At 37.9% G+C, this 72,089-nt stretch overlaps 1 protein-coding gene across 1 annotated transcript; it reads right to left on the bottom strand.

Annotated features, from left to right (window-relative positions):
• Positions 1 to 24,810: 24,810 nt before the first annotated feature.
• Mtmr9 (myotubularin related protein 9) lies at positions 24,811 to 68,536 on the bottom strand. Its single transcript, XM_074055275.1, has 10 exons — positions 68,002 to 68,536; positions 59,694 to 59,802; positions 55,481 to 55,606; positions 46,619 to 46,792; positions 43,407 to 43,624; positions 41,220 to 41,381; positions 38,550 to 38,691; positions 36,296 to 36,516; positions 31,079 to 31,230; positions 24,811 to 29,711 (listed from the first exon to the last, which is right to left on the bottom strand). Exons 1-10 carry the CDS (start codon positions 68,181 to 68,183, stop codon positions 29,548 to 29,550), a joined length of 1,650 nt encoding a protein of 549 aa, XP_073911376.1. The 5' UTR covers positions 68,184 to 68,536; the 3' UTR covers positions 24,811 to 29,547.
• Between the last annotated feature and the right edge of the window lie 3,553 nt (positions 68,537 to 72,089).

The following is a 72,089-nucleotide window of genomic DNA, read 5'->3' as shown; positions in this document are numbered from 1 at the left end:
AGTGTACTGGCAGGATTTCCATGCAACGGGTTGTACTCAAGGTGCAATCCCTGGACAAAGCAGCCTTCCCACATCTGCTAAATCGGGGTATCTGCACTTGTAACAAGCGTTCCAAGTGACTTTGCAGGCCCCTAGAGTGTGGGGAAAACAGTTGTAAGGTTTCTTCCAACATTTCTGAGGAAAAGACAAGGGTTGAGTTCCCAGGAACCCAAAGGCGGGTGATTTCTGACCATCTAGCACCTATTTTCCTCCACTCTTCCCCATGGACAGTATGATGTCATCAGTCCTCTGCCTCTGTCAGTCCAGGGGCAGATGCTCCCTCTGGATTTGAATCCTGATTGAGTGGCCAGGAGGCTGAAAACAGCAAGTGCTGTCAGCCCCTGGCAGAGGCTCTGCCCTGTGGCCAGTCCTGTCCAGGTACACCAATGTGGGCTTCCTGCCTCCTGGAGCGTCTTGGGGCTCCTGCCTCTGCCAGGCTCCTCTTCCAGCCTTTCCAACAAGTCTGGTCATCCTATATCCTTTGCCTCAGTCAGCAAAGTAGGTTTCTGTAACCCTAATATGATAGTGCTAATAGAATTTCCTTCCATCTCCAGGGTTGAGGCTTTGGCTCTCAGATCACAAACCCAAATAATAAAAGATGAATATCCTCTAATCCATATTGACTTAAAGAACTGAGGGAAGGAATGAGGGCTTCTCTTTCTTGCAGAATTTTAATTAATAATTGCAGAAGACATAAGGCAAACAAGAACACCAGTGGAACACTGAGCTGTAATTGCTGCAAAGTCCACAGACATGCTAAATTAGTGAGAGTTTAAGAAACATAATTGCAAAGCATCTCTCCATAAGTACATGTTTATCAATAGCAAGAGAAAACTACTTAGAATGAAGAAAATTAGCCAGGTAAGCCAGATGTACCCGTTGACCTACCCCACCACTGACCTCACCTACCCCATGTATGGTCCACTGACCTATCTCCTTGATGTTCTCCTAGTCAACCACACATAACCTCATTCTTAGGAGAAAGACTCCCAAACCCAAATGGAGGACCCTTCTACAAGGTAGCTGACTAGTACTCTTCAGAGATCACGAGGTCACGATGTACAAGGAAAGCCTGAGGAAGTCACAAAGCAAAGGACAAGGAGACCTGATAAGTAAGTGTAAATCAGAGCCCCAGACTGGGTCCTGGGACAGAAAAAAAAGAACATCAGTGGGAAAACTGGTGAAACCTGAATAATGTTTTAGTTTATAAACAGTGCTGTCACAATGTTACTTTACCTTAGTTTTGAAAATTGCACTAAAGGTTATGCAACGTATTAATGTCAAGGAAGCTTGGTGAAGAGTATAAAGAAACTCTCTCCTAATTTTGTTTTTTGGTATTGAGGATGGAACCAAGGCTTCCAGTGCTGGGCCACCAAGGTACACTTAGAACCTTTCAATCCTGGTTTTGCAACTCTCTTTTAAATCCAAAGTGATCTTAAAATAAAAACTTGAAAAATGTATCTTAATAAGGAAAAATGGCCAGGGGCCAGTGGCTCACACCTGTAACCCTAGCTACTCCGGAGGCAGAGATCAGGAGGATCGAAGTTTGAGGCCCTACCTCAAAAATACTCAACACAAAAAAGGGCTGGTGAGGTGGCTCAAGTGGCAGAGCACCTGCCCAGCAAATGTGAGGCCCCAAGTTTAATCCTTAGTACAGCCCAAAAAAAAAGCAGGCACTAAAATTTGTCACTTAATAAAAATGGCAAAAAAACTTCCTAAGAAAATGCAAATATGTAAAATGTCAGTTGAGAAATAATGAATACAAAAAGATTCATAATGGGAGAACTGTATTTGTCTAACTCTGAAATGAGCAAAACAACAGGGTATTGAGCCAAAACTTTATTGTAAATTTAATGGAAAGTAACTAATTTTGAATAAAATTCAGTGGAGTAAAAATGAAAGGAGGGACATAAAATCATTTATAAAAACTGTATTACCAGCTTAAGTTGGCTTAATGAGAGATATTTTTCTTTTCTGAGTAAGTATATGACCATAAATTGCTAAACAGGTCATAGCAAAAGGTCCTGTTTGGGTTTAGGATGCCTGCAGGCATAGTTAAAGAACAATGAACAGTACATGCAAATTCCATGCTCTCATTTCAGGGTCCTGCAGTGCTTTAATCTGAAACGTAATTTCTCTGCCTGATGGACACTGACTTTTTCCTGCCTTTGGACTCGGATTCTCTATAGGTCTATTTTCTGTTGCTTTAACAAAATAATGGAGGCTGAACACTTTATAAAGAAAGAAAGATTTATTTAACTCAGTTCTGAGGTTCAAGAGCATAGCATCAAAACAGCTCAGCTCTGCTGAGGGCATTCTTGAATGGGTCACAATATGACAGAGAAGCAGGAAAGGAAACAAGTCACACAAAGAGATAAGGATCAAGGGGTGGCATTGCTCTGCAATATCCCATCTGTGAGAAAGTCAGCTCACTCCTCAAGACCAACATTAATCCTTCCAAGGGCGTGATGACCTTGCACTGTGCCAGTGGCTTAAAGGGACCACCACCTCAACACCACCATGCGTGAACCTCTGGGGACTCAGACTGGAACTGAGACCATTTCCTCAGGCCCTGTCCTCAGGCCCAAGACTCAAGTTAGAACTAGATCTAAACCACTGGCTCTCCTGAGCCTCCAGCTTCAAGATCTGGGGACTCCAACTCCACCATTGTGGGAGCCAATTTATAGTAATCTCTCATTTTCCAGAGAGCCCTGACTAGTAAAACCATTTCTCAGGACCTGTGGATTTTGGAAACCAAAATTCTTGTATGTTGAAATCCCTTATGTAAAAATGGCATTGTATTTGCATGTAACTGACTCACTTCCACCTGTATACTTTAAATATTTTCTACTTATAGTACCTAATACAATGTAAATGTTACATAGATAGTCGTTATACTACATTGTTTCCCTAAACAATAATGACAAGAAATTGTCCACATTCAGTTGACAATTTTTTCCAGATATATTCAATCCGTGATTGGTTGAACCCACAGATATAGATTTGGTGCATATGGAGGAGACTTGAACCAGTTCCCCAAGGACACTGAGGGATGACTGTAGTTCAAATGAGGCCATTAAGGTGAGGCTTAATACAACAAGACTTGGAAATAAAAGGGAGAATTTGGACACAGAAACACACAGGGGTTTATTTTCTGTGAAGATTAAGGTAGAGATCGGGTTGATGCTTGCACAGACTAAGGAATGCCAAGGATTGATTGCCAGCAAGCTATCAGAGTTGGCTTTTTTTTTTTTCATTTTTCTTTTATTATTCATATGTGCATACAAGGCTTGGTTCATTTCTCCCCCCTGCCCCCACCCCCTCCCTTACCACCCACTCCGCCCCCTCCCTCTCCCCTCCCCCAATACCCAGCAGAAACTATTTTGCCCTTATCTCTAATTTTGTTGTAGAGAGAGTATAAGCAATAATAGGAAGGAACAAGGGTTTTTGCTGGTTGAGATAAGGATAGCTATACAGGGCATTGACTCACATTGATTTCCTGTGCGTGGGTGTTACCTTCTAGGTTAATTCTTTTTGATCTAACCTTTTCTCTAGTACCTGTTCCCCTTTTCCTATTGGCCTCAGTTGCTTTAAGGTATCAGAGTTGGCTTCATAGTAAGTTTTACAGTTGGGTAGTGTGCTGGCAGAGTGGCTCCAGCAGTAAGAGCGCCTGACTAGCAAGTGTGAAGCCCTGAGTTCAAACCCCGGTGCTGCCAAAAAAACAAAACAAAACAAAAAAACGAATGAAGTTGAATTGTTACAGTCCTCTGACTTAGATCTTCATTATTGTATTGGCTGTTGTGGATTTTGCTTCTCATAAACTTTACAGTGAGTTTGTCAACAGCTACAAAATAATGGGATTTTTACTGGGATTGTATTGAATGTAGATCAAGTTGGGAAGAACTGACATCTTGCCAATACTTGGTCTTCCCATCCCCAAACATAAAACATTCCTTCATTTACTTAGTTTTTTAATTTCTTGCATCAGAATTTTGTAGTTTTCTTCATAGTTTGTTCATATTTTGGTAGATTTATACCGAAGTATTTTGTTTTGAGAGCATGATGATATAAATGATAGTTTTTAATTTCAAATTTTAATTGTTCATTGCTGGCATACAGAACTATTGTATATTAACCTTCCATCCTGCAACCTTACTATAATTGCCTATTAGTTCCAAGGGATTTTTTGTTTGTTGTTGATTTGTTCAACTTTCTAGTTAGATAATCTGTGGACAAAAACGATTTGTTTTCTTCCTTTCCAATAGGAATACCTCTTATTTCCTATTCTTGTCTTATTGGATTAGCTAGGAATCCCAATAGGATATTGAAAGGAGTGGTAAAAAGAGGCATATTTGCCTCTTGTTCCTGATATGAGTAGGCAAGCTTCTACTTTCTCATTATTAAATGTAATATTGACTGAAGGGTTTTATTTTAAAGATGCTGGTTATCAAGTTGAAAAAGTTCGAGTCTTAGTTTGCTGGCAGTTATTCTCATAAAGGGCTTTTGGAGTGTGTGAAATGCTTTTTTGCACTTATTAATACAATCATGATTTTTTTCCTTAGCTTGTTGATATAATGGGTTACATTATTTTCAGATGCTGAACCAGCTTTAGATAATTGGGATATTCTGTCTTTTCCTTTTTCTATTCTGTCAGTCCCTGTCTTCTGATTGAAAACTTTAATCCATTTAAATAGTGATTGCTCCTAGCAACTTTCTTCTGCAATTTTGTTTTGTTTTTTTGTTTTCTGTATGTTTTGTAACTTTCTTGTCCCTCATTTCTTCTACAATGGCTGTCTTTTGTATTCAGTTGATTTTTTTGTAGTGATTATTTCCTCATTTTCTTTTGTTTTGTATATTTTCTGGTTATAATGAGTATTAATATAACCTAAAACTATAACACTCTAACTTGAATTGATACCAACTTAATTTCAATGGCATAGAAAAACTCTATTCCTATTTAGCTCTTTCACCCTTTGTCATTGATGTCTCAAATCTTCATATGTAACAATAATATAGATTTATATAGTCTTTTTCTTAATTCTTATAAAAAAGGGATGTTACAAACCAAAATTACAATAATTCTGACTTTTTAGATTTACCCTTATCAAAGATATGTATTTTCTTATACAAGTTCAAGTTATTGTGTTGTATCCTTTTATTTCACACTAAAGGACTCCTGTTAGTATTTCTGGAAGGGGACTTTTAGTAGTAATAAGCTCCCTAGCATAGATTTATATTTTATGGGGTTTTTTGTTTTTGTTTTTGTTTTTGGTGGAACTGGGGTTTGAACTTAGGGCATCATGCTTGCAAAGCAGGTGCTCTACTACTTGAGTTACATCTCCAGTTCATTTTACTCTAGTTACTTAAGAGATGGGGTCTCTCCAACTGTTTGCTCCAGCTGGTCTTGAACTGTAATCCTCCTTATCTCAGACTCCCAAATAGCTAGGATTATAGGCATGAGCTACCAGCACCTGGCTAACACTTTTGTCTCTTAATTCATATGGTAAAAAAAATAGAGTTACAAACTAAGACAACAATAATACTGGTTTTTGTGTTTTCTCTTATATTTACCTGTGTGAGATATTTGTTTCTTGTATGGATTCAAGTTATTGTCTAGTACTTTTTCATGTCACTTTCTGGCATTTCTGTAGGGCATGTTTACTTCTAACAAACTCCCTATGCTTTTCGTTACCTGGGAGTATCTTACTTTCTCCCTCAGTTTTGCAGGACAGTTTTGCAGGACGGTTTTGCAGGACGGTTTTGCAGGACGGTTTTGCAGGACAGTTTTGCAGGACAGTTTTGCCAGATATGTAATTCTCAGTTGACAGGTTTTTTGTTTTTGTTTTTTTTTCCTTCAGCACTTAAAAGATATCATGCCATTGCCTTCATGGCTCCCTGAATTCTTTTTTTGTTATTGTTGTGTTGGGGTTATTACAATGTATCAACTATATCATACTTGAATTCATCCTTCCATCACTCTCCTTTATCCCCTTCTCTCCTCATTCCTGGAACAGTTTCAACTGGCCTCATTTTTCCATTTACATACATGAGTATACAGTACTTGCACCATATTCACTCTCCTACCACTTTCCCCACCTCCTCTTCCCTCCTACTGGTACCAACCCCCCCCCCCCCCCGCCCCAACAGGACCTGTTTTGCTCTCCTGTTCTCCAATTTTGTAAAAGAACAAAAATTATATTTTCATTTGTTCACAATAGCCATACAGGGAATTTCCTTGTGACATTTCCATGGATCTATGTATTATAACCCAAATTGGTTCATCTCTTTTGTTTTTCTTCTTTCTACCTTAGTCCCCTTCTTATGATTCAACAAGTTTAAAAATTCTATATTCATTCTTGTGTAGAGAGTACATCAACCATAGTCACCCTCTTAACTTCCTTCTTTTACCTCCCTCTCGTATGTGACCTGTTTTTCATAATATTGCTGAATTTGTATTAGGTCTATCTGCCACACATGAGAGAAAACATGCAGCTTTTGGTCTTCTGAGCCTGGCTAACTTCACTTAAGATGATGTTCTCCAGTTCCATCCATTTATTTGCAAACGACTAGGTTTCATTCTTCTTTGTGAAGTACAATTCCATTGTATAAAATACCACTTTCTCTTAATCTATTCATCAGTAGTGAGGGTTCCCTAAATTCTAGTAAGAAACCAGTTGATTTTTTTTTTTTTAAACCCTTTGATGGTTTGTCCTTATCTTTCCTATTTGAAACAATCTTTAGGACAAACCCTTCTTTTTTTTTTTTTTTTTCATTTTTCTTTTATTATTCATATGTGCATACAAGGCTTGGTTTATTTCTCCCCCCTGCCCCCACCCCCTCCCTTACCACCCACTCCACCCCCTCCCGCTCCCCCCCTCAATACCCAGCAGAAACTATTTTGCCCTTATCTCTAATTTTGTTGTAGAGAGAGTATAAGCAATAATAGGAAGGATCAAGAGGTTTTGCTGGTTGAGATAAGGATAGCTATACAGGGCATTGACTCACATTGATTTCCTGTGTGTGTGTGTTACCTTCTAGGTTAATTCTTTTTAATCTAACCTTTTCTCTAGTTCCTGGTCCCCTTTTCCTATTGGCCTCAGTTGCTTTAAGGTATCTGCTTTAGTTTCTCTGCATTAAGGGCAACAAATGCTAGCTAGTTTTTTAGGTGTCTTACCTATCCTCACCCCTCCCTTGTGTGCTCTCGCTTTTATCATGTGCTCATAGTCCAGTCCCCTTGTTGTGTTTGCCCTTGGTCTAATGTCCACATATGAGGGAGAACATACGATTTTTGGTCTTTTGAGCCAGGCTAACCTCACTCAGAATGATGTTCTCCAATTCCATCCATTTACCAGCGAATGATAACATTTCGTTCTTCTTCATGGCTGCATAAAATTCCATTGTGTATAGATACCACATTTTCTTAATCCATTCGTCAGTGCTGGGGCATCTTGGCTGTTTCCATAACTTGGCTATTGTGAATAGTGCCGCAATAAACATGGATGTGCAGGTGCCTCTGGAGTAACAGTCTTTTGGGTATATCCCCAAGAGTGGTATTGCTGGATCAAATGGTAGATCGATGTCCTGCTTTTTAAGTAGCCTCCAAATTTTTTTCCAGAGTGGTTGTACTAGTCTACATTCCCACCAACAGTGTAAGAGGGTTCCTTTTTCCCCGCATCCTCGCCAACACCTGTTGTTGGTGGTGTTGCTGATGATGGCTATTCTAACAGGGGTGAGGTGGAATCTTAGTGTGGTTTTAATTTGCATTTCCTTTATTGCTAGAGATGGTGAGAGAATTTAGTTTTTTAAGTTCCCTGTATATTCTGGTTATCAGTCCTTTGTCTGATGTATAATTGGCAAATATTTTCTCCCACTCTGTGGGTGTTCTCTTCAGTTTAGAGACCATTTCTTTTGATGAACAGAAGCTTTTTAGTTTTATGAGGTCCCATTTATCTATGCTATCTCTTAGTTGCTGTGCTGCTGGGGTTTCATTGAGAAAGTTCTTACCTATACCTACTAACTCCAGAGTATTTCCTACTCTTTCTTGTATCAACTTTAGAGTTTGGGGTCTGATATTAAGATCCTTGATCCATTTTGAGTTAATCTTGGTATAGGGTGATATACATGGATCTAGTTTCAGTTTTTTGCAGACTGCTAACCAGTTTTCCCAGCAGTTTTTGTTGAAGAGGCTGCTATTTCTCCATCGTATATTTTTAGCTCCTTTGTCAAAGATAAGTTGCTTATAGTTGTGTGGCTTCATATCTGGATCCTCTATTCTGTTCCACTGGTCTTCATGTCTGTTTTTGTGCCAGTACCATGCTGTTTTTATTATTATTGCTTTGTAATATAGTTTGAAGTCAGGTATTGTGATACCTCCTGCATTGTTCTTTTGACTGAGTATTGCCTTGGCTATTCGTGGCCTCTTAAGAAACCAGTTGATAATCTCATTGAGGATCTCTTGAATGCAGTTAAGTTTCTCTTGTTGCTCTCAGAATTCTTTCTTTTAACTTTTGATGGCTTTAGTATAATGGATCTTGGGGTGGATCTCGGTGTGGATCTCTGAATTTATGCTATTGGAAGTTGTTGGGATTCTTGGATTTGTGAACTCATGTCCTTCATCAAATTTAGGAAACTTTCAGCTCTTTTTTCTTCAAATAATCTTTCTGCCCCGTTCTGGGACTCCCATTATCTGTATATTTGTTACTTGATGGTATTCTCCATTCATCTACTCACATTTCTTTATTCTTTTTCCTTCTGCTCCTCAGACTGGAATATTTCACTTGTTCTGTGGGTTTAGTGCAAGAAATCACCCCGAAATGAAAGCTAACTGGAAACTTAGGTCCTCTAAGGACTTTTCTGAGCATGAGCTTTCCTTTTGGCATGTACGTGATCTACTCCAAATACATGGCAGATCTTGCCTCCTGAGTAGCTGGGATTACAGGCTGTCACCAGTGTCTGGCTCAAGTAGTGTTTTTCTTAATTTGGCATTTGCTTGGTTGTTGGGAACCTTTATTTTCCAGAGTCCTGACCAACTTGGTTCTGGCAGTTTCTGCTTGTTTTGTGGGTTTTCCCTTCACCATTTTGTTGATGTCAACCTGTATTTGTTTTCTGAGTTGTTCATTTTCTTTTTCCTGAATAGAGAAATAGTTGAAAAATATTTACAAGGTGAAAAGTAGGTATATTAAAACTTACATATGAAATATTTTAAATTAAAAAATTTTTAATCATGGTTCAAAAAAACACATAACAAAAATTTCCATCTTAACCATTTTTAAATGGACAATTCAGTAGTGTTAAGTATGTCCACATAATTGTGCAAAAGTTCTCTAGAGCTTTCCCATCTTGCAAAACTATGCCCCTCCATACAGCACCTCGCAACTACCCTCTGTTTCTATGAGTTTGACTGCTTTAGGTACCGCGTACAAGTGGAACCGTATGGCATTTTCTTTATGCAGCTGGCTTGTTTCACTTAGTGTATCTTCAAGGTTCATTCACGTTGTAACATGAAATAGATTTCCTTCCTTTTAATGACTGAATATTCCATTTTATATATGTCATAATTTATGTATTCATTCATTAATAGGCATTTTTGTTTCTTACATATCTTGGCTACTGTTAAGAGTGCTACAATAAACAAGGGTGTGCAAAAATCTCAAGACTTTCCTTTCAATTCTTATAGTCACCTAGAAATAGTACTGCTGAATTAACAGGCATAATCGTTCTGATTTCCACATTCGAATCAAAACTTGCTTTCTGGCTTTCTGATAATGGTAATCTTAAAAGGTGTGAGGGGATATATTATGGTGATTTTTTTGCTTTATATTTCTCTAATGGTTAGTGTTCCAGTTTGTTCATATTTCATAGGTGTAATATCATCTTTGGAAAAATGATTCCTCAAGTCCTTTCTCCACTCTTTATTTTTCTTGGCAGTACTCACGTTTGAACTCAGGGCCTTGCCAGGCAGGCACTCTTACCACTTGAGTCACTCTACCAGCCTGTTTGCCCACTTTTAAACCAGGGTTTGTTATTATTGCTCAGTTTCAGAAGACTCTGATACTTTGGATATTCATCTGGTAACAGCTATATAATTTGCAAATGTTTTCTTACGTTTTATATATTGCCTTCTCACTGTGGTTTCAGTTCATGTACACAAGTTTTAAATTGGGATATAGCTTTATTTTTGCTTTTGTTTCCTGTACTTTTGGTGTCACATTCAAGATGTGGTCAGATCCAGTGTCATGAAGATTTCTCATTTTCTCTTAGGAGATTTATATTTTAGGTCTTTGAGATCTTTGATCCATTCTGAGTTTTATGTACAGTTTAAGGTAAGGATCCAAACTCCTTTTTTGCATGTTGATAATTCACCTTTCCTAATGCTATTTTTGGAAGAGATTGTCCATTTCCCATTGTGCAGTCTTGGTATCCTTGCCACAGATCATTTGAGCAGACACATACTCATTTTTTATTTTAGAGATATTGAACCATTTCTCTGTTTTAAACCTTTATGAGTTCAACTATTCTGTGTATGACAGAGTGGGTTTTGATTCATAATTAATCAATCAGTTTGATGACCTTCTCTCTCTCCGTCGTGTTTATGGTGTTGGGAACTGGATCCAGTGCCTTGTGTGTGCCAAGCAAGTGCTTTACCACTGAGCTCTTCCCCTGTTCTGATGAATCAAACCCACTCACATTTATCGAAATAACTAATGTTTGGTTTCAACTATCTTTTTTACTGTACTACTTACTGTGTTGTCTCTTGGGAGATGTACTTTTTAGTGTTCTTAGATACTGGTTTATTTTTTTCTGGAGGCATTTTTACAGTATTGTTTCTAATTCGCACAGACAGCTTCTTTCTCTCTAATGTTCTACGGTTCCTTAAGCTTAAATGCTACCTTGATCCCATCTGTCACTTAAATGACAGGAACTTATTTTTTCTCCTATCTCTTATTTTAAAAATTGCAGTATTTCTATTCTGCCAAAATACACTAAGATCTTTACACTATTATTCTAACTTTGTTGTAGTCTTGGAGTACATATACAATGTCTGTAATTATGTATGTATTCCTGCCATATTTACTGACAATATATTTAAAACTATCAGCATTCTCCCCTACCCCATCATCTCCTAACTGATAAAATAGCCTTCCACTGGTTTCTCAGGAAGCACACTTGACTATAGCATTACCTGAGTTCCTACAGGTGCTAAGTTTGATTTTTTGGGGGGAGGGGTAATTCATATGTACATACAATGTTTGGGTCATTTCTCCCCCCTCCCCCCAACCCATCCCTTACTACGCATCCCACCCCCCTCCGCTCCCCCCCACCCCCTTAATACCTAGCAGAAACTATTTTCCCTTTATCTCTAATTTTGTTGTAGAGAGAGTATAAGCAATAATAGGAAGGAACAAGGGTTTTTGCTGGTTGAGATAAGGATAGCTACACAGGGCATTGACTCACATTGATTTCCTGTGCGTGGGTGTTACCTTCTAGGTTAATTCTTTTTGATCTCACCTTTTCTCTAGTTCCTGGTCCCCTTATCCTATTGACCTCAGTTGCTTTTAAGGTATCTGTTTTAGTTTCTCTGCGTTAAGGGCAACAAATGCTAGCTAATTTTTTAGGTGTCTTACCTATCCTCACCCCTCCCTTGTGTGCTCTCGCTTTTATCATGTGCTCAGAGTCCAGTCCCCTTGTTGTGTTTGCCCTTGATCTAATGTCCACATATGAGGGAGAACATACGATTTTTTGTCTTTTGGGCCAGGCTAACCTCACTCAGAATGATGTTCTCCAATTCCATCCATTTACCAGCGAATGATAACATTTCGTTCTTCTTCATGGCTGCATAAAATTCCATTGTGTGTAAATACCACATTTTCTTTCTTTTTTTTTTTTTTTCATTTTTCTTTTATTATTCATATGTGCATACAAGGCTTGGTTCATTTCTCCCCCCTGCCCCCACCCCCTCCCTTACCACCCACTCCACCCCCTCTCGCTCCCCCCCTCAATACCCAGCAGAAACTATTTTGCCCTTATCTCTAATTTTGTTGTAGAGAGAGTATAAGCAATAATAGGAAGGAACAAGGGGTTTTGCTGGTTGAGATAAGGATACCTATACAGGGCATTGACTCACATTGATTTCCTGTGCGTGGGTGTTACCTTCTAGGTTAATTCTTTTTGATCTAACCTTTTCTCTAGTTCCTGGTCCCCTTTTCCTATTGGTCTCAGTTGCTTTAAGGTATCTGCTTTAGTTTCTCTGCATTAAGGGCAACAAATACTAGCTAGTTTTTTAGGTGTCTTACCTATCCTCACCCCTCCCTTGTGTGCTCTCGCTTTTATCATGTGCTCAAAGTCCAATCCCCTTGTTGCGTTTGCCCTTGATCTAATGTCCACATATGAGGGAGACCATACGATTTTTGGTCTTTTGAGCCAGGCTAACCTCACTCAGAATGATGTTCTCCAATTCCATCCATTTACCAGCGAATGATAACATTTCGTTCTTCTTCATGGCTGCATAAAATTCCATTGTGTATAGATACCACATTTTCTTAATCCATTCGTCAGTGCTGGGGCATCTTGGCTGTTTCCATAACTTGGCTATTGTGAATAGTGCCGCAATAAACATGGGTGTGCAGGTGCCTCTGGAGTAACAGTCTTTTGGGTATATCCCCAAGAGTGGTATTGCTGGATCAAATGGTAGATCGATGTCCAGCTTTTTAAGTAGCCTCCAAATTTTTTTCCAGAGTGGTTGTACTAGTCTACATTCCCACCAACAGTGTAAGAGGGTTCCTTTTTCCCCGCATCCTTGCCAACACCTGTTGTTGGTGGTGTTGCTGATGATGGCTATTCTAACAGGGGTGAGGTGGAATCTTAGTGTGGTTTTAATTTGCATTTCCTTTATTGCTAGAGATGGTGAGCATTTTTTCATGTGTTTTCTGGCCATTTGAATTTCTTCTTTTGAGAAAGTTCTGTTTAGTTCACCTGCCCATTTCTTTATTGGTTCATTATATTTGGGAGAATTTAGTTTTTTAAGTTCCCTGTATATTCTGGTTATCAGTCCTTTGTCTGATGTATAATTGGCAAATATTTTCTCCCACTCTGTGGGTGTTCTCTTCAGTTTAGAGACCATTTCTTTTGATGAACAGAAGCTTTTTAGTTTTATGAGGTCCCATTTATCTATGCTATCTCTTAGTTGCTGTGCTGCTGGGGTTTCATTGAGAAAGTTCTTACCTATACCTACTAACTCCAGAGTATTTCCTACTCTTTCTTGTATCAACTTAAGAGTTTGGGGTCTGATATTAAGATCCTTGATCCATTTTGAGTTAATCTTGGTATAGGGTGATATCCATGGATCTAGTTTCAGTTTTTTGCAGACTGCTAACCAGTTTTCCCAGTAGTTTTTGTTGAAGAGGCTGCTATTTCTCCATCGTATATTTTTAGCTCCTTTGTCAAAGATAAGTTGCTCATAGTTGTGTGGCTTCATATCTGGATCCTCTATTCTGTTCCACTGGTCTTCATGTCTGTTTTTGTGCCAGTACCATGCTGTTTTTATTGTTATTGCTTTGTAATATAGTTTGAAGTCAGGTATTGTGATACCTCCTGCATTGTTCTTTTGACTGAGTATTGCCTTGGCTATTCGTGGCCTCTTGAATACCACATTTTCTTAATCCATTCATCAGTGGTGGGGCATCTTGGCTGTTTCCATAACTTGGCTATTGTGAATAGTGCCACAATAAACATGGGTGTGCAGGTGCCTCTGGAGTAACCTGTGTCACAGTCTTTTGGGTATATCCCCAAGAGTGGTATTGCTGGATCAAATGGTAGATCAATGTTTAGATTTTTAAGTAGCCTCCAAATTTTTTTCCAGAGTGGTTGTACTAGTTTACATTCCCACCAACAGTGTAAGAGGGTTCCTTTTTCCCCGCATCCTCGCCAATACCTGTTGGTGGTGGTGTTGCTAATGATGGCTGTTCTAACAGGGGTGAGGTGGAATCTTAGCGTGGTTTTAATTTGCATTTCCTTTATTGCTAGAGATGGTGAGCATTTTTTCATGTGCTTTTTGGCCATTTGAATTTCTTCTTTTGAGAAAGTTCTGTTTAGTTTACTTGCCCATTTCTTTATTGGCTTATTAGTTTGGGGAAAATTTAGTTTTTTAAGTTCCCTATATATTCTGGTTATCAGGCCTTTGTCTGATGTGTAGCTGGCAAATATTTTCCCCCACTCTGTGGGTGTTCTCTTCAGTTTGGAGACCATTTCTTTTGATGAACAGAAGCTTTTTAGCTTTATGAGGTCCCATTTATCTATGCTATCTCTTAGTTGCTGTGCTGCTGGGGTTTCGTTGAGAAAGTTCTCACCTATACCTACTAACTCCAGAGTATTTCCTACTCTTTCCTGTATCAACTTTAGAGTTTGGGGTCTGATATTAAGATCCTTGATCCATTTTGAGTTAATATTGGTATAGGGTGATATCCATGGATCTAGTTTCAGTTTTTTGCAGACTACTAACCGGTTTTCCCAGCAGTTTTTGTTGAAGAGGCTGCTACTTCTCCATCGTATATTTTTAGCTCCTTTGTCAAAGACAAGTTGGTTATAGTTGTGTGGCTTCATATCTGGGTCCTTTATTCTGTTCCACTGGTCTTCATGTCTGTTTTTGTGCCAGTACCATGCTGTTTTTATTGTTATTGCTTTGTAATATAGTTTGAAGTCAGGTATTGTGATACCTCCAGCATTGTTCTTTTGACTGAGTATTGCCTTGGCTATTCGTGGCCTCTTGTGTTTCCATATAAATTTAACAGTAGATTTTTCAATCTCTTTAATGAATGTCATTGGAATTTTGATGGGAATTGCATTAAACATGTAGATTACTTTTGGGAGTATAGACATTTTTAGTATGTTGATTCTACCAATCCATGAGCATGGGAGATCTCTCCACTTTCTATAGTCTTCCTCAATCTCTTTCTTCAGAAGTGTATAGTTTTCCTTGTAGAGGTCTTTCACATCTTTTTTAGGTTTACACCTAGGTATTTGATTTGTTTTGAGGCTATTGTAAATGGAATTGTTTTCATACATTCTTTTTCCGTTTGCTCATTGTTAGTGTATAGAAATGCTAATGATTTTTCTATGTTGATTTTATATCGTGCTACCTTGCTGTAGCTATTGATGATGTCTAGAAGCTTCTGAGAAGAGTTTTTTGGGTCTTTAAGGTATAGGATCATGTCTTCTGCAAATAGGGATATTTTGACAGTTTCTTTACCTATTTGTATTCCTTTTATTCCTTCTTCTTGCCTAATTGCTCTGGCTAGGAATTCCAGTACTATGTTGAATAGGAGTGGAGATAGTGGGCATCCTTGTCTGGTTCCTGATTTTAGAGGGAATGGTTTCAGTTTTTCTCCGTTAAGTATAATGCTGGCTGTAGGTTTGTCATATATAGCTTTTATAATGTTGAGGAACTTTCCTTCTGTTCCTAGTTTTCTTAGAGCTTTTATCATGAAATGGTGTTGGATCTTATCAAAGGCTTTTACTGCATCTATTGAGATGATCAAGTGGTTTTTGTCTTTGCTTCTGTTAATGTGGTTTATTACATTTATTGATTTTCGTATGTTGAACCACCCCTGCATTCCTGGGATGAAGCCTACTTGTTCGTGGTGAATAATCTTTTTGATGTGTTGTTGAATTTGGTTTGCCATTATTTTGTTGAGGAGTTTTGCATCAATGTTCATTAAGGAGTTTGGCCTATATTTCTCCTTTTTGGAGGTGTCTTTGCCTGGTTTTGGGATAAGTGTAATACTGGCTTCATAAAATGTGTTTGGCTGTTTTCCTTCCCTTTCTACTTCGTGGAACAGTTTAAGGAGGGTTGGTATCAGTTCTTCTTTAAAGGTCTGATAGAATTCAGCAGAGAATCCATCAGGTCCTGGACTTTCTTTTTGGGGAGACTCTTGATTGCTGCTTCAATTTCATTTTGTGTTATAGGTCTATTCAGGTGATTAATTTCCTCTTGGTTCAGTTTTGGATGATCATATGTATCTAGAAATCTGTCCATTTCTTTTAGATTTTCAAATTTATTTGAATATAGGTTCTCAAAGTAGTCTCTGATGATTTCCTGGACTTCCATGGTGTTTGTTATTATCTCCCCTTTTGCATTCCTGATTCTACTAAGTTGGATTTCTTCTCTCCTCATTTTAGTCAGGTTTGCCAGGGGTCTATCGATCTTGTTTATTTTTTCAAAGAACCAACTTTTTGTTTCATTAATTCTTTGTATGGTTTTTTTGGTTTCTATTTTATCGATTTCAGCTCTTATTTTTATTATTTCTCCCCCCTGCCCCCACCCCCTCCCTTACTACCCACTCCACCCCCTCCCGCTCCCCCCCTCAATACCCAGCAGAAACTATTTTGCCCTTATCTCTAATTTTGTTGTAGAGAGAGTATAAGCAATAATAGGAAGGATCAAGAGGTTTTGCTGGTTGAGATAAGGATAGCTACACAGGGCATTGACTCACATTGATTTCCTGTGCGTGGGTGTTACCTTCTAGGTTAATTCTTTTTGATCTAACCTTTTCTCTAGTTCCTGGTCCCCTTTTCCTATTGGCCTCAGTTGCTTTAAGGTATCTGCTTTAGTTTCTCTGCATTAAGGGCAACAAATGCTAGCTAGTTTTTTAGGTGTCTTACCTATCCTCACCCCTCCCTTGTGTGCTCTCGCTTTTATCATGTGCTCATAGTCCAGTCCCCTTGTTGTGTTTGCCCTTGATCTAATGTCCACATATGAGGGAGAACATACGATTTTTGGTCTTTTGAGCCAGGCTAACCTCACTCAGAATGATGTTCTCCAATTCCATCCATTTACCAGCGAATGATAACATTTCGTTCTTCTTCATGGCTGCATAAAATTCCATTGTGTATAGATACCACATTTTCTTAATCCATTCGTCAGTGCTGGGGCATCTTGGCTGTTTCCATAACTTGGCTATTGTGAATAGTGCCGCAATAAACATGGATGTGCAGGTGCCTCTGGAGTAACAGTCTTTTGGGTATATCCCCAAGAGTGGTATTGCTGGATCAAATGGTAGATCGATGTCCTGCTTTTTAAGTAGCCTCCAAATTTTTTTCCAGAGTGGTTGTACTAGTCTACATTCCCACCAACAGTGTAAGAGGGTTCCTTTTTCCCGCATCCTCGCCAACACCTGTTGTTGGTGGTGTTGCTGATGATGGCTATTCTAACAGGGGTGAGGTGGAATCTTAGTGTGGTTTTAATTTGCATTTCCTTTATTGCTAGAGATGGTGAGAGAATTTAGTTTTTTAAGTTCCCTGTATATTCTGGTTATCAGTCCTTTGTCTGATGTATAATTGGCAAATATTTTCTCCCACTCTGTGGGTGTTCTCTTCAGTTTAGAGACCATTTATTTTGATGAACAGAAGCTTTTTAGTTTTATGAGGTCCCATTTATCTATGCTATCTCTTAGTTGCTGTGCTGCTGGGGTTTTATTGAGAAAGTTCTTACCTATACCTACTAACTCCAGAGTATTTCCTACTCTTTCTTGTATCAACTTAAGAGTTTGGGGTCTGATATTAAGATCCTTGATCCATTTTGAGTTAATCTTGGTATAGGGTGATATACATGGATCTAGTTTCAGTTTTCTGCAGACTGCTAACCAGTTTTCCCAGCAGTTTTTGTTGAAAAGGCTGCTTTTTCTCCATTGTAAATTTTTAGCTCCTTTGTCAAAGACAAATTGGTTATAGTTGTGTGGCTTCATATCTGGGTCCTCTATTCTGTTCCACTGGTCTTCATGTCTGTTTTTGTGCCAGTACCATGCTGTTTTTATTGCTATTGCTTTGTCATATAGTTTGAGTTGGATATCGTGATACCTCCAGCGTTGTTCTTTTGACTGAGTGTTGCCTTGGCTGTTCATGGCCTCTTGTGTTTCCATAAAATTTCATTGTAGATTTTTCAATCTCTTTAATGAATGTCATTGGAATTTTGATGGGAATTGCATTAAACATGTAGATTACTTTTGGGAGTATCGACATTTTTACTATGTTGATTCTACTAATCCATGAGCATGGGAGATCTCTCCACTTTCTATAGTCTTCCTCAATCTCTTTCTTCAGAAGTGTATAGTTTTCCTTGTAGAGGTCTTTCACATCCTTTGTTAGGTTTACACCTAGGTATTTGATTTTTTTTGAGGCTATTGTACATGGAATTGTTTTCATACATTCTTTTTCCGTTTGCTCATTGTTAGTGTATAGAAATGCTAATGATTTTTCTATGTTGGTTTTATATCCTGCTACCTTGCTATAGCTATTGATGATGTCTAGAAGCTTCTGAGTAGAGTGTTTTGGGTCTTTTAGGTATAGGATCATGTCATCTGCAAATAGGGATATTTTGACAGTTTCTTTACCTATTTGTATTCCTTTTATTCCTTCTTCTTGCCTAATTGCTCTGGCTAGGAATTCCAGTACTATGTTGAATAGGAATGGAGATAGTGGGCATCCTTGTCTGGTTCCTGATTTTAGAGGGAATGGTTTCAGCTTTTCTCCGTTAAGTATAATGCTGGCTGTAGGTTTGTCATATATAGCTTTTATAATGTTGAGGTACTTTCCTTCTATTCCTAGTTTTCTTAGAGCTTTTATCATGAAATGGTGTTGGATCTTATCAAAGGCTTTTTCTGCATCTATTGAGATGATTAAGTGGTTTTTCTGTTTGCTTCTGTTAATGTGGTTTATTACGTTTATTGATTTTCGTATGTTGAATCACCCCTGCATCCCTGGGATGAAGCCTACTTGGTCATGGTGAATAATCTTTTTGATGTGTTGCTGAATTCGGTTTGCCATTATTTTGTTGAGTATTTTTGCATCAATATTCATTAAGGTGATTGGCCTATAGTTCTCCTTTTTGGAGGTGTCTTTGCCTGGTTTTGGGATAAGTGTAATACTGGCTTCATAAAATGTGTTTGGCAGTTTTCCTTCCCTTTCTATTTCATGGAACAGTTTAAGGAGGGTTGGTATCAGTTCTTCTTTAAAGGTCTGATAGAATTCAGCAGAGAATCCATCAGGTCCTGGACTTTCTTTTTGGGGAGACTCTTGATTGCTGCTTCAATTTCATTTTGTGTTATAGGTCTATTCAGGTGATTAATGTCCTCTTGGTTCAGTTTTGGATGATCATATGTATCTAGAAATCTGTCCATTTCTTTAAGATTTTCAAATTTATTTGAATATAGGTTCTTGAAGTAGTCTCTGATGATTTCCTGGACTTCCATGGTGTTTGTTGTTATCTCATCTTTTGCATTCTTGATTCTACTAATTTGGGTTTTTTCTCTCCTCATTTTAGTCAGATTTTGCCAGTGGTCTGTTTATCTTGTTTATTTTTTCAAAGAACCAACTTTTTGTTTCATTAATTCTTTGTATGGTTTTTTTGGTTTCTATTTCGTTGATTTCAGCTCTTATTTTTATTATTTCTGTACTTCTATTTGTTTTGGGATTTGCTTGTTCTTGTTTTTCTAGGAGTTTGAGATGTATCTTTAGGTCATTGATTTGGGATCTTTCAGTCTTTTTAATATATGCACTCATGGCTATAAACTTTCCTCTCAGGACTGCCTTAGCTGTGTCCCATAGGTTCCGCTAGGTTGTGTTTTCATTCATTGACTTCCAGGAACTTTTTAATTTCCTCTTTTGTTTCATCAATGATATGTTGCTCATTAAGTAGTGAGTTATTAAGTTTCCAGCTGTTTGCGTGTTTCTTGTCTTTACTTTTGTTGTTGAGTTCTAGTTTTATTGCATTGTGATCAGATAGAATGCATGGTATAATTTCTGTTTTCTTATATTTGCTGAAAGCTTTGTGCCCTAAGATATGATCTATTTTGGAGAAGGTTCCATGGGCTGCTGAGAAGAATGCATATTGTGTAGAAGTTGGATGAAATATTCTGTAGACATCAAGTAGGTCCATTTGATCTATTGTATATTTTAGATCTTGAATTTCTTAATTGATTTTTTGTTTGGATGACCTATCTATTAATGATAATGGGGTGTTAAAGTCTCCCACAACCACTGTGTTGGCATTAATATATGCTTTTAGGTCTTTCAGGGTATGGTTGATGAAATTGGGTGCCTTGACATTGGGTGCATATAGGTTGATAATTGTTATTTCCTTTTGGTCTATTTCCCCTTTTATTAGTGTGGAATGTCCTTCTTTATCTCGTTTGATCAATGTAGGTTTGAAGTCTACTTTGTCAGAGATAAGTATTGCTACTCCTGCTTGTTTTCGGGGGCCATTGGCTTGGTAAATCTTCCAGCCTTTCATCCTAAGCCTATGCTTGTTTCTGTCGGTGAGATGGGTCTCCTGTAAGCAACAAATTGTTGGATCTTCCTTTTTAATCCATTTCGTCAAGCGGTGCCTTTTGATGGGTGAATTAAGTCCGTTAATGTTAAGCATTAGTACTGATAGGTGTGTGGTGATTCCTGTCATTTAGTTGTCTTAGTTGTTTGAAGGTTTGATTGTGTGTACCTAAGTTGAGGTTACTGTCTACTGTCTTGCTTTTTCTTTTCCTGTGGTTTGGTGCTGTCTGCCCTTTCATGGTTATGTTGGGTTTCACTTTCTGTGTGCAGAATCCCTTGAAGAATCTTTTGTAGTGGTGGCTTTGTGGTCACATATTGTTTTCGTTTCTGCTTCTCATGGAAGACTTTTATTGCTCCATCTATTTTGAATGATAGTTTTGCTGGGTAGAGTATCCTGGGGTTGAAATTATTTTCATTCAGTGCCCGGAAGATCTCACCCCAAGCTCTTCTTGCTTTTAATGTTTCTGTTGAGAAGTCTGCTGTGATTTTGATGGGTTTACCTTTGTATGTTACTTGTTTTTTCTCTCTTACAGCCTTCAATATTCTTTCCCTAGTTTCTGAACTTGTTGTTTTAATGATGATATGCCTTGGAGTAGTTCTATTTTAATCTGGTCTGTGTGGTGTTCTGGAGGCCTCTTGCATCTGTATGGGAATAGATTTCTCTAGATTTGGAAACTTTTCTGTTATTATTGTTTGCACCTCTTCTCCTTCTTCAATGCCCATGATTCTCAAGTTTGGTCTTTTGATGGAATCAGTTAGTTCTTGTATTTTCTTTTCACAGGTCTTGAGTTGATTAACTAATAGTTCCTCAGTTTTTCCTTTAATTACCATGTCATCTTTGAGTTCTGAGATTCTGTCCTCTGTTCTAGTCTGCTGGATTGGCCTTCCGTTTTGTTTTGCAATTCTGTTTTGTTCTTTTTTCTGAGGTTTTCCATATCCTGGGTGGTTTCCTCTTTAGTGTTGTCTATTTTTGTCCTGAGTTCATTTATCTCTTTATTAATCGTGTTCTTTGTTTCACTTTGGTGTTTATACAGTATTTCTATGGTTTCCTTTATTTATTATTTTGCTTTTTGAAATTCTCTATTTTTGTTGTCTTGGAATTTCTTGAGTGTCTCCTGTACTTTTGGTTGACCCTATCCAGTATCATCTCTATAAAATTCTCATTGATTACCTGTAGTATGTCTTCTTTTAGATTATCCTTGTGGGCTTTATTGGGTTCTTTGGCATAGTTTATCTTCATTTTGTTGGAGTCTGGATCTGAGTATCTGTTTTCTTCATTTCCTTCTGGTTCCTGTACTAATTTTTTGCTGTGAGGAAACTGGTTTTCCTGTTTTTTCTGTGTTCCCGTCATTGCCCTTGGTGTTGTTATTGTCCCTGTACTGTGTGCAATTACATATTTTCTAGCTTGTAATATAGCACTGGTGATATTTAGAATGGAAGGGTGAGAGGAGATGGAAAGCAAAGAAGTTAAAGGAAAAGGGAAGAAAAATAAACAAGGAGAAAAAAAACAAAACAAAGAAACAAAAAAGTTTCAAAGATATAAACAGGGAAAGATAGTGTACTAATCAACTGTAAGCTGAACAGGCATTAGAGAGACAGAGAGAGGATTGAAAATAAAAAAAATTAAAAATAAATCAAAATAAAAATAAAAAGATAAATGAAAAAATATATATACATAAAAAAAAATCTCCAAGTTCAAATACAATAAACTTTCAGTCTTAATAATTTTGGTGTTCATCCCTCAGCCTCCAATCCTGCAGATAGTGCCTCAGAAGTAGTTCTGTGATTGTCTCATCAAAGGGTAAAAAGACTGGAAAAACCAAAATAAAACAAAACTGCACAAACCAAAAAAAAAACCCCACAAAGTGTCCCAAGTTCAAATGCCATACTGTTTCAGTAAGTTTTTCAGCATGCAGGTGTAGTTCGGTTGTTGTCTCATCAAAGGTAGGGAGAGAGAAAAAAAAGAGTCTGGAGACAGGTCTGTGAATGGCTATCTGAGGCTGTGGCTCACCTGCCCACTGCTGTCAGCCTGCTGTTGCTGGAGGTGTTATTTATGCAGATCTCTGGGGTGAGCTTAGCACTCACCTGGCCCTGCAGGCTTTGTTTACTTTGAGTTCTCCTGGGCATGACTGCCTCTGCTACAATTTTTCCCCTTTCCAAGCACTGGGAAAGGTGACACTGCACCCGCTTTCTCAGGCCTGCATGTCTGTTTACAGCTCACATGGGAAGTGGGTCTTCCCCACTCTCCTGTGGAGTTTTCCTCCCACTGCTACTTTTACAAGCTTTCCACTCCTGGTTGCTGGGCGTGTGCTGCTCCTGCCTTCTCCAGCCAGATTGTTTGTTTACAGTTCCGGGAGGGATTCCCCTCCCCCAATCCTCGGCGCTCAGGGTGCCCCACCCTCTTTGCTACCTGTCTTTTTTGTTGTTGTTGCTTATTAGTCAGTTTCTCTTTTTTTCCCTGGGTGGGGTTGGTCTGTCCAGAGAGCTATGCTGCTCTGGCCCAGGGTTGTCTGTGTGAGTACCACGTACCGCTTAGCTCACCTTGTGGTCCGCATCTTCCCAAGTTGTTTGGGCACTGCCGTTTGGCGGCGGCGTGGGAGCCTTCCTGGTTTCTCCATTTAATGTGAAGTGGAGATGCTATGTGCAGGCTGGAGGTCTGGAGGGGTCAAAGTTTTGCCTCTTCTCGGTGGTTTTTCCTGTTAGGTGAATCTCCAGTGTCTCTCCAAGACTTTGCTTTAGGAGACACGCTTTCTGCTTCCTCCCTCTAGCTGCCATCTTGGAATTCTCTTTTTTTTTAAGTTTGATTTTTTTAAAGTATAGTCTGGCTGAATGTAAAATCCTTGTCTCATACTTTGTTTTTATTTCTTGAAAATTGTGTTCTCTTTGTCTTACTTTGTATATTAAGAACTCTAATAGCAACCTGATTTTATGTGACTTTTTTGGCCAGAGGCACTAGAGATTTTTTTCCTTTTTCATATTAAAGTCGAGTGGTTTTACTAGGATATGTCTTGGAGTTGACCAATCTAGGTCCAATTTTACTCAAACTTTTAGTTCTGGAAACTTCTTTGATGACAGGTTTAAGTATTGTTATTATTTCATCATTCACCAGGCACTCCAATATTCATATGCTGACTCTCTTTCCTCTACATCACTCACCGTCTCTCTGACATTTTTGCTTATTTTTATTTTTACCCTCTTGGCTTTTCACCAATTCCATTTAATAAAACTGTAGTCGAACCTATTCTTCAGTGGGCACTTGTAATTTTATCCTTAAGATGATTTTGTCTTTACCCTCAAATTCTTTCCTGAGTTCACTTAACTCTTATTTCGTATTCCCTCTCCCCAACTTTTTTGATTTATTTTTGTTCTGAGATTTGCATTTTCTCCTTTGAGATTTTTTTTTCATATATGAAAGTGTCTGTTTGTAGATACTTCATTTAGACTATGTGTGGGAGTTTTCTTCTGCTTAATGTTTCACTTAGTGGGAAGATGATTTTCATCAGCTGAAACATTTTGACTTACATTTTCCTTTAATGTAAATGATGTCATCTGTGTGACATATCTGCTGTATGATGTCATCTGCTATTTTCAGTAGTTTGGGCTTTAGTTAACTACCTGAAACAATTTCAGATTCATGAAGAGCTTATCAGTATTTTCTTCTCTTTCAAAAGCTTGTCTTTATTTAAGAATACAGACCACTTATTTTGTGTTTAGTTTTGCTTACAGCTTTCTCATAATTGGATTCGGTTTGTGTTCTTTTTCCCAAAAAATTGATGCTATGTTGTAAGTGGACTGTATCAGAAGGCACATGATCATGGTAGGTTTCATAACTAGTGATGTCAGGTTTTGCTTGAATTATGCACTATCTGCTGGGTTCCTTTGCTGTAATGTCACTATTTTCCCCTTTGTAATGAGTAAGTGCTTTGTGGGAAGATACTTTAAGACTGTATTCTGTTCCTACAGACTTTCACCTGCTGATTTTAGCATTCATTGATGATACTGCCTAAACCAATTATCACTGTGATGGTCTGCCATATAGTGACTTTAGATTTAATAACTGGCATTTTACTCTAAGGAACTGGTTTCCCTTTTCCCTCATTAATTTATTTATAATATGTAGTAATATGCATACTCAGTAAATGGTATATACAATACATACTCCTAATTTTGGGGAAATAACCTGTTAAGTATTTAGAAGGGTCATGATGTCTACAGCTTACACATATTTCAGCAAATAGCAATAGTAATAATACACACACTGAAAAATTAAAATGTGGGAAACTTTATCAATCATTCAATGTAGGTGACTGTATATGGGAGACTGTTGTACTATTTGCAACTTTCTTATAGATCTCAATGTTTTTAAAATATATGATAAAAAATACATAGCAGTTTTAATGGAAGCACTGTCAAAACCCTCACAAATATTTCAAAAAATGAGAATCAGTCTACAGATTTAGTTTATCAGCATGTGAATATTTTCAAATTTTATTACCATTGTCTATAGAAATTTGACGCTAGCATCTGCACAACAGTCCTCTGAGACAGAGGGAGAAATACCACATGTACACATTACACACCAGGAGCAGTACCACATTTGACGAGACTGTTTCTCAATTTTGTAAACCAAGTTTGACAAACCAGCCAACTCCAGGTGGCTGATTCCAGTAAAAGGACATAAGTGAACTTACTACTTAGTGAACATTACAAATAATATTAAAATGTTACAGACTTACAAAAGTTCAGGATTTTTTCCCTAAGACTATATATATCTATATATACAGACAGGTTCACAATATAAAAACCTGTACCTTACAGCACTCTGAGGTTTTAGCAAAGCATACATTATAGACATATTTGCCATACAGTGCAATTTTATTGTGTAAGACATGAATAATAGTGCACTTAAATCCAAGAATCACATTCAAATATATCAAGAGTATAATCCAGATACCCGGCTATTGAAGAAATACATACTTTTTAAAATATATAAACTAAGTTGTGCAAGTACAGTATTTTTATTGTGGATGATAGTAGGTCTGTAAGAACTCAAAACAATGGGATTGAGGGTGTACTTGTGTGAACTGGACTAATTCACCTCCCCAAGGTATATGCACGTCAAAATTGAAACCAATGTTTCTGCCCCACAGACACAGGCAGGGTTGCACAACTCATTCTTACAAATCACAAACATGGTTAAACCCTTAGACTTGCAGATGGTTAAACAAAATGGCTCTAAAAGTCAGTCAGCTCTTATCAGGACAATGTAGTGTCTATAGTGAGTGCCATTATCTTTCACTAAATTGAGCACTAACTATTGCTCTGCAGTGTTATTCAAGAGACAGGGCATCAGATTTCCTAAAAGACGATTTAGATAAAAATTCAAAAAATGTAAAACCTAGCCCTACCACTTCAGAGGATCTCTTCTGGGACTCTAGGTTTAAAGAAAGAAGATGCTGTGGACAGTTGGTTAGAAAGACTGAGTGGAAAGTAGTTTTATTTAAGGAAAGGAAAAATTAGAAAACTGACACTAGAAAAGAAATTTAGCAATTCATATCATCTAAGAGTAAACATAAAGGGAGAAATCTTTTTTTAAATTTTTATTTATTTATTTGCAGTACTGGGGTTTGCACTCAGGGCCTACACCTTGAGCCACTCCACCAGCCCTTTTTGTGATGTGTACTTTCAAACTATTTGTCTGGGCTGACTTCAAACCTTGATCCTGCTAATGTCTGCCTCCTGAGTAGCTAGGATTACAGGCATGAGCCAGTTAATGTTCTTTGTTCAGATGGTGAAAAACATAAAAATACTATCTGGTAATAACTTAAAATACCAGCTGGTTTTCTTCATGTTAAAGAATAAGAAGTAACTAATCTAAGCTGTCTTGAAGTATGGCACGAGCCTGTGCCAGCCAGATGTCCTGAGTGACTTCATTTGCTGGTAAAGTTGAGTGCTTCCAGAACAGGGGTAACCTATTCTAAACAGTGCCCATCCTCTGCCCAGGAAATGCATTTCTAATAGGAGCACACATGGTGTCCTCATGTAGTTTTTACTCCTTAAACCCAGAAGTGGGCAAACAAAACCTCTGCTTCAGATCAAAGTCTGATAGTGAGTCTAAAGACCTACTTAAGATTGACTGCTGTTCTGACACCAGAGATCTATCAGAAGGATGTCCTTAAGCAGATTTTTCAAAATGCAGCAAAATGTTTACTCCCATTTTTCACTTCAGGAGACTTAAACTACTGGTCAAATCTTCCCCACGATATTGACTTTTTACTTAACATAAACCAAATACTGACTAATTCAAAGACTAAAATTCCACAAAACTTCATCTTTTGAAATGAAAGCAATGTGTTTCCACCTCTAAAAGTCAGGCCTCAAAGTACAAAGACAAGTCTTTAAATCCTCCATATGGGATTCCCAACTAATATTTTCCTATTGTTTTCCCAAGTCTGTTAAAAAATCACTGTATATTGTTTTGACAGCCTAATTTTTCTTAGAAATAAAATATATTTATATATTGTTTTAAGCCTATTGAATTTTACTACTTCTGCTTTTCTTCCCATTTAAGAAGATAAAAGGTTTGGACCAAACACTTACTGAAAAGGCATGTCACCAAAACACTTTAGGTTTTTTATATAATCAAGTAGCTACGTTCCTCTGATTTAAAAAATAAATTAATTTACATCTAAGAATCCCTGTATGGTTTGCAAAGAAGGATAAAGATCCTTTGTATTTTTCCCCCAAATGTAAGCCAGCCTTCGTTCTAAACACATAGAGAAGATGACTGATGAACATGAATTGATTGTTTCTCACTTGATTATTATCGGCTCATGGAGGGCATTTGCTTGCTCACTAGTTCCACCACTGTTCTCTTCATGCAAGTCTGTAAAGTCACATTCACCAAAAACAACCTTCCAAACCTAATACCTAACAAATATCTTCTTATTACCAGTTTTTACTTATTCTCACCCAAAGGAAGCATAACTGAATAGTATTACTAAAACTCCTCTTTAAATGATTTTGATAATGTACTTGTTTTTGATAGAATTCTCAAGTCTGGGAATGGTCTTAATATTTGCGTTATTAAATGACCCTTTTGAAAGTGTACTGATTACCAAAGTTTGTTTTTACAGCTTGCAAGCAGATCTGAAGTTTAGATAATCCCTATTTAAAAATTAACACTACAATGCAAGCTTGTCAGAACAGTGATGACTGCTCTCTCAATAGGAAAAAGAAATGTTCACCAGGAAGACAGGTATAAAACTGATGGAATCCGATTTCTCCATGACCAAGCCTAATAATAAAAACTCCCTTCAGTGTTTCCACCCACAGAAGCCTTATAGCTGATCAAAACTAAAGAATCACTGAGGGGGGAAAAAAAATCTCTTGATGGTTTTCCTTATGGCCCTGTTAATTAAGAAGAAAAGGGATCCTTCTTCATATGTTGAGACAAAAACAGAAGAAAATAAAATGTCAGCTGCACAAACCAACACAGTAACCAATTCTGAGATGCCATGAAAAAGGTAGGCTATGTCTTCTGTTTCAAAACTAAAATGGACGTTTCACAGAACACAAATATCTACAGCAAGATAGAATACCTCTTATACTCCACTACTTTTTTGATGAGGGCATTAGTGTCCTAGGATTCATGAATTCTACCAAGAAAATAAGTCAAGAATGAAACAGCTTAGAGAAGAAGGCAGCCAAATTTAGTAAAAGTATATGGACTATTGATTATTCCCTAGTCTCTTGCTACAAGTTTGAGGAAGGAGAAAAAAAGAGGAAGTTTGGGCAACTGGAGAAAGAAAGCACTTGCCATTTCCTAAGGTTTCTGAATGTGACCAAAGATTCTGCTACAGTTGATTTTCAGGTTACGTTTTGACCTCACTACGTAACTCTCAAGGAGGGTCAGTCTGTTGTGCTATACACTGAAATGGTTATATACAGACACCATGGAAATTATATTAAAGATAATCTTCAACTCTCCATTTAAAGGAAAACCAGAAGAGACAGTATTTATGAGAATGAACAGTGCCATGAGATAGAAACAGACCTGGAAAATATAGAAGTACAAACATTTAGAGCTGTAGGGATAAACAAACTGAATATAGCCACTACTGTTTCTATAACACTGAGAAATTTCAAAACTGTTTCTGAAGCTTAAAACACAGAGCTGCATCATATTCATAAATTCCTCCCTCCAGTTAAAAATTGTATTTGCCTAATATAATGGACAAATCAATAGTCAAGATAAATCTGCAAATGACTCAAGCCAATAAGAAACAACCTTAGTATTAGTAAATGCTTACAACACTTAAAACACACCAGTGCAATAAGAACTTTGGACAAGGGCAGTGCATCTCTGGTTTAAGGAAACCATATCTGTAGCTTAATTCTAACAAATTAACCCTATTCTAAGTGATGGTTTAATTTTACATCCAGCCATGGATACACATTTTTATGTATGGTCAAAGGCCTGAAAAACCAATTCAACAGTAACAGTTCTCTATCAGTAACAATTCCTACTTCAATATTATATTGCACATACTTTTAGTGTCCACTCTTAAAATAAATTTAACTTCTCTTAATGTAGATATCAGAGGACCATACCTGTTACCCTTGTAGAAAGAATTTACCTTGCATAACTGTTCCAAATTTCCCTTCTTGATAAACTAGAATGAGAGTAAACTCAGCTTTGTTAGTCCAAAACTGTTTCAAAGAGAATGGTTTTTACGTGGCAAAGATAAAGGAACTGGGATGTTAAACAGAGAATTCTTGTTTTATCAACCATTTCAGTTTTGAAAAACATTTCTGTAATTGGAGTGCTTAAAAGCCTTTTTTAAAATTACCAAATATTCCCTAAAGAGGCTGTGTCCTCAACTGGTCTGGGGCATTGTTTGCAAGGTGGGCACAGAGGAGAGCATTAAATCAGTCACTTGTATCACATATGATGAAATGACTAGCACCTCCTTCTTGCTCCCAAAGCAAAAGGCCTATTGGGCCACATAAAATATGTGTGATTTTAGTGAGTTTCGTTCCTACAGCATTGACAAAGCCATGGCATTAGAGGGATCCCACGTCTAAAGCCTTAAGTTCAAGGCTACTGTGTACAAGTGAACTTAAGGGCAAAAGGACAGAGGCAAACTCAGGCCTGGGAAGGAAGGTCCTGAAGACGAGTGGGAAGATCTTTCAGGGACTCTCCCGTAGCCCGTCTTCGGTTTCCAGTTCGGCCAACTGCCTCCTCAGGATATTGACTTTTGCTTGTAATTCCTTGTTATATTGAATGATGTTAACCATTTCTTCATATGCTTCATCCAGATACTTAGAGGGTCTGTTCCAACGTAGGAAAATGCCTGTTTAATTCATGAGTAAAAAACAGAAAGGAGATCAAAATCATGTTACTAGATAGTATGTAATTCCATATATTATACTGTACATTTCTTCCTTTTTTTCTTACCTTTTTTTCTGTGGCGGGAGTACTGAGGACTGAATCTAGTTGTGCATCCTAGGCAAGAACTCTATCACTGAGCTATATCCCTTTTTAATTTTTTAATTTTGAAACAAGGTCTCATTAAGTTGCCTAAGCTAACCTCAAACTCATGATCCTCCTGCCTCAGCCTCCCAAGTAGCTGGGACTATAGGCATAACTACCACACCCAGCTCACATTGTATTTTATTATAGTCTAAAATACACAAGAAATCGCTGGGTACTGGGGACTCATGACTATAATTGGGAGGCTGAGATTGGGATGATCATGGTCCTATGTCAGCCTGGGCAAACAATTCGAGAGACCCCATCTTCAAAATAACCAGAACAAAATAGACTGGAGGTATGGTAGAGCTCAAGTGGTAGAACACCTGCTTTGTAAGCACAAAGCCCTGAATTCAAACCCTAGTACTACCAAAAAATAAAATACACAGGAATCTTGAGGTACTGAAAGAATTAAGTGAAATACAATATCCAACAACTTATCAGTTTGTGTATATGCTTATTAATTATCAAATAGATAAAATGCTGTTCTGTGACATATTCAGGAAATAAGTTTATAATTTACAATGCTATAAATTTTCCAGTTTCACAGCAGCAATCATTTATTTTTATAATTACTGATCTCCTTCACACATGAAACCACTTTCACTGAAAGGTGAGTTACCTTTCATAAAAGCAGAAGCCACACAAGGTGTTGTTTAAACCTTACATTCAGTAATATACATGTGCTTCACACCCCCATTATGACAGGCAGCCTTCCAACTCCATAGGCTATTGTTTCTCTCCTCAATTAATAATTACCCTTCTATTATGGACTAATGGACATACAGTTGGCATTCCAGGGGATGGCACACACATCCTCCGGTATGTTTAAATCATCTCTAGATTACTTATCCTTCCTAATACAATGTAAGTGCTATATAAATGGTTGTTTAGGGAGTACTGGCAAGGGAATATTGTTTAGAATAATGAAAAGGAAAAAATCTGTACATGCAGAGTACAGATGCAATTTTTTAAAAATAGTTTCAATCCACAGTTGGTTGAATCATACAGGTGGAATCCACAGATATGGAGAGCCAAAAGCTTAAAGATTAAGTGGCCTGTGTTATTTCTTCTATTACATGATTATTTATTCTATATTATTCTTCAATATGGAAATCAGTATTAATACTTAGCTGAGAACATAGCTGAGAGTGAATAAAAGGTCAGGGTGGGGATGGGGGGAGTTACCTTCCCACAGCTGAAGACTCTGTGGAGCAACTGAAGGCCAGATGACAAGGTTGTTAGCTTCGAAGAGAGGATTGGTGAACTTACTCAACTCGCTGGGCCGATTGACCCAGGACCACAGAGACATCGTTTTCTGCTGTAACTTCAACTTACATCTGATCAAGAAAGAAAATCACCATTGATAACAACTGCTATTAAATGCTCCTCTTAATAGGACAATTTCTTTACTCTGTGTGACAGGACAACACAAGACTCAAAGAAACAAAATGTTGTAAAATAAAAATATTTGTCAGAAAATTCAATTAGCACTAACTCTCAACAACAATAAGACGAAGACTGTTTGCAGGCTTCCAAGAAGCTGGCAAGAACAAACCTAGAACCTGGTCTTGTCAGGTTTGATAATAAGTCTTAATCTAGATCTAGAATTGTATTTTAATTCTGAATAGTCAGTGTTAAAAAAAACTTTTCCAATTTTTTTTGTTTGTTTTTGAGAAGCCTAATATACGGACATGAAAATTGTATACATCATATTAAAATAGAAGTTGAGCCAGGTGTGGTGGCACACACCCAGATCTCAGGAAGGGGAGGCTGGAAGTTAGTGAGCTTGAGACTAGCCTGGGCTACTGAGAGAGACCGTGAATCAATCAAACAAATTGAGTATATAAATAAAAATAAATGGAGGTTGAATCAAATCTCAAGCAAAGCTTAGAAATTTTTATAGACTTACTTAACTTTAAGGAAAAATAAATGACATTAAAAAACACATAAATTGTCAAAGATTAAAAATAAGCATGAATCTGGTGGTAAAGACAGAGTTAATCTACATCTATGCACAATGAGCCATCCGTATAATGGTCCCGACAATAAACTCTGTAACATTCTACATGGAATAAACTGTTTGGAAGAAAAACAGACTGGAACATTTTAGAAACAGGTAAATTTGAAAGATAACCTGTGGTAACCACCATTAACCAAAAAGATAATACACTCATTTTCACCAGATTATGTTTAAGTTGAAGTTTTATCATAAAATCAGTTTGTCACTGAAACCACTTGATAAGCCACATACAAGTTAATTATGTCACAGAGCCCATGTGGTACTGGATTTTAATTGCTAGGATAGCACAGGAACAGCAAGGACAGGACTTTACTGTACCCACTGCCTCCAGCCCCATGCCCCCTTGCCCATGGCTGGCCAATCACTGAACTTTTTCTGGCTGAGCTCAGCAGAGTTTCAGAACCCTGCTCACTCAGCACTCTTGGAAGCCTCTACCAACTGGAAACGCAGAATTTGAATTTACCTGTGATTCCTTGGCTCAAGACTAGTTCTAAGAGATAATAATTAAGTATAACACCAAAAAGGAAAGTCATAGTCAAACATATTTCTTAAATGCTGAATGAAGTTTTACATATTACTTGTTAAAGCACGGCTCAAAGCCTTTAATAATTGTGACTCTCTAAGAGGGGACCATGTTATGTCATGTTACCCCAACTTCCCTGACTACGGAAATTAACAATCCTTTTCTACACAAAGTGCAGTTCGGAACCGAGTAGAATATGCTTTAAGCACTAGTGGGATAGGGTACTAGAGTGCTTACACTGTAAATGCCACAAAAAGAGTTGCTACTGTGATGATTATTTCGATCTCCCAAAATAAACAAGTGAATCAAAAACAAGCAAGGCCTCTTGGACACATGAAGCTTTGTTTTGTTCAACATTTCAAAAAGCCTGTATAAGCATGGAATTCTTTCTGGTGTAATACCTGTAACATTTGTTGGGATTCATGCCAATAAAAGAATTTTAAGTAAGTTTCATCTCACATGCTGACTTCACCTACCAGAGGTTTACTACAGTCAAGATGATGAGTGCCCTCCAAAGACCCATGGATTGTACTCTTGTACAATCTTGTACTGTGGACCTTCAAGAGGGGGAACTTAGAGGAGAACCTAGAGTTTCCAATGAGGATCTGTGGACCTTTAGGAGGCGGGACTCCCTAAAGGGAACCATGGGACTCCACCTCCTTCTTTTCTTTTCTGGCCATGAGGAGAGCAGTTTGCTCTGTGGTTCAGCACTGATACCTTATGACTAAAAGCAATGGGTCCAGCTGATCATGGACTAGAACCTCTAAATCCAAGAACCAAAATAAACTTATTCTCTTTATAAGTTAATGATCTCAGGCATTTTGTTATAGCAAAGGAAGTTGACTAACAGAAGGTTATTAATTATTTTTCCTTGTACCAGATGCCACACAGCATGAAGTATTCACTTACTTGGTGTCACATTTAAAGGAGATTATATATTGAAAAAAGGGTCAAACCATCAAGAAGATATAATAATTAAAAAACATACGTGTGTGTGAATATACCTCATACCAGAGCCACAAGATCTGTGAAGCAAAGCCTGATATAAATGAACAGAAAAATAGACGGTGCTACAATATAGTTGAGAATTTCAATGCTCCATTTTTGATATTATACAGAATGAGACAGACCAATAGGGAATATAGAACATGAACAAAACATAAGACAAATATAGTACACTGTACTCATCATTCTCAATAGATCACATGCTAGAACACAAAATATGTCTCAACAAATTTAGAAAGAGTGAACTCATATATATACATATATATATGTATGTGTATATATATGTATATATATGTATATATGTATGTATATATATGTACATAGGAAGTTTTCTCTGATCACAACAGAATGAAGCTAGAAATCAATAAGAAGAAAAACTGAAAAACTCACATGTGTGGATTTCTACAATACACTCAGGTTAAATAAAAAACCACAGAGAATTTAGAAATAACTTACATATGAACAAAAACAAGAATGTAACATACCAAGATCCAGCAAAAGCAGTACTCAGGATAATTTATAGCAGAAAATATTTACATTAAAAAAGAACAAAGCTCTTATACGAATAACCTAACATTAGACCTTAAGGAACTAGAAAAAGAAGAGCTGAAGAAAGGAAAATATAAGACTGGAGTTGAAAGAGACAAAATAGAGAACAGAAAAATAACAGAATCAATGAAACCAAAAGCTGGCTCTTTGAAAAGACCAAAAAAAAAAAAAAAAAAAAAAAAAACCAAACTAGGACAAACCATTTGCACAATGGTGTCCACTTTCACTACTGCTCTTTAACCCTGTACTGGAAATTCCTCAGACTAGAAAAAGAAAAGGCATGCAAATTGTAAATGAAGAAGTGAAACAATCTGCAGGTAATATGATCCTATACAGTCCTATGTCATTTAACAATGGGGGATATGTTCTGAGTCACTAGGTGATTCTGTCATGCGAACACATGAATGCACAAATACAATCCCCCTGGTATAGACTATTACACCCCTCAGGCTCAGTACAGTTTATTAGTACCCGGGCCATGGTGAATGAAACATAATCTTATTGCCGCAGTTTTAAAAAACTGTCAGCACAGTAGGTTTGTTGACACTGGTATTGCCTCAAACACATGAATAATGCATTGCACTATGACATCATTAGGCAATCGGAATTTTTCAGCTCTGTTATAGTCTTAGGGGATCACAGCTACACATGCAGTCTGTCACTGACCAAATCATATATAGATAATCCCAAAGAATGCACACAAATTTCAAAAAAGCTATTAAGCCAAATAAACAAATTTGGCAAAATTGCAGGGTAGAAGAACACATAAAAAACAGTTGTGTTTCTACATTCCAGCAATGAACACTTTAAAAACCAAATTAAGAAAACAATTTCATTAACAATAGCATCCAAAGGAATAAATTCTAAGGAATAAACTTAACTAAGGAGGTGAAAGATTGGTACACACCAAAAGTAAAAAATGTTGATGAAAGAAATTAAAGATCTAAATAAATGGAAGACGTCCCCTTTTCGGATTGGAAGACAAGATCGTTAAGACGGCAAAACCACCCAAAGCTATCTACAGATGCAATACAATCCCTATTAAAATTCTCTTATACTTTAACAATAAAGAGGAAAATGACTCAAATAAAAATGGACAAAGTATTTGAATATTTCTCTAAAGAAGAAAATAGCCAACAAACACATGCAAAAATGATCAACATCATTAGTTATCAAGGAAACAGTGGTGGGCAAATTTACCTGAATGATTTTACAGATTCAATTTCAAAATGCCAATATGAAAGACATTTCATCTTGAACACGCCTAGGAAGAACTGCCTTGAATCCATGCTACTACCAAGGAAACACTTAGAGCAAATCCACGGGAATAAAGAAGCAGCACCATTTTTTGCAACTGCATCCATTCAGTTACCTTTTTATCGAAGTAAATGTATGTGTGGCTGTAGCAGCTACACACAAAGGACAGTGAGAAAACCACCACGACAGAGAACTTTCTATAGTACTCAAATAGTTCATTTTTTTCTACTTCTGAAGACAAAAAAATCTGTAAGAATTCTAATGTTGAAAAATTTGCCAATTCAGTTCTGAGTAAGACATGTATTGCTTTGTCTGCTTGACTTTAATAGTGAAGATACAACAATTCCATTCACTTGTGAAAAAACAGTTGTTTAAATTTACTATTCACCTAAATTCTGCAATGAGACAAATCCTGCCGCCCACCCATAGGATGCCCTCCAGAAAGATTACCACGTAAGCACCTTTAAGGATTATACTGATGTAAATGTTCAAAATAAATCTATAAACTTGATGGTATCTGGGTTGTGAAGTGAGAATATCACTAGGGGTCTGAAGAAAATTCCCAGGTATAACAGACAGTCAGCTTTGTCAGCAGAAGCAGAAAGACCTGTTTCTAGGCATCCTTTTAGTGATCAACGAGTTGTGGGTCCCTGGACAAGTCGCTTAATTTCTCTGGCTCTTACTCTCTTAAATCTATGAAAATGGATGGAGGGCAGAGTTGAATCATATGTTAAGGTTTCTTCCAAATGTAAGACAGTATGATTCTAGATAAATTAACATTTAACATGTTTGCTCAGCTTATTCAAAGCTTTTAACCAGTTTATAAACTCATTTTAATCTAATAAAATAAAGCCTAGGATATCCCTCACCTAGCATATGACTGCCTCATAATAAGTGAGTTACATGAGTTCCATGTAATTTAATTAGTACTTAACTATAGACTCTACCTTCTTATAAAAAACGTTAACAAAGACCCAAGCCCTAGTTTCTTTTAAGAAGAGACCAAAACAACTAAAAATGAAATATCCCCATGTGAGCAGTAACCTACCTCTCACTTTCACTGTTGCCCAGAAATGTTCCAAACTGTGAGGCATAAGCATGCTCAAAGAGCATGATGAGGAAGTGCTCATTAAATTCAAAAGAGCAAGGGAACTGACGAAGTATCTGCCACACACAGTCCAAGAAGAGAAGAAATACAGGCGCCTCCCACTTCTGCTTGCTGTTGCAATAGGCTGACTGTGCACAGCGCTGATGGAACGGGTGACCAGCCTAGGGGAGGAGATGGAAATGTGTCATACCCTAGCACATTTTATTAACACCATTCCCACAATTACAATGACAATGCGGTAACTGGGACATCATAAAACTAGGGTAGCTCTTAGATGATTTCTTGACTGATTTCCACGATTAAGGAAAAAGACACAAGTTCTAAATCCATTACAAGGCTAAGCAGTCAAGACATGGCCACAGAAACTGCAACTGTCCCGGAAGCATCAAATGAACAAATAATGAAGTTAATTACTTAACACATTTAGGTATCTTCCCAGGTCTATAAATCTGAAGCAACATGAAGAACATAAGCTCTCGGGTACGAAACGAAGGACAAGGCCCACCTTCTATCTGTCAGAAACCTTATCAACTGTGCTGCAAACTACACAATCCTCGCCACGGATGGGACTCTAACAAATGATTAAAGGTCAGCTCTGCTAGTGAATCTTTAGTTACGTATGGAAGAGATCTTAGCGAATACTGTACTTTCATTTTAGAGATAAAGCTATCCTTAATTATCCTCTTCTCTCAAAAAGAATGCAAGAGTCTGCCATCTACTGCCTTTAGTAAATTAAAGAATCACTGGCCTTCTTGCCCAGAGCCCAAGTACTGACCTCACAACAAGTCACTCTGCTATCTTACAGACCTACATTGTCTTTGGGACCTTATACTACTTTATCCAACAAAGGTAATACAATGCAAACTTTCCAGTGACTAATGGGATCTGCATATCCATTAAAATGGTAACATATAAATAAGTAAAGCATATGCATTTCTTGCTTACTATACATCAGGAAGAATATAATTAAACAGACATTCACCAAACATGGAAGGCAAATGTAGATGGTCCAACTTAAACAGACAAAAAGGTGAGTTGTGAGGTAGGGTAGACAGGGTATACATAACATCCTTAATGTAGAACACATTTGCATTGCAACTAAAAGAGCCAGAAATCCTTTTTTATTCAAGATACCTCTGCTTTCAATGTGTATCTAAGTATTTATTTTCAATCACAATTATCTACTAAATTATAAATTAAAAATAGATTCATAAATTAGTCTCTAACTTGGAGAATTTCAACCTATATTACAAAACCTTTATTTTAGTAGCCATCCAACATTATATGATAGCACTACAAATGAATCAAATATGATTCTTTGACCTCAAAGAAGTGATTTTGGGGTATCTAGTTCAGGAAGTACAACACGAAGGCAATGGACTGATTTTATCTGTGAAGGAGACTGAGGTCTCAAAGATTTTGTGAGAGCAGCAACATTTAGCTAAATCTTAAAGGATAAGGAGGATTTTACCAGTTAAGGAAGAGTATATGATAGAACAAGATAGGCTAAGGAAAAAGTGCTAAAGTCCAATGCCATCCAATTACAGTCCCCCTACTCACTTCCCCGACTGTCTTATCTCTATCAAGACTCAGCTTTTGGGAGACTAGACTATGTTTTACAATTTTTTTTATTTTCCCCCTGAATGGAACAAAGTATAAAGTTGAGTATCCCTTGTCTAAAATGCTTGGGACCAGAAGTATTCTGGGCTTCACATTTTTTCATATTTGCATAATGAGATATCTTGGGGACAGACACAAAGAAAGTTCATTCATGCCTCATACACACCTTATTTATACACATAGCCTGAAGGTAATTTTATACAATATTTTTTACTGGCCCTGCACTTTAACTGCACTGTGTCACATAAGGTCAGATGTTGGCATTCACAAAGTATCAGATTTTGGAGCATTTTGATATTCTGATTGTTCAACCTGTACAGCTCATGTTCAACCTGTACAGCTAACAAAGTTTGTTTAAATGAAGTACCAAGTGAGCAATATAGAGAGATCTAGAAATTGAGAGATGGTACAGATCCTAAACACTCATAGAGGGAAAGGCAAATTAATTGGCCCAGAGAAAACTAAATACACAATTTAAAATTTTTAACTAATCAAAATTTCACATTTTGATGTCAGCTACCACAAACCAGGATCTCAACATCAATGATTCCTCTTATCAAATGGCTTTTCCCACCTGTAGCCACTCTCTCTCTACCAGTGCCTCAAATCCACGGATAGTCCTGCTTCTTGGTTCCAAGATGATTTGGGCGAGGGATGTCACCTGCAGTGTGGAATCAGTTCCTTCTGTTCCATGAATCAATATGGATGCTCCTTCCCTGATAGGAAAATCCAGAGCACAAATGGGAGACTCCTAACATGGTCAATACTCCGCTAATAATAAACACTTGGTAAAATATTTCAGTCTTATGAATTCTGCTCTGTCCTGTAGGGTTTAGAGTCTCAATAAGGCACTGAATGGATGAAAGGTTCTCTTGGGAAAAAAATAAGATTATAATGAGTCCCAAATTTCACATGGCAAGAATGCCACTGAGTTACAACAAATTTCACCATACCTTTCAGCTTAAATTTGTATCCTTTTACAAAACCAAATAGCATTCCTTATCACAGAAGGTACTTACCTTCTCTGCTTTAATAGTTGAGTAAAGCCTTCTCTCATGAAACATATAAACATTCATTAAGACTATTCTCTGACCTTGAATTCTACTTCTCCACCATCAGCTGACTGTAAGGACACCTTTATAAAGTGTAATGGACCTGGGAAACAAGTCCTAAATCACACTTTGAGAAACATGGAAATAGATTAAAAACAAAAACACATAACCGTCAATCTAGGAAGTCAGTGGCAATGACACCAGTGTCCCATGAGACACTGTCTGTGATCCCACTCTCCTAAAAAGAATGGAAGGAAACACCAAAACTAAATTAATTGTACCCCTTTTCATTTTATTTTGGCAAGACGGGTTTGAACTCAGGGCCTCATGCCTACTAGGCAAGCACACGACTATGTGAGTCACTCCCTCAGTCTTACACCCCTCTTCAACCTTTTTATTGCAACAACAATACAGAAAATTTTAGAAAAAGGAAATTTCATGCTTGGAAACTACTGCCAATTCCTTTCTCATGTACATATGTACTTTGTACAGTAATATCAAAAGGTAATTTCCTGTTATTTTCACTTTAGTTGTAAACATTTATCCATGTTTTTATGCCATCTTTAGAATTATTGTAGTAGTGCTGAGAATATACTCTTAAGTGATGACCTATAATTTATTTAATCTTATAGTTGGACATTTAGGTTATGTCAAGTTTTGTTACACTATAGATGATGTACTTAGCTTTCTATGTCTGCTGAATTATTTGGGGGCTCTTAATATGAAAACATCAGACTACCTGAACTTTACCCATGGTAGGTTAATAACCTCATTCTTAGGATAAAATCTAGTAACTCTCCTGAAGAGTAAGAACAAATATTTTAAGGCTTTTATGTATTGCATATGTGTCTTAATTATGCATTGTTTATTCTAAAATTAATTTAAGGTCTGTTTTTATAATCTGAACAATTATAAGGTCAAATTCTGATAGAGGTATAAACAGTAAGCTAATACATTTTAGAAAAGGGAACCCAAACAGGCCCCTCTGGATTGTTTGGAAGTCCCAAACTAAACAAAGAGGGCAGTGATGAAATGGGTTCTGCACCATCTCATTGTTGTGGCTGAAAAGGTAGATAACGTGTTAATAAATGCACACTACAATTCATGTTTCATAAGAAAGCAGAAGCCTCTGCACTCATAAAGGAAGAAGAAATCTGGTAGATTAGGTTAAAAAGAAATAAGAAGCTCAGTGTTAACAGTCTGTCATTCATTATTATTAATCTCGGCCACAGAACCCCGGTCTGTAGTTTCCCTATTTTGGTGACTGAATGAGCCTGGCCTAACCTAAGATAAAGTGGAGTGACTGCCTGGTAATCTCCACTCCAAGGGTCCCATCTGTCCTCAGTGCTGTCACTAACTTACCATAGTGCTTAAGTATTGCCCATTCCATTACCAAGTTCTAACTATGAAAAATTTACATATATACATTTCTCTAATGTGGAAGCAATAATAAAACAAGTTAGTCTCAAAGAAAAGAGCCACCCACTTAGGTGATGATAATACTTATACCTACCTATGATTTCAGTGTGAATCCCCTTCTTAAAAAGGGCACTCTAAGCTTCTGCAACAATTAATACCAATCCTGCTGCCTCTGTTCAAGTCTTCTGCCTCAAGTCTCAGGGATTAGCAACCTTTAACTGAGTGATAAACTAAAATCACTTCATATGCTGCATGTTACTGCTATCAGGCTTTCTCAGCTCAGACCCAGATACAACTGCACAGCTCAAGTTGGTTTGTAAATAACATCTCTGACTGATTAGAACAGATCATTTTACTGTACCAAAGCTGTATCTTCCTTTCACTGATATTGCAAAAGTAAGGAGTTAAGTCTGGCCCTGGGAGAAGAAATAAGAAACTTCTTTTCATTCTTTTTCGGTTTAAGAAAAAAGGAAATTGATAAATTCATAATTTATGGATTTTATAGAAAAAAATAGGTCTTTACTACTTAAAAAAAACTGTCAAAGAAGACATGTGTATGTACATGGTTCACAGTCATTCAACAAACATTATCCATTAAGTGCCAGACTATGAATATATCTCATCAATAACTGAAAGATGTGGACTCTTATACAGAAATGTATAATATGGTCTGACATAAGATATAGACTAGGCACAAAATTTAACATACTCTGAAGCATGTATCTCTAGTTATCTGCACATATCCAGTTCAAGAAGGCTGAGATGCACTTTACCTGTCAATGCACTGAGCCGCTAGGCAGGCCGTTGTCAGAATCTCTTTGATATGAGCAAGCCAGTTGGAAGCCTCCAACTTACTGAGCCATCGGTCCATGTTATGTGTTTGCTCATTACAAGCTTCCACAAGTTTGACTAAACTCTCCTGAAGAATGTGGTATCTTTTAAAAATAAGAAAAAGAAAGTAAAAAGTTTATAAAAAAAAAAAAAAAAGAAAGATGAAGTAGAATGAATGATTAAAAACCAAACCAAAAACTTAGCCTCTAATATAGCCAATAACAAAAGTAGTTCAAAATATTATTCTGCTATATGGTAACTTGATGCTTAAGACAGAAAAACAATAAACATGTTGCAAAGCAGATGCTTCAAATATCTGTCATGGTAAATGTCCTCATCTGAACAGGTGAGACTTAGTTCACACTGGGTCACCTGATTAGGGTAGAGGGCCAGAGCACTGCATTTAGTGACTGGCCACAAGACACAGCACCATTTACATCTCTAATCCTACTCCTGCTATGCACCCTGGGCTCTCAGCACTGATACCCAACACCAGCTCAGATCCCACTCTTTTTTAGTTCCAACTATCACCTACTCCAGAAGCACTTACAAAGCACTCATTGAAAGTAAAACAACAGACCAAATAGGTGGAAGATACGGGATGAGAAAACAGGTGGGTATGGGGAAAAAGTAAACTTGTAAAGTTTTTTAAAATAGGAAGATATAATTATATGCAGCAAATCTGTTCTGTTTGTCAACCAAGATCTACACCATACCACAAAGCCCTCGTTTCCATCACTAGCAACACACACATGCAAGCACTGGAGTTTAGAAAAGATAAAACTGACAAACCTTCAGCTAGACAAAATTTAAAAAAAGAAAAGAAAGAAGACTCAAGTAAATCAAATGAGAAATGAAAGAGGAGACATTACAACTGATACCAGAGAAATACAAAGGGTCATACAGACTTCTATGAACAAATACATACCAACAAATTGGATAAGCTAGAAAAATGGATAAATTCCTAGAAGCACAGAAATCACCAAAACTGAATCATTAAAAAAAAAAAGGGGAAAATAAGAAGACCAGTAATGAGTTATCAAGAGATTGAATTAGCAATTAAAAAAAAAAAAAAACCTCCCCTCAAAGGAAAGTCCAGGTTCTGAAGGCTTCATAAGAGAATTCTATCAAACATTTAAAGAACTAATACCAATTCTTCTCAAAGCTTCCAAAAAATTAAAGAGAAGGGAATGCTTCCAAATTTATCCACTAGAATTACTATGATATCAAAGCCAGGCAAGGACATGACAAGAAAAGAAAATTACAGGCCAATATGCATGATGAGCACAGATGCAAAGATCATCAACAAAATACTAGTAAACCAAACTCAATGGCCCACTGAAAGAATCATTACCCATGTTCAAGCAGATTTATCCCTTATATGCAAGGATTCAAATACACAAATAAAAAAATATGATCAAACCACACTAATGAAAGCCAAAAAAAAAAGATAATCTCAACAGATACGAAAAAAAAATTTGACAAAATTTAACATCTTTTCATGATGAAAAAACTCTCAATAAATTATGGATGGGAAGAATACAACACAATAAAGGCCAGAAATAGAAAGACAAACACCACTGAATCTCACATACAGAATGTAAAAAACTCATAGAAGCAGAGTAGAATGTTGGTTATTGGGCATGGATGGGATGATGGTGATCAAAGTTTCAGTCATAGGAAGAATAAGTAAACTGCTCAGAGAGCATACCTTAAATGTTCTCACCACAGAAAAGTAAGCATGTGAGGTGATGAATATGTCAATTACATTTACTTAATCGTTTCACAATATATAGGTATATCAAAACTGCACATTGTACATCATAAGTCTATGTAAATTTTGTCAATTAGACCTTAATAAAACATACACACAAAGAACTGTCATGACTTTTATTTTTTGGCAGTACTAGAGTTTGAACTCAGGGCCTAGCACTTGCTAGGCATTCTACCACTTGAGCAACTAACTTCTAGCCCTAAGTCAAAGTGTAGGTTTTATTTGCACACTTGTGATTTTTGAGCCCCTAAGTGTTCACCACTTCAACTGCCTTGCTGCAGTAAGAGCCACCTGTCGCCAGAGCTCTTTACCTCTCAATGCACTTATGGATCCACCTGTCTCCAGAACCCTTTACCTCTCAATGGATTTATGGATCCGCCTCCACTGGGGGTAATGAGCTTCTTGTTCAAAGCCACCTCCTTTGGCTCTAGCTTGCTGTGCCACATTTAGAGATCGAGTGTCAATGATGTAGCCACGTTTTCCTGCCCTCAGGGTAGCATTTATCAACTTCTCATCTTCCTTGCACCGTCTCCCATTTGTGCCAGTCAGTGGCTGGCCACTTCGCATAATTACCTAGAAGCACAATAAACTGATAATTTAACAGAATTGCTTGTAAGGTTTCCGAAAAATAGAAAAAAGGAGCTGGATTAAGAGTATCTAGAAAACAATTATTGGCACTTTGGAGATGGAGCTGATAAAAAAACAAAGAAACATTTGCATGTATTGGCAATAGTTAATAACTATAAAAGATAAGTCTTGCACTTTTACACAAATTTTCTTCCTACTATCTCAAGATATATTCACATAGAAAATTAGTTAGATCATTTCATTAAGAATCATTTAAGTCCGTGAATTGAACACCCAGTAGACCTAGCCCTATAATGAAGACCATTATTATGGCCTATAAGTCAATAAACCTTGACTGTAGAAAAGTAAGATATCCAACTTCAAATAAATTGCAGACCTCTGCAGACACAGGAATGGCTCTTAAGATATTTGCACATGTCTACATTAGCAAACAGAAGATGCAGGCAGAAGCTTTTCTATCTGATCTCTTCCTGTACCTTTCTGCCTATAGAGAGAGAAATTGAAGTTCTGGTACCTGGTTCAGACAGGTGATCAGAGATGGCTGATACCAGGGAGAATTCGTCTGCACAAAAAGACAACCCAAGCTTCCAGAGTCTGTGCATGTCCCTTCTTCAGAACTCTAAGCTCCTCTCTTGTTAAATTCTATGTGAGGTTCAGTCATCTTGCTTTTTGGGGCATCCTACATCCATGCCTAAGCATAACAAAATTTGTATGTTCTTTTTCCTTTTATCAGTCTATTATCAGTTTATTTGATGAACTAACATTAATTGAATTTTCAGGAAAGAGTAAATATAAGACTTACTACAACTTCAACTACATATACACAGGGTTGGCAGGTTTTAACAAAAAATACAAAGAGAAACAGCACCAGTTTACATGCAATTATTGTTAGAGAATAATTTTCAATATTTTGAAAGCTGCTTGTCTGTTATTTATTTTCTAGTGGGCGTGCCATCCTTTTCAATATTCCAGAACTTAACCACTTGTCTCCAAAGACTACCATCTACATACTCTGTAAAGTTTGCTTTCAAAACTTTTCTTAAGAAATTGTATCTATTATACTGGTGAATGGTTTAATTGTTATTTCAAGAAACCACCATTATATACTGTTAACTATCTTGAAATAATTCAACATGACCAAGAAAGATCTTCTGGAGGATGACCATGGTTAGCATTGAGACAGCACTGACCACTGTGAATTGAAGTTCTCTAAAGAAGCCACATCTATACTGAAGATCCTAAAGATTTTAACCAACTAGAACTTTGTGATTTTGGAATGATGAAATACTGCAGCTCTAGAGCCAAAATTCTCTTGAGCTGTCTTTAGCCTCCATTAATAGTCATTTATTACTGTTATGTTTTGAATATGAAATGTCACCCCACAGGGTCATGTGCTGAAGGCTTCATCTCCAGCTAATAGTACTGTTTGGGAAGGCAGCAGAAACTAAAATGTGGGGCCTCACTGGACAAAGTAGTTCACTAGGGGTGTGTTCTTGGGGGCTATATTTTGTCCCTGGCCCCTTCCTTCCTCCTTCTGCTTCCTGGTCATGCTTCCTAACCTGACAGCCTCCTTCTCCACATGATGTTTCACCTCACCTCAGGCCCAAAGCAAAGTAGCCAGCTGACCATGAACTAGAACTATAAAACATGAGCCAAAATAAACCCTTCATCCCTTTAAGTTCTTTCTCTTGGGTTTTGTTTTTTTTTGTTTGTTTCTTTTGTCACAGCAATAAAAAGGCTTTGGTGTGACCTAACATCCTTGTGACTACTAGGCAAAACAAAAGAACTATATCATTAAGCTTAGCAGACCTTAACCTGCACCAACCCCAAAGCTAACAATTCTGTAAGATTAGCATCTGAAACTTACAGAAGAGATTTCCCACTTTGTAGGCCTGACGCTCTCACTAATGTAGCTGCTAAATATATTGCTTTGTGACTTTCTTTTGTTCTGGGCCTTTAAAAGTTCATGTAACTTTTCCCACAGTGGAACAGATCACTCAGGGTAACTTGAACATGTGTTCCCAGGCCATGTTCTCTCATTTTTGGCTCAGAATAAGCTATCTTCTTATTTCCTTTAACGCAGAGCCATTATGTCATACTGACTACCAATCGACGCAATGTACACGTAATGTAACCTGTTATAATGCTTCAAATAAAGGAAGCATCTGAAAAGCAAACAGGGTAAGAGGCCTGGTAACAAAGTAGCAAGTTTTTAAAAATCTGTTTATGCTAAATTTTCATTTTTTGACATATTACCAGAGAAAGGAAAATGTAAGATATCTATATCACCCCCTAATTTATCACTGGTTTCAAAATGAATAGTTTATTGACTTGGAGAAAATGGGAGGGGAGAAAGTAATTTTGGAATGATTTAGAAAACTAATACCCAGATAAGTCCTTACCTATTCGATTCCTGAATTCCCTGTTTTCTAAAGTATAAGTAATTAACGTGTATCATTCTTCCCTGATATGAAAATAAAAATGCCTGCAGGACTTACCTTTCCATGGAAATTTAGATAATTAAAATAAAATATCTTACCATAACTCTGGGCAGAAAAACGTCTCATTTCCCAACCTTAAGAATGTTGTTGTAGGCACAAACACTAGCTTCCTTTGCACTATGTCCTAAAGACAAATCGTGACTTTTTTAAGGCTGAGCAGAATCATAGAAAGAATGCAGTCATATGTTCATCAGAGAAAAAAATCCTACTCCTGATTCCCTAGAGTTAACCTGAAGGAAATCCTCATGGGAACAACCTGAACAGTGATCAGGTACATAGAAAAAAGGAACATTTTCCTTTTTTCAGGGGCTGAAGGTATAGCTCAGAGGCAGAGCACTTGCCTAGCATGCACAAGGCCCTGGGTTTAATCCCCAGTACCACAAAAAAAAAAGGAGGGGAAAAAACCAAGGAACATTCCTAAGTAAAGATCTCCAGCCCAAACCTTTCCGCAGATGAAGCAGTAATTCTGTACACTTACCATTCCATTTTTTTTATGATAATAGCTTAGTACTGGGAAGCGCCCTCCATGTCGAAATGTAGCTACCTTCCGAACAGCTTCATCATCAATGGTCTTGGGCACTATGACAATTGGTGGGTAAGAAGGACAGACAGCAAATTCCTTATTGACATAGCTTAGCCTCCATTCACTGGTCTGAAAAACATAAGACACTTCAAAGCTAAGCAAGCATCTCAATGTCACAAAATAACCTGAAAATGTTTAAAGGCCCTTAGAGATCAATTTCCACTGACGAAGAAGCCATTTCCCAGGAATTTAATAGAATACTTAGCCTACACTTAAATCCCTCCAGAGAGAAGAAGCTCCATTCTTTAGAGCCAGCTTTTCACGTATCTAGGTAATCATGTCCCTAGAGTTCTTCTTCATACTGAACAAAAGCTGCTGCCCTGCAACTTCCTCTATCAGTTTTTACCATCATTTCACACAACACAACCTAAGGTCCCCAATTCACATAACATCCTATCAAAGATTTAAAGACAGTTCTTTCCTCTTAGTTTTCTATTCTCTACGTTAACTATAGCAAGTATATCTACGATTATTATGGCCAATGTCATCCCACTTGTCCTTTTTCTGGTGCCATTTTGTTAATGTCCTTTTATGAACCATATGTTAATTCACATAGTATACTACAATACTCCGATAATATTTAACTGGAATAGTTACCACCTACATCAAATCCTTTGATTCTTTCTCTGTTTAGAAAAGGAGCAAAATGTAGTAAGAGAGGCAACATCTTTCTTGAAACAATGAGGGACTCATTACAAGAAAGGCTGAATTTAGGAATTAATGAAATAATTCCTAACTCAATTCCCTAAATACTAGAAGCATACAATATAAAACTATCAAGTAACAACTTTTGGGCTAGGGATGGAGCTCGGTGGTGGAATGCTTGCCTAGCATGCATAAGGTCCTAGGTTTAATCCCCAACACTGCAAGAAAACAAACATAAAAGCTCCTCAAATTAACTTTGTTCAAACAGGAGAACTGAAAACTATAAAAGGCTTTTCACAGTTGAGAAAAAATCAAATTATATATGTAAGTTTCAGTATATGCTTATAAATCCAAGTTGGCCTGACATGCTAACCACGGGTTATATTAGTAGAAGGTAAAGTTAAAAAGCTGGATGCACTACGACACAATTTTAAATGCTTTTATAAGATTCAATATCAAATTTTAATTACGGTTTTCACTTTTCAAAGACAACTATCTTTTCTAAACGATTCATTACAAAAAAAAGTTTCTGCTCACCCATCCCAATTCCCTTTCTCCAAAAGCAACCATTTCCATTTTATCCTTTTTAAGTGTCTGTTTGCCTTCAAATTTCTAATAACATGATTGCACCATTATTTCTTGAGCTTCCCCTCTTCTATACTACTTGTTGCTCTCCTACTCTGGAGAACAATATGACTTTTCTCCAATCTGTAGTACCACTCCCACCGTGTATTGTTCCAAAGTGTATGGGGTTCTCCATTCTGTATCACTGGTCTACTTTAATAACTACCATAGCTTTTTTAAAAAGCGTGATATTTAGTAAGCTAAGTCCTTCCCTCGTTCTTTTTTGTCTTCTACAGTAACCTGCCTCCTCTGGGTCCTTTGTAAATTGTATCACATTTCATGTAAAAACAACTGGGGTTTTAGTAAGATTGTATTGACTTTATAGATCAGTTAGGAAAGAATGAAATTACATTTTTTTTATCCATATGTGCATATATTGTTTGGGTCATTTCTCCCCCCTTCCCCCCGCTCCCTCTCTTACCCCCTCCTTACCCCTCGCTACCCTTATCTCTAATTTTGTTGAAGACAGAGTGTAAGCAATAATAGGAAGGAACAAGGGTTTTTGCTAGTTGAGATAAGGATAGCTATACAGGGAGTTGACTCTCATTGATTTCCTGTGCATGTGTGTTACCTTCTAAGTTAATTCTTCTCAAACTAACCTTTTCTCTAGTTCCTGGTCCCCTTCTCCTATTGGCTTCAGTTGCTTTAAAGTATCTGCTTTAGTTTCTCTGCGTTGAGGGCAACAAATGCTATCTAGTTTTTTGGATGTCTTACCTATCTATCCTCATACCTTCCTTGTGTGTTCTCACTTTATCATGTGATCAAAGTCCAATCCCCTTGTTGTGTCTGCCCTTGATCTAATGTCTGCATATGAGGGAGAACATACGATTTTTGGTCTTTTGGGCCAGGCTAACCTCACTCAGAATGATGTTCTCCAATTCCATCCATTTACCTGCGAATGATAACATTTCGTCTTCTTCATGGCTGCATAAAATTCCATGGTGTATAAATACCACATTTTCTTAATCCATTCGTCAGTAGTGGGGCATCTTGGCTGTTTCCATAACTTGGCTATTGTGAATAGTGCTGCAATAAACATGGGTGTGCAGGTGCCTCTGGAATAACCTGTGTCACAGTCTTTTGGGTATATCCCCAAGAGTGGTATTGCTGGATCATATGGTAGATCAATGTTTAGATTTTTAAGTAGCCTCCAAATTTTTTTCCAGAGTGGTTGTACTAGTTTACATTCCCACCAACAGTGTAAGAGGGTTCCTTTTTCCTGCATCCTCGCCAACACCTGTTGTTAGTGGTGTTGCTAATGATGGCTATTCTAACAGGGGTGAGGTAGAATCTTAGTGTGGTTTTAATTTGCATTTCCTTTATTGCTAGAGATGGTGAGCAATTTTTCATGTGTTTTTTGGCCATTTGAATTTCTTCTTTTGAGAAAGTTCTGTTTAGTTCACTTGCCCATTTCTTTATTGGTTCATTAATTTTTGGAGAATTTAGTTTTTTAAGTTCCCTATATATTCTGGTTATCAGTCCTTTGTCTGATGTGTAGCTGGCAAATATTTTCTCCCACTCTGTGTGTGGTCTCTTCAGTTTGGAGACCATTTCTTTTGTTGAGCAGAAGCTTTTTAGTTTCATGAAGTCCCATTTATCTATGCTATCTCTTAGTTGCTGAGCTGCTGAGGTTCCATTAAGAAAGTTCTTGCCTATACCTATTAATTCCAGAGTATTTCCTACCCTTTCCTGTACCAACTTTAGAGTTTGGGGTCTGATATTAAGGTCCTTGATCCATTTTGAGTTAATACTGGTAGAGGGTGATATACATGGATCTAGTTTCAGTTTTTTGCAGACTGCTAAGAAATTACATTTTTTTTAAGACAGGGGCTCACTATGTAGCCCAGGCTGGCCTCGGACTCACAATCCTCCTGCCTCAGCCTCCTGAGTGCTACGATAACAGGTATGCATCACCACAGCTGGTATGAATTACATTTTTATAACATTCAGTCTCCCTATCCATGAGTATACAGAAGACATGCCCACTACTGCTGCAGTGGGTCTTCACCATGAATAACTGCCACCATAACCGAACAGACAGGTTCTCCCAAAGAAATGTACCGTCCAGCAAGCTGCAGGTCTACATTTGGTTGGATGTCTTGAAAGAACTGATTAGTTTAGCAAAAGAAATCTACCCAGAAATTAGAAAACCTTCACACACTTCAATTTTGCAATTTTTTTTTTGTGGATCTTAAAAGACCTAGCTACCATGTTAAAGAGATTGGCAGCACCATGTCTGGCAGAAGGGGGACTGACAATTCCGTAACCCTTCAGTTGCAGAAGTTCAAATAACCAATTATTTGGGCATAGCAGTTACTCCTTCAAATTGGGCATCTCCTCCTTCAGGGCATATGAGACCATCTTAAATTCTATTTACTCTCTTGAACTTATTTTTCATCCAGTTATGTAAAATAAACGTACATACTTTTCCCTCCCTTGATATATGTGTTTGTGTACTTTTTTTGGCGGGGCAAGGCATCATGTTGCTACCACGTGGGCCATGCCCCCAGTCCTCTTCCCCTGATTTTTGCCATTACGCCTTTAAATGCTAATAAAGTTGTAATGTGCCTATTTAGGAATTACTTAGATGTGCTATGGTATGAATGAATATTAATAGAAAGTCCATATGTGTCAAGCCCCTGAAACATCAAGAAGTATTCCAGCAGTGTTCTGCATAAGACTATGTTGTAAAATCAGTTGACCACAAAGGGGAAGGTCTATTCTGAGTTCTTTCTTCTGTTCCAATTATCAATTTATTCTCACGCAAATACTCTCTCAATTATTGTAGCCTTGTAGGAAGTTTTCAAATCGGGTATTTAAATCCTTTCATTTTTTTCAACATTGTCTTTGGCTGTTCTAGTCACTTTGCATTTCAATACAAATTTTATGATCATCTCATTAATTTCTATGAATATACCTATTGGAATTTTGATAAGGGTAACAGTGAACTATACATGAATTTGAGAAGACCTGTCACCTTAGTGAACCAAATCTAGTCTGGTGTCTGTTTTTGTAAATAAAGTTTTATTGGAATATGGCACCACCCACTCATTGGTATATTGTCCCTTGCAGGGCATAGTAGACCACATGACCTGCAAAGCCTAAAATATTCTCTATTTGGTCTTTCACATGTCAAGCCAACCCTTGATCTTAACCACACTATCTTACAATTCATGAACACAATATATCTTTCCATTTATTTAGCTCTCCTATAACTTCTCTCAGCAATGTTTTATGTCCTTCAGTGTACAGACCCTGAACATTTGTTAAATTTATTCGTAAGTATTTTATTCATTTTCAGACCACTTCTTGCTGATATAAGTATAGATTTTGTACACTGATCCTATATCAAGCAATTTTGCTAAACTTGCTTATTCTAGCTATTTTATTGGTCTACTCTTAATTTCTTTACTTAAGTTGCTGTCTAGGTCAATGATTTTAGACTTAGCTGGTTTTCTAGCATAAGAATTTTAAAGCTAGAAACTTATCTCTAAACATTGTCTTAGCTGTATTCCACAAATCCGGATATATTGCATTTTCATTATCATTTGGTTCAAAACATTTTCTAACTTCCTTTGGTGATTTCATCTTTGACCCATAGGTTACTTACAGTATTTTGTTTAATTTAGAAATACTAGGGGATATTCCTATATATCTTGGTGTTATTGACTTCTAATTCTTTGTAGTCAGAGATGATATTCTGTGTGGTTTCAATCCTTTTAAATTTATTAAAATTTACTAATAGCCCAGCTTGTGGTCTTGCTACATGTATTCTGCAGAAGTTGGAAAAAAATCATTCTATAAATATTAGGCAGTGTTGTTCAGACCAGATCCTCTATGTCTCTACTTGTTTTGTTACTGTTGTTCTAGTGTAATTGTTCTAGTTCAAAGTTTCTCATACTGTCCTGCATCACTGGCTGCCTTAGGCTTTATCCCCTGGCTTTTCTCACCAGAGAGAAAGAGGGCTTTCTATTGGAATGTTAGCTCCTCCACATCACCAATGCAACAAGCATGCTGACCTCAGGACAAAGCCACAAAAATGAGAAACTCACTCTGCCATTTACTTTCTCTAAATTTTTTGTTTATTTTGTTTTTGTTTTTGAAACAGGGTCTCACTGTGTAGCCCAGGCTGGCCTCAAACTTGTAATCCTCCTCTCCCTCAGTCTCCTGAGTGCTGGGATTACAGATGTGCACCACCATACCTGGTACTTCCTCTAAATTTTGACTCCCTTCCAAAGTATGCTGCTTTTTGTTCACTGACCAGAGCCTGCATGAGTTTTTCATAATTACTCATATTTGTCACTGGTATCTTTAGGAGGGATGGTGAGATAGAAGCTACTCAACTAGAAGCAGATTTTGTATACATGGTAGCTTGAGGGAGTTCAGATACACTGTGTATCTGAACTGTGTATTTCAACAAAGTATCTGAAAAAATCTTTCTGACATACTAGAATAACAGCATGCTAAAAATGGGAGAACTCTAGAGATCATTTTGTTCAATACTTTCATTCTTCAGAAAAGAAACCGAGTCCCAGATAATTAAGCAGCCAGTGACATTTCTGGGGTGCAACACCAGATACCTTTAGAGCTCTGGCTCTCAATATCACAAGTCTTTTTGGACATAACTGAGAAATGGGGCTGGGTAATATTCTAGCCCAGGAAGACAATAAACCATGGAGAAAAAGCCTTCTAGGTAGCTGACTCTTCAGGCTTGAAGTTTGCTCTTCCTTTAACATTTTTCTTAGCTGGCTCAATCCTTGGCTCCCTTCTCACTTTAGATGCTTCCACTAGGCAACCTCAGCTTCTCCCCATGGTTTTCACAATGTGTAGGTCAATTACTCCAAATTTTTAATTTTTAACACAGCTCTCTCAGATAAGTTCTCCACTAAACTGTATTTTGGACATATTCAATACATGTACCATACAGGTCTTCAAATTGACCATCTTCCAAACCAAACTCAGCTCATTCTCTGTCAAATACATTTCTCTTCCATTATTTCCTATTTCAGTGGTATCATCCTAGATACTACTCTAGTTTGTGGTTGTTTGCTTGTTTTTTCAATGCTGGGGAAGTGCTTGACCACTGAACTACACTCCTTGTCCTCCTTGTTTTACCTCACATCTAGTGATTAGGCCATCAACTCTTTTTTTAAAAAGAGTGAAAAATGAGGCACCAGTGGCTCACACCTAGCTACTCAAGAGGTTGAAATCAGGAAGATCATGGTCTGAGGCCATCCCAAGCAAACAGTTTGTGGGACTCCACCTCAACCAATAGCTGAGTACAGTGGAGCATACCTGTCCCAGATACAGCAGGAAGCATAAAATAGGAGACTCAAGTCCAGGACAGCCAAGGCAAAAAGTGAGACCCTATCTCCAAAATAATCAGAAGAAGAAGGGCTGGAGGTGTGGCTCAAGTGGTAGAGCACCTGCCTAGTAAGTATGAAGCCCTAAATTAAAATCCCAGGAATAGCCAAAAAAAAAAAAAAGAATGAAGAAAGGTTTATATATTACTTGCAGCAAGTAAGGAGTGCACTGAAGTTCATTCTTAAAGCAGTGCCTCAAGTCTGCTTCCTGAACCCTTCTGCTCCTCTGCTACTGACCCAGCCATCTTCTCAGTTATTACAGCAGCCTCTAAGCAGTTTCTCAGTATCCTGCATAAGAACTCACTCTCTAACAACACAAATCTAATAATACCGCTTCTCCTGTGCCCTGCAATACTTTCATTAGACTTATTTCACTGTATTGGTTTACTTAGATAATTATGAGACTCTGAATGAGTAGAACGAAAGGGTCATGCTTTGCTCATCTCAACCTCTCAGAATCTAGCAATAATAAACACCTCAAAGTGTTAAAGATGTTCTCATTCAATCCATGGATTACAAAATTTATAGGAAAACAGAACTTCAAATATATAAATTGCTTGTATAATTAGTCTAAACTAAAAGGAACTACCCAATAGGGAGAATTATTGGCTCTAAGTAAATTTAAAATGATAGAAATACAAGATCTCTTAATGACACATATGAAAAGGATGTAGGAATTTTTGTTTATTTCATTAGTGATTTAATTCTCAAGAAACCTAATGAGCTTAAAAAGTAGATTACATGTACAGGTAAATAGTGTATATTTCTGTTCCCAGAGTTGTATAATAAAATATGATTGCTTAAAAATGCTAATGAAACCTCAGGTATCTTAAAAGTATTAAAAATAGTTCCAAGCTACACTAAATGTTGTACATGCCATATTTCAAGAGAATCAGTGACAAAATGAAGCCTCTGATTAAGAGCAACCAGGACTATGTGGGCCTCCAAGGTCAGTATTAAGTAAATACTGATATTAAATATATATAAGGACATAAAAGCTCTTAACTTGAATAGTTGGTGGCAAAGGAAAAAGACAATCCCTAATTAAGGTAAGGTAACACGAGGAATATTAGGCATAAGGGGAAATACAGTATACCTCAATATAAGGAAAACTAACAATTAGTGCTGTCCCAAATGAGATAGTTTCTGTGTGAGATTTTTCAACTTCTTTACTAGAAATTTCAAGAAGCTGACCAGACAGTCCCATTATACTTAGCACAGGAATTTCTGCATAGCACAGGGAGCTGAGGTGAGTATTGGTTTGTAGAATGTAGACTTAGACTGGTTCCCTTTGGCACCTAGCTCCAAAATAAGTGATAGGCATGTCCATGATTTGCACCAAGCAAATCATCCAGACATCTTCCTTCTGGATCACCTCTGCCTGCCATTTTTCCACCTAGGAAATAACTAAGGATTCCTCCATGGTAGCTGTAAGATCGCAGTCAAATAATACAAGAGGAAAGCAGCATGCATTTGGGAAAGTAAATATAGGCAGTAACTCATACATTATACAAAAATAATCCCTATGTGAAAACATTTATACTGGACTACTATGGATACATTTGCTCTTCAAATTTCATAGTACCTTATTCCCTATTTCTTGATCCTCTGAATAACCATTTATAGAAATTTGATAGAAGAAGAAAAAGGTATAATGGCCAAGGTTCTAGTGATCTGGTCTCGACAACCCAAATTATAAAAACACAGATGTCAGCCCACAGACAAATGTGCTAGATGGCTCTGTAGTGCTGCCTTAAGCACATCATGAGTTCAGTACATTTTTTAAGCATGGATCAGAATCTAACTACTACATATAAAGTTGTTTTTAAGGAGACACTTTTAAAACACCCAATAATTAACTCACAATATGCCAAGACTATCTTTAAGCAAACTTTAATGTTTTATCAACATCATTTTCCAAATTCAAAAAAAGTAATATTTGGAATACATTAAACCCACTAGAAGAAAAAGCATTTCAGTGACAGCACTGAACTAATCATACAAATATCTAACTGACAGAGGCTGTAGCACTAACAGCTAATATAGATGTCTTCTAGGCATACATAAGTCAACTTCACATGTAGAGTTATTTCTCATTACCCATAATTCTCAAATATTAACTCACAGCTGAAGAGTAGAGTTCAAACTCTTGCTCAGGAAGGAAGGAATGCCAGCCATCTTCTATCACCTCAAACATGGGCCGGTAGAAGAAAGGGTACATCAGAGTGACTGAGTCCAGGGTAGACAATGCCTAGGGGGCAGAAAGGAAACAGGAACAACTTGAAGCACATTCTAACTGACAAAGTGGTAGTAAGCACATATGGGCCTAATAATGGCCTAATATAGCTCTCTAACATTGTATTTATCACTAAATACAATTACAGTCTTATTAAAGCTAATTTCCATGCTTCTAGCATCTAACAAGGCATCTGACACATGACCTACATTTAGCAAGTGCTGCCTAAATGAAAAAAAGAACAGAAAAAGTGCATACCTATTCTAGGAGAAAATAATTGCATTTGACATAATTTAATAAAGCTCAATATAAAGACCCAAGAATTTAGAGGGATCAGAAAGCAAGGAGTTTTGGGTTAATCAGTAGGATCTTAGCTGAAAATTCAGTTATCAGCTATATAAACATATGTAAATTATTTATAATCAATGCCTGTCAGTAACTACAAAACAGTTATACAATTCAGTGGCCAAAAGTCAAACAGGAATTAGGCAGGAGTCAGACTTCTAGACTCAAGTTTCAAATCCTAGGTGCATAGCAGTAGCTGGGTCGTGATCACTCTATGCCTCAATTTCCTGAACTGAAAGATGGAGAAAAGAACAGTGCCCACCTCACAGGGTTATCAGCAGCAGTAGGGAAAATAACGTATGTTGCAGGCTTGGAGCAGTGCCTGACACATTAAAACTGACAATGATTTCAGCTATAACATGTTCCACATATGTAGAAATTACATCAATGCTCACCCTTCCTCCTTCCTAGAGTGATATGCTACCTGGTGGGGCATTACTATATCTCTATGCTAATTTGACTTATTCTCAAGTTGGAGCAATAACTCTGTATTGTCTGGAACACTTGAATTCTAGGTGACAAAACAGTAGGTGGGAGGCACAGACAGATGAAACCTCTTCCCCCCCTGGCAGATACATTCTTCTAACAGGACAATTATGGACAAAACATTTCTATGGCTGGAACAAAGGGCACCTAGTCAATCAGTGTCATTCAAACTGCAGTGATATAGGTAAGCTCACAAGGGGGCAGTAGGGGGAGGCCCAACAGCATGGTCCTAAACACTACAACTCAGAATGACTTATTTCTAAGTGTACAAAAGAATGGGCCCCATGATTCACTCACTACTAGACTGGACATGTAGCTCAGCACTTTTTTTTTTTAACACAAACATCTCCACCCAAAGTTAGTTTTCCATCTGTCCATAAATCATGAAGCCTTCCCCACAAAGCTCATAAAACAGAAAATATAGAGAAGTGTGGCTATGTAATCCTTTATCCACTTATATATGTATATATGTAGAGTTACAGAGGTTTTTTTCCACCTCCGTATTGGTTTTGGCTGCCAACTACACCACACAGAAGCAGGCTTGTCTGACCTAGGCCAGAGGTGCTGCTGGCCATTTTAACTGCAAGTCAGCAATCGCTCTGCAGGCAATCAGCAGTCATATTTCCACTTGTTCTGTATATTTTATTTAATGAGACACAGGTCTTTACCTTTGAACACATTAAGGCTGAAAGAACCGAGAACATTTCAATTTCAAAAGGCAGATGAACCTACTCAGAAAAAAAAGCTTCATCAGACTTTCTTGCTACAATTTGGAAAACTGGGCACTTGCCAGTTACTCTTTGAATGGGATTCTGTTCATGACAACAGAATATATTTGGGACTATGTACGCTAACTTACAAAGAACAGCTCAACTATTCTAAATGAGGAATTTACTTATTACTCCTGTATAAAGATGTATGCAGTGGGGGGCAGGGACTGAATGTACAAAAGTCGAGGCCAGGTTCACTATGTATATTCACTATGCTGCAAAAACATTCAATAGGGCCTTGATTTTTCTGAGGTCATATTAGAAAGATAACTCATAATTTATGGCTTCTTTTAAGCTAAAAAGGCTTCTACATAATGTGTCAGTTTCTAAAGAGCTTTGGATAGTATGAGTAGCTCTGACAATGATAAGTGCTATATCTGACAAAGCTAAATGAACACAATCAGCAGTGAGTGATATGCTTCTGCCTTTTGCTTCACCACTGTGCCTCACCACAAGTAGTATGTCCAACACCCACCAGCCAACCATCTCACAGGCGACAGACAGGTGAGTGAAAATCCAGGTGAGTGAACACACACACACACACACACACACACACACACAGAGCTATTCCTTTGCCTAAATAGTGAGCTATTATTTCAAATTAAAAATCTAGAAGCTACAATGTCTCTCATTCATGTTGGTGAATTTGGCCAAGTGAACATCATACTTCCAAGTGACTATGGAACACAGATGGTTCCGTTCATCTTCTCATTTCCTTAAGTAAGATTTAGCACGGCAGAAAGGTCACATGCCACAACAGTAGTTCTTCCACTTCTGTAGTCTTGTTTAAAAACCAAATAAAATTCTAGTCACAGATTTTTAAGGTTTTTGCCCTCCTTTTAATAGCTAAACTCATAGCATTCTTTGGACATGAAGTCCAGATGAGTCAGTTACACAAAAACAGAAAAAAGAAAATCAGTGTGACTCTGTAATTATCTAAATATTACTGTAAACACAATTAAATTATATAATTTACTGTCAATGATTTATATAAGATCATTTAAAATTTGGTTATATACCAAAATAGAATGAGGAAGAAAATACAGTGTGAGCTCTTCCATCGAAAATTTAAACTATTATTTGTGATCTGAACCAATGTTCAGTATTGTTTATATAAATATCAAGCAAACACATCTTGTTTTGAGTAAACTGATAAAAACAAATATGGAAATTAAGATTTACTAAAAATAAGCAGGACTGGAGGTGTGGCTCAAGTGGTAGAGCATCTACCACTTAGCAAGTATAAGGCCCTAAGTTCAAACCCCAGTAACTCCAAAAAATAAAATAAAATAAAAATAAACAACAGGCTATAAAATTATTTGCTTTAGTCATGGAGATCTGTTACAACAATGTGAATATACTTATTATACACAACTAAATGGTATGCTTAGCAATGATTACGATAGTACATTTTTATGTTATATGGGTATTTCTGCCACAATGTCTCACCATAAAACTGTACCAAATAAATGACAGAATGTCCTCAAATGGCAGGTACTATCATCAAGTGTTATACTAATCATCCTGTACACATCAATTAATAACTCATACAACAGCCCTAAGAGGTAGGAGATACAATTTTCATTTCATAAAAAGTAAGAAACTAATTGTCAGAGAGATTACATACTTAACCCCAGGTTAAAAGCAGGAATCAAACAATGTTATTACACAATGAAATCATATTATTAAGATTTCTGTTCAAATGTCTATGGCTACAATCTATTGCAAAAGATATACTGCAATTCAAGAAAAAACAATCTGCATCTACCTACTAATCTGGAAGAAAAACAAGTAAACACTCTCACTAGTGTCTTCAATGTCTGAGGAAGCCTCAGAGGGTAGGTGAGAGAAGGCAAATTAATGGCAGGCTCTACAGCACTCCCCACACATACCTATCCATTGTAATGTGTCCAAAATCAATCAGTTCTAACTGTATTTGTTTAGTTGGTTGAAAAGCTAGGTAGGCTGGGGATATAGTTCAGGTTTAGAGTGCTTGCGTAAGTAAGCATGCACAAGGGCCTGGGTTCAATCCCCAGCACTGCAAAAAGAAAAGTTTAAAATGTCAAGAAAAACACTGAAGTTTTTCCCAAGAACCTCTTTACAAGTATTCACACATACTCAAGTGAAGCAGTATCTACTATTTGACCAAAATGAACTCATGGAAATTCTGTAAAGTAAGTGGAATAAAATTCCATAAACTTCAACGTAGTTAATGGAATTAGGGTTACTCTAGTATGACAATGAGTCAGGGTGGAGTTCTTCCTAACAGCTCACAGTCTCTGAGTCATGAGGACATGATCAAATATCTAATGAGGATACGTAAGAGTTGCACCAAGTCAGAATAGAGCTTCTATGGGGCTGGTGGAGTGGCTCAAGCAGTAAAAGCACCTGCCTAGCAAGCATGAGGCCCTGAGTTCAAAACCCAGTGCTGCAAAAAAGAGAGAGAGAGAGAGAAAGAGAGAGAGAACTTCTTTTATCATCAAATTTTGCAAAATACTCACCTCAATGGAGCTGGCTATATTTAAGCATTCCTCCATTCCAGGAATATCCAGCTGAATAATTCGAAAATCTTTACATTTTATGATGATGGTACCCAGAGATCCCACAAATCTGTAAGAAATTATAAATCATCCTAAGAACACATAGAGTCCTAATTTTAAACATTATTTCTTTGAAAAGAAAATGTAATTGAAATTACCATCTATATTCAACTTTCTTCTCCCCAATTAGTCTAATTAAAAATAAAGCTTAAATCATTAGAGTAGTAACCATAAAATATTTAAAATACACATATTTAAGTTTTTCAAATACATAAAGTAATTCAATTAGGCTAATTCATGTAACAAAGATTATTTGGGAACTTAATCCAGAGAATAGGGAAAAAGATCTATAATTAATGTGCTAAGTGCTGTAGACAGAGATTTCTAAAGCATAGGGAAACAGTTCGTTTTAGCGTAGGTTCCCAGCCTGCAACAGGCCTCTAAAAATATAAGCATCTCTTTCCAGTATTTAAAAACTATTAACTTGGCATCTCTATATTAAGCTGACAAAAACTTCAAAGTAAATTTCATATTAAAATGATAAATTTTGTATCAATAAGTTTTATACAAATTTAGTTTTACCTTACTTGGGATATCTGTGTTCTTTTCATGGTTATTTTGTCTATATTTGTCAATAGCTAACTTTCGTCTTGCCAACGATTGCCCCCAGTTCTCTCCCACTAATATCTCTGAGTATTCCCTAATTCTTAGACTGATCAAAAGCTGCTGATTTTATTCATATCTTACCCAATTTAGAAACACAGCTTCTGTTGCTTTTCTCCCCAAGTTCCACCTTAACAGGCTCACATCACTACCTTGTTGATTTTGACAGGCAAACATCATGACACGGGGCAAATACTATTAAAGAAAATTCCACAAGACACTCACAACAGATCAACACAATGGAATGCCTTTTATTATAATGTTATTTTCAAAAGTCAAACTTTTGGCACTTCCACCAAAGGTAGGATAACAGGGACTCAACTTAATCTCCCACTTCAAACAACTACAACTAGACAAACAACAAAACAAAACAAAAATGCCTGTAGAACAAGGCGAGTCCCAAGATTGCCCAGCTTACTGCTTTGAGAGATTCCAAGCAGAGAAAGGGAAACTGGGTAGGGTTGACAGTCTGAAATGACAGAATGAACTAAAGCTCAGAAGTGAAAGTATTGGAGGGAACAGAGAAAATTCTACAGATCTGCGGAGAGTAGACCCCAAGTATTTGCCAAAGAACTGACTGGCACATGCTTGAGAATAAACTATGTAAGGCTGGTACTATGATTTGAATGTGTCCCCAAGGTTCCTGTGTTTAAAGCTTAATCCCCAAGGCAATAATACTAAGAGGCTAGAACTTTAAACAGTGAGGAGGTCGTGAGTCTGTCACTTTCATGCTCTTTTGCCGTTATGCCATGGGAAAACACAGTACAAAGGCCTTTTGTCAGATGCGAGCACCTTGGTGTTGGACTTCCCAGCCTCCGGACTGTGAGAAGTAAATTTTTTCTCTTTATAGATTACTCAACCTGTAGTATTCTGGTATATAGCAATATAAAATGCACTGAGGCAGCTGGGAAAGAGTTAGTTCAGAGGATTAGAGGAAGCAGGGTCTCACATAAGGAGGGTTAGGGTTATAGTAGGAAAACTTCTTACCTCACAGGGCACTGTCAGGTAGAACACTTGGAAGGGTCTCACCTCACTCATGGGAATAACTGCCTCTAGACTGAGTGATGCTTCAAACCTGTCTTATAAAACCCAGAAGCAAGGCTCAAAAAGATCAAATGGTTCCAAGTAATTTTACTGAGTCCCAAAATGAAGCTGAAGAATATTTGTAAGAATACAAAAATATCCAGCACCCATCAAGGCAAAATTTGCAATGTCTGATATACAATCAAAAATAAGATTACATGAAGATAAAATCCATAACGTAAAAAAAGAAAAAAGTTAAGCCAAATCAAAACCAACATATAACTATCACAGGATTAACAAGCAAGAATATTAAGAGTTATAATTGTGTTACGTACATTCAAAAATTAAATACAGAGAGTATGTGAATATATAAGAGTCAAACAGAAATCCTAGAAATGAAGCTATAATGTCTAAATTAAATACACATGCATGTATGCATAGGATTAATGACAGATTAAGCAGAAGAAAAGGTTAGTGAATTCGAAAACATATGAACAGAAACTATCAAAATTAAACCCAAAAAAAGAAGAATTTACCTAAAATGAAAAGCACATTAGTGAGCCGTGGGACTTTACGCACCTAATATATGTGAAATTAGAGACTCTGCAAAAGGGGAGAAAAGAAAGCCAAAAAAAATATCTGGAGATATAAGTAAAAAAAAAATTTGAGCTGACCATGGTGGATCACACCTGTAATCTTAGCTACTCAAAGGTAAAGATTAAGAGAATCGTGGTTTGAGGCTAGCCTGGACAAAAAAGTTCCCGAGAACCCATCTCAAACAATAGCTGGATCTGATAGTGCACACCTGTCACCCCAGCTACTTGGGAAGCCTAAAATAAGACAATCACAGTACATGCCAGCCTGAGCATAAACTCAATACCTATCCCAAAAACAACTAGAGCAAAAAGGTCCTAGGGTGTGCCTCAGATGTCAGAGCACCTGCCTAACAAGTGCAAGGCCAAATTATACCCCAGCACCACCAAAAATAATTTTTAATTTGATGAAAACTGTAAGCCGTCAGATTCAAGAAGGTCAACAAATTCTAAGCAAAAGAAACAAGAAGAAAACTGCACCAAGGCAAACAATAGTATTCACTGTAAGATTCTTATACATGCAATATAACATTACTTAAAGGCAGACTATGGTAAGCTAAAGATTATGCAATATGACTCAAATCAACCATAGAAATAAAACATAAGAAAGTTAGCAAGTCACTAAAGAATCATTTTTTTAAAAATTCAATCCAAAAGAAGGCAGAAAAAAGGGAGAAAAGAAGATCAGATGGAACAGATTACAAGATGACAAGACTTAAACAGATTACAAAATGTCAGTAGCTATATTAAATATAAATGGATTAACTGCCACTGTTAAAGGCAGGGATTGTCAGGTCAAACTTTTAAAAAGCAAGACTCAGCCATACATTCCTTTAAGAAGCACTTTTAACATTAAAAAAAATGGGTTAACAGCAAAAACCCTTGTTCCTTCCTATTATTGCTTATACTCTCTCTACAACAAAATTAGAGATAAGGGCAAAATAGTTTCTGCTGGGTATTGAGGGGGGGGAAGGGAGGGGGTGGAGTGGGTGGTAAGGGAGGGGGTGGGGGCAGGGGGGAGAAATGAACCAAGCCTTGTATGCACATATGAATAATAAGAGAAAAAAAAAAGGGTTAAACATAAATGGATGAAAATATAGCTAGCCACGTTACTATCAGACAAAGGTGATTTCACTGTGAAGGATGTTGTCAAGGATAAAGCAGGCCGTTTCATAACGATAAAAGGATCAATTCATTAAAAGGACATTAAGAATTCTAAATGTTTATAGACTTAATATTATTGCTTCAAAACACATGAAGCAAAACCTGATAGAACTAAAAGGAGTTGATCCACAATTACAGTCAGGAATTTCAATACTCCTTTCTCAATTCCTGACAGATCAAGAAGAGTAGGAATACTGAAGGCTAGAGGAACATATTGACTAACTTGGCATAACTGATATCTATAAAATATTCCATCAAGCAGCAGAATACATATTCTTTTTAAGAGCACATGGAACATTTTTACTGAAATGAACCATGAGGCTGTAAAATAAGTCTAAACAAATTTGAAAGGATTCAAATCATACAAAATAAATTACTGACCACAATAAAATTAAATCAATATCAAAGGATATCAATCAACATCAGTAACAGAGGATGCCACAGGACAGAGGAATGAGAGAATATGAGCAGACATCTGCAATGTCTGAGTATAAAGGAACCCATGCAAATCAGAACAAGAAAGCAACAGGCTCAATTTTAAAAAGTGGGCCACAGAAATTAGGCAATTCACGAAAAGGGGAAAAAAACTAAAAACTGAATTACTAACAAGTATATAAAGAAAGATTTGCTCAAAAAGTAGCAAAATACAATTAAAACAAAGAAATACTATTTTATGATCTTCAGGTTAGCAAAAGTTAGACAGACAAATATTTCCAAATGCTGGAAAGAATGGAGAGAATGCCTCTCTCATGCATTTGGAAGGAGGGCAAACATTGGGACAATCATTTTGGGAAGCAGTATGGCATTAGCTTGTGAAGAGAGATCTGGAGCCTTCTGGTCAATCCCAGCTTAGGCGCAATCTCAGGGAAACTCTTGCACAAGACTATTTATGTATGCATAAATGCATACATTTGTCAGAGTTGGAGTTATATGCAAGGTCTAATAAGTAAAATATTTCACATAATTTTGAAATTCTATGCTAAGTTAGAAGCAGTGAAGTGGATGTACATACAGCAATATGAAGATACCTTGAAAAGGCTATTGAGATAAAAGATTAAGAAGCAGAGCAAGGGCTGGAAGTGTGGCTTAAGTGATAGAGTGCCAGCTTAGCAAGAACTAGGCCCTGAGTTCAAACCCAAGTACTGACAAAAAAAGAAAAGGGAGAGAAGAGGAGGAGGAGGAGGATGATCCAGATTCCAGCAACACTTGCATGGTTGTCTGAAGGGACTGTGGATGAAGTAAGAAATGGGAGTGAAAAATAGGGAGACTCAAGAATAAATTTTAAAACAGAACAAAGGGGCTGGGAGCATGTCTCAAGTGTACAGCACCTTGCCTAGCAAGTGTGAGGCCCTGCATTCAATTCCAGTGTCAACAAAAAAAAAAAGACAAAAACCAGAGACCTTTTACTGAATCAATCATGAAAATGATGAGTCATCAACTGAATTAATCAACTCAATTTTCTACATCAGAGGTCCTTAAAAAAACAAGGCCAGTATGATTCTAAGTCTTGTATATAAGTGTATGCTGAGGATCAAATAAAAGAAAAAAAATAAATCAAATAAACAATGTATATGAAATTATTCTCTAGACTTATGAAGAATTACTCAAATATAAATTACTACTGTCTATCAGAGGGATTATCTTTTTTTTTTTTTTTTTTGGTGGGACTGGGATTTAAGCTCAGGGTTTCATATACTGCTTGAGCCACACCTCCAGATGCAGAGGGGTTATCTTCCTCTTAATTGATAAACTGAGGTTTAGAGAGAAGAGGCAGCTTGCCCAAGGACACCATCTACTAAGAGGTAAAACCAAACAGTCTAAGCACCCTCTCTTGAGACCCCTTCAAGCTCTGGAAGCTCTACTCTTTGGAACTTTTCTATCTAAAAAACTCTCCAACTTTACTTGCCCCCCCAAAAATTATTCTCAATCATTTTCTTTCTCACTCCAGTACAATTCACCAGAAAGGCATGCAGCTCAACCTTCAAAACATCCCAAATCTGACTCTTGTGGCCACACTACCACTTCATTCTGATACACCATCGTACTCAGCAGTCTCCTATCTGAGCCTGCTGCTTCAACTTTGCCCCTCTACATTTTCTGCCAGCAATCAAAATCTTCTTCTACAACACCTACTAGCTGCTATTTCCTAACTTACAACTGTCCATGGGCCCCCCATGAAAACCATTATGATGGCCTACATGGTCCTCCATGGTGCAGCCCCTGCTTCTCCAACCAGTTGCACCCTCTGCTATCTCCCCAGCCCCTGCCTCTGCTCACTGCACTCCACCCGCACTGGCTCCATTGCTCTCTCCGGCACAGGCCAAGCATGTTCCTGACTCAAGTCTTTGCATGTGCTGTTCCCTCTGGCTAGAATGCACTTCCCCCATATTCACATTACTAGCTTCCTCCCTGCCTTCAGGTCTCTGCTCAAATGTCATTTGCCTTCTCTGAAATCCTTTCCAAAGACAGGGCCTCTTCCACTCTCCAATCTTATCTTCCTTGACTTTCCTTCCATCACTTACTACCTAGCATTGTTATCTATTTCTACGCTGACTTATCCAACAGTCCTTTTCCTCCAATAGTACACAAGCTCCTGTCTGCCTTAGTCACTACTGTATCCATGCGGCTCAGGCAATACTCAGCACAAAGAAGACACACAGAAGTAAATATTTCTTGAGAGCAATAATTAAAATCTGATCCGACCACACTCATGCTCTTTCCACCACATTGCGCTGCTTCCCAGGAAAAGGATCCGTGTGCCTACAATTTGTCATTTCTCCCATAAGAGATGAAAAGGTCCATGCCTTCCATGCTTTCTTTATGCTCCAATGTATCCTGGCATCTAGCAAATGGCTAGGTAAATATAGGAAATGAATGAGTGAAAAATAACCATAAAAAAAGAGTCAATCAGAAGCCAGGCACAATGTGGCATGCCTGTAATCCCAGAATTTGAGAGGCCGGGACAGGAGGATGGCAAATTCGAGGCCAGCCTAGACTGCATAGTGAGACCCTGTCTTAAAAATAAAAAAGAAAGAAAAGAAGGAAAAGAAAGATCAGTTGGGAAAAAAATAGTTGATGATAATGAAGACTACTATATTAGTGGTACTCTTTGGCACCACTGACCATTCAGCAGTCAATCTTTCTCTATCTCCTATGTGCCTATGTGGCTACACCCAAGCCTCAGTTGGGAATTTTGAAGGAGATTAAAAACAGAGTTGAGTCCTGGCTTCAAAAACCTAATGTATACGCAACCATCAAAATGCAAGTTGGAATATATGCTTATTCAAGCCATATCATTAAATAGCTATAGGATTTCAAAGAGAGGGTAATTACTTCCAGTTGTGAGATTATAGAAGAATCTGTAAAGGAAGTAGTAAAACTGAATATTGATAGTTGGTTAACAGTCAGATGATAGCCTATGAACTTCTGAAGGACAAGAACTGTATCCTATTTATCTTGGGGTTTTTCATTCTCAGAAAACATCTGGAACATGAAGGCATTTGGTAAATGATTATCAAACTTGGGAGAAGTTATTCCTGCAGAAGGAAGAGATCAGTAATATACAGAGATGAGAGAATGCAAAACTTATATGAGCACCAATAATAGGATTGGCCAGAAAAAAGGGGTCAAGAAAAGAAATAAAAGGCTCACGAAAAAGACTGGCAAGGACAGCAGGTGAGGGCAGAGCATGGAGTGCCAGGAATGACAGGCTATGGGGTTACCATGCAGGCCATTAGATACTACTGAAAACTTTTACACAGAACAAGGTGATTTTTGTGTGTAAAGATGAGAAGTCTAGTAAGAACCCTTTGCTTAAATGAATGAATAAATTTACCACTGCTTCCCCCAAATCCTGGAAATTCTACCATTACCGATTATTTAAAGATTTATCTTTTGTAGGAATCTTAACATCCAAATTCTCCTGTGAGGCAATAGAAGCTACAGTTATTCAAGTGTAAACTCAACAATCAACACAGGGACGCTGGGGAGATGGGACATTTAAGTGCAGGAGGAAGTATAAACTTTTTGACTGAGACACTGCTTTGCAAAGATAAAAACTATGGAGTGCAAAAAAAAAAAAAGAGGATAATTAGTTCATACTTTTCCTTAAGAGCCAACCCTGTTCCTTCCAAAAGCAGAAATGAGTAAAGATGAAGAGAAGACATTATAATCTCCCTTAGTGGAAAATACTAAAATGATGAAGGTAAGAACAAGGAATATGTTGAATTGAATTTTTTTTTTTTTTTGAGACAGGGTCTTGCTCTGTAACCCAGGCTGGCCTTAAACTCTACCATCCTCCTGCTGCAGTCTCCGTAGAGCTGGGATTCTAGGCGCACCAGGTTCTGAACATTTTAAAGGGGCGTGGTGGTGCACACCTGCACTGGGGAGACTAAGGCAGGAGGATCACGAGTTCGAGGCCAGCTGGAGCTACACAGCAAGTTCCAAGTCAGCCTGGGACACTATCTCAAAATTCAAAACAGAGACAGACTTTACGTAAATCACATCCAATCACAACTTTATGAACTGTGATTTGACAATAGCGATCCAAGGAATATGATGGAGCAAGGAGAAATTTTCAGAAGAAATCATTGAAAATCCACCTAAGTGGTGTTAAGCACCAAAAAATTATATCAACCCTGAGCACTTAACCGGGATTTAACAGAAATCCGGTATGCCATCTGGAAGGCTTTCTCAAACCAAAGTCCTGAACTTAGGCCACGGAGGACTCACTTGGCTGGTGACCTGGCAACAGAACGCCAGAAAAACGCCACAAGCGTTTCCCGGGGCGCCCGCGGCGGAGAGGGGTGCCACGGGCGCTCACTCACCGCTTGTCGATGGCGTCGATGTTTGAATGGAGGAGCCACAGCTCCTCGGTGTTGTCCTGCCGGGAGGACAGTATCAGGTGGTGGCCGGTCAGACACAGCGTCCCCTCCACGGCCGGATAGAAAGGCCGGTGCAGCACCACATTGTCCACCCGCGGGGTCTTAATCAGCTCCGCAAACTCCATGCTCCCCCAGCGGCCGAGTCCCCGCGGGGCAAGGCGGTTACACAGCCGCGGGGCTGAAAATGACCCGGCGCTGGGCAGGCCTGCGGGGCGGGGCCCGGGGCGGGGCGCCGGGTGGGCGCGGCGAGGCCGGAGGGACCCGAGCTAGGGCTGGGCCACGCCCGGGTGTCTCTCCTGCACCTCCTCGTCACCCAGGACCCGGACGAGAGAGCGACCCGCGACGGGCCCAGCAGAGGCCGCTACCACCCGCCTCCGGAGAGCGGACTCAGGGGAGAAGGCGGCTTCAGGGACGGGTTCCAAGTCTGAGACACTAGGGACTCCTGGCGGAAGTTGGCAACCGGAGCCTGAAACTCCGGGCGGAAGCAGTGGAACTCAACCCTGGAAAGACGTACAGGTCAGAACCGGAAGTTGGTCGTATAGAAATGTCCTCCGAGGCAAAGCCAGACCCGCAGATTTATGTTCCTACAAGGAAAGGCTTATTTTTGCCTTGATGCCCTCGCGCCGCACTCCAAAAAGCTTGGGAAGATGGGACAATGAGAAGAGGTCCCCGTCCCGCCGCCTTCCACTTGAGTAGTGTCCCCTCAAGGGCTCTTCCAGAGCATGGAGCTGCCGTAAATTGTGGCGATTCTGGGACATTCGCCATGAAGAAATGTCAAGTGTAGAATGAAGTGATTGTGACCCGGAAGAAACCGCCAGGTGTCGGAAAGGCCCACGAGATCGACGCCGCAGACCCCTTGAGAGCGCCGCGCCAGGGCCTTGTGCCCTTGAACAAGAAAGGAAGAGCGTACAGATGTCTATGAGAAGGACCTAGGTGGGTTGCAGATGCAATGCACAGAGAGGAAGTGACTAATCCTCATCCCATGAGGAAACTGAAGAGACTTGCGGGAGGCCACCCAGCTAATCTGTAGCAAAGCCTGGACTTCAGTCTACATCTGTGAATTACAAGACAGAGATGCAACAGGGCCTCCGCGCCCAACGCAGTCCTGCCGAGCTGCTCCAGACACCTCAATTATGCCAGATGCATTCACAGTTCTCCTTTCTTGTTCCTCATTCCTCCCCATTTAAGCTGGCACTTTTATTCCAAAATAGGAACTATGTTTGAGTCCTGGTCAGCTTTTCGTTAACCTTTGAAATCCTCACCATGTAATATAATGAGTTAGCCAAAGTCTGAGTATTCTAACACAGAGTAAACCTCCCCCAACACTTGTCCCCGCTTTTGTCCTTGCCCGTCCTAAAATGTTCCCTTCTTAAGTAAAACGATGTAAAAGATTGTTACCCCTGAGAATCCAGTTCAGCTTATTTGTCTGCAAAAGAGGAGGGACAATGAGGAAAATCATTTATGGAGCTATTTTTCTAACTGGAATTTTTGTCTTCCTTTATTATAATTCCTTTGTTATAGTAGTGATTATAACAATTACCAATTGTGGAAGGGAGAATTTACTTGCAAAATGAAAAATCAGGAACAGTTTTATAGAGAAAGTCTCTAAAGTGAAGGATGAGAACGGTTTATGATCGGAATGAAGGACAAGATAGACGTTAAGTTTAATACTTTCTGGGAAAAATTTCCATTAAGTCCATAAACTCTTAATTTTCTTAAAAATAGTCCATGAAAAGACTATGTCATTAAGTAAAACATGTTTTAATATTCTATACAGCCATACTCTTGCCCAAGAGAAAAAATTGTCAATATCTTCTGGGTTATTAAAACACCAGAAAGTATTCAAAAAATTACAAGCTCAAAACAGAAAGCCCTTGAGAGCTGAGTAAAAAAAATGTAATCGTTAGCAATAGTGCATGGACTGGCAATGGAGATCACTTTACTACCTAAACAGTAGGTGGCAGTGGAATTCAACAGTGATGTAATATGCTTCCATTCTGTTAAAATAATCCCGTGAAACTAGTCAAACATTATTGTCAAACTGGACAGAAGGGTCTCAAGGATTCTGATAATCCAAAGAAGATAATGGCATTTATAATGCATGTAAAAAGCTTACTCAATGCCCTAAAGATGTTTTCACCATTCTGTGAGACAAAATAGTATTGATAGGTAATCACGGAGATGTTATTCTGTCAAATGAACCTTTATTATTTGGTCATTAGCACTGTAGGGAATGAAAACAATAAATGTGACACAAACCTCACCCTCAAAGAGTAATAGTTTATTTGGGAAGGCTAACACACTAGTGAGCAAGAGAAGAGTAAGTGCTAAACATTGAAGTACAAATTTCCTTTCCTAGTTTTGTGCTTCCCTACTAGGCCTTAAGTAGTTTTTAGAAACTGAGGCAACTTTGATGGTAGTATGAAGACAGCAGGTTGATAATTTTCAAAAGGACACTGCCTGCGTCCACCATTGATGAACAGCTGTCCTCCACACTTTCTTGTATATTGACTGTGGAAACACACCTGATAACCTCATGCTAGGTCTGTCTTATGTCCTCCACCTTTCATCCCTCAAGCAAGTAATCACCAAATTGTTGATTCTATCTTCTAGTGTATTTTGAAGCTCTCCACACCCAAGGCTACTAGCTTAGTTCAAGCCACTATCATTTCTCACTTCCTTCACAGAAAATTCTCTAAATTGGTCTTTCCCCCAGCAGCTTCCCCTTCAACCCATTTTTCTACTTGGCAGCTAAAGCCCTTTCTCTAGTATTGTAAATCTTTCTCTGCCTTTCTTAACCTAAGGCCCTTTGTGACACAGCCCAATCAGCATCTCAGATCTCATCTCTCTTACTCCCTCCTCCAGCAGTCCCCAAATCCAACCCCTACCTGCAATTGTCATACCAGTCATCCTTAAATAGCTTGCAATTTCCTCCTGAGATTTTTGCACCAGCTAGAACCTTGCTATTAAGGAAAATTGTGAAACAGGGACCAGCATCGTTGACATCCCCTGGGAACTTTGTTAGGAGCTCTAAAGCTACCAAATCAGAATCTGTAATTTAATAAGATTCCTAGATAATTTGTATGCACAGTAAAGTTTGAGAAAGCAATGTTTTAAGAATCTATGTGTTCTTCCTGCCTGGTATATACTCTCACTCCTAATACCTTGTCCCCTGCCTGTTAATTACAATCATCCTTCAGCTCTCAGCTCAGATGCCATTGCCTCTGGGAAGCCTTCCCTGATTTTCCCTGTGACGGTATGGGCACCACATCATGTAGGCTCTACAGCACCGTGTAGTAATAACAGCTCACGTTATTGAATGTCACTATGTTCCAGACATCATGGTAAATGCTTTACATGTATTGTCACATGTAGTCTTCCCACAGTGACTGATGCTGGGTTAAGGGCTTAATGGTTCACCTCCCCCTGCAAAAAAGTTCATGTGTTGAAATCCTAAGCCCTAACCCCCAGCATTTCAGAATGTGAAATGACAAGATCTTTAAAGAGGTAACTAAATTAAAAAGATAATTAGGGTGGGCCCTAATTCAACATGACTGGTGTCCTTATAAGAAAAGATTAGGACACAGAGACTTACAAAGGGAACAGCATGTGAAGACCAGGAGAAGGTGGCCATCCACAAGCCAAGGAGAGGGGTCCCAGAAGAAACTAACTTCAGGTCTCACACTTCTGGCCTCTAAAATTGTGAGAAAATAAATTTCTGTTGTTAAAGCTACCTAGTCTGGTGGTATGGGTGTTATGGCAGCCTGCACAAAGTAGACAATTGGCTATTTTTCTCCTTTTACCACTGAGGAAACTGGGGTATGGAGAGCTTAATAACTTTTCCAAGGTCAGATGGCAATCAGTAGTCCAAATCCAGAGCGAAGCAGTCAAGTGCAGGCTCAGTGATCACCACCATACTCCACTGCCACCTGGCAGGACCTGAGCCAACTCTTTCTGATTTTAGCATAACCGTATTGGAAGAGACTCTTTATGTGTCTGTAGCCTTCCACTACATAGTATACTTCTTGAAG

Source organism: Castor canadensis, chromosome 14 (genome assembly GCF_047511655.1).
Source record: "Castor canadensis chromosome 14, mCasCan1.hap1v2, whole genome shotgun sequence".
Lineage (NCBI taxonomy): Eukaryota > Metazoa > Chordata > Mammalia > Rodentia > Castoridae > Castor > Castor canadensis.
The sequence above is the reverse complement of the archived record's forward strand: the minus strand, read 5'-3'. Positions and strand labels throughout refer to the sequence as shown.

Coding starts and splice junctions, on each gene's coding strand:
- Mtmr9 (XM_074055275.1), bottom strand. CDS start 68,183: ATGGAGTTTGCGGAGCTGATTAAGACCCCGCGGGTGGACAATGTGGTG. Junction 59,803..68,001: donor ATCGACGCCATCGACAAGCG/GTGAGTGAGCGC, acceptor AATTTCTTACAG/ATTTGTGGGATCTCTGGGTA. Junction 41,382..43,406: donor ATCCATAAATCCATTGAGAG/GTAAAGGGTTCT, acceptor TATTTTTAAAAG/ATACCACATTCTTCAGGAGA.